Here is a 72,089-nt window from a genome sequence, read left to right as displayed (position 1 = left end):
CTTTCCTGTCGTGTGATTTATAGGTTTTAGTGCATGTAAATGCTCTCCAAAGGCCGAAATCTCCAAGTTTCCTCCAGATGGAGTTTCTCTCTCACACACTCTCCCACTGCCTGAAATGCTCCTTCTTTGTTTACTTCTGTAAAATAGTGACACCGCTCTGTAACACATTAGCTACTGTCAGTAGCTACTGTCAGTAGCTACTGCTAGTTCTACTGCTACTGACCATGCTACAGATGTTAGTGCAAAATCTACAGCTCGACCATGCTACAGATGTTAGTGCAAAATCTACAGCTCCTCTACCACAACCATCAGCAACAAGTGGACATGGAGAATTACATGAATTACATGAACTACATGTTGCTAAATCTACCGCGGGGCATAAACAGAAGGGCAACCATGGCAACCATGCTCGGGGGTCTTCTTCGCTGCTTTTGGTGTATTTTGTGGCAGAAGTACAGCGCCACTTATAGGCCCGGCATATGTACTACAGCGTCTCCAGTGCTTACGAGTGGTCTCGTGCGGAAGTATAGCGCCACTTACAGGCCCGGCATATGTACTACAGCGTTTCCAGTTGTTTCGTGTGAACGGACACGTTAAATGAGCCGAATGAGTGTGAACGGAAGACTTTTTTGAAAACGAATTTGGTGCGTAAACGCAAACGTTCCCGTGTAAATGGGGTCTCAGAAATATGACAAAGACAAAGTACTGCTCATACTCTAAAGAGCCCATGACCCTGAAATCCTAAGGACAGATGAATCATGAAGACTGCTTAAACCTGTCCACAACAAAAGATACACAACATGTCAAAGTAAAACTAAAAAGAGCTTGATTGAATTAACTAAGACATTGCGTCAGCGGAAGATGGGGATATGGAAAAGGTGCATTCAAGCAAAACCAGGTCTGCGCTATATATAAACATTATATTGATACCCTGATATACTACCGAATGTTGTTTTGATTTTGGATATTTTAATGTTGTAATATGGCTTACTATTTGTTGATTGTTTTTTTCTTTTCTTCTGGTTTAAAATGCTGCATAACAGTTACAGTAGTTTATGTAATTTTCAATATACAATATATTCACAGTACAAATGGATATTAAATTAAATTAAATATCTAATTTGGTTCATATTTGAGGAAAGCACCAATATGCAACCCTAGAATAATGTTGCAAATCGATATGTATTTAGTAAAAAGATATTGCAATATTTGATATACTCTGTATCTCCCAGCCCTACGAATAACTATAGCCACATAACCAGACAAAAAAGGAAGAGGCAGACGCATCCAGACTTAAATTAATATCACTTCTTTAACCTTGATTTCACCAGGAAGAGATAAATATGTTTTTGATGGAGACCTGGCAAAATCTAGCTCATGTTAGCATTTTTTTGTTACAAGGACTTTCAACATTGCTTTAAAAAGTTTAAAGGGTTAAGTCTCATAGTGTTGCCAGGCAACCAGGGGAGATAATATCCCTTAGTGCCTCCATTGTCCACTTTCTGAAAGACTTACCAATGATGGCTGAAAGAAAGTAGTTCGGCCGTTGCCTTCAGATTACCCTTTTACCTTTGTCTACTGCTACAGTTCCCTTATTAGGGTCTGAGACCTAGGTCGGCGAAGACCCTATTGAAATCGGTCGCGCAGCGACCGATAAACCTTTGACCCCCGCAACACATGTGAAAACTCACCAAATGTTGCACGCGCGTCAGAAGTGGTGCAACTTGCGATATGTAATTGGTTCCGGAACTTTGCGTACAAAATTGCGTAGGCCACGCCCACTTCCGTTTTTAACGTAAACTCCCCCCACTTTAACTTTCACGTAAACGAACGAAACTCGCTACGCATATCTAAGGTGCGGAGACGAACAAAAAAGCCTCTTGGAGGGGTAAAAAATAAAGTACAGGAAGTCGGCCATTTTGAATTTGGCGTCGAAAAAACGCGATTTATCGCGTTTCTCGTCCTCCGCGCAAAATCTATCTTCTCCCAGGGACTTTATCCGTACGACTCGAAATTCGTCGGGTAGCATCTCCAGACATGGGCAATTCAAAGTTATCACGGAAGTTTTCTTCTTTCGCACGGCGCAGCCGTGATTTGGCGCCAAAGTTCGCGTTCGCTCGATGCTAGGCCCATCAAACGCCATGGAACACGATGATGTCATAACTCCAACTGACATGCTCACAACGCCACCAAACTTCACATGATGGTTAACACTGCGGCCCTGAACAGCTCTACGTCAAATTTTATGTTACTTAATATGGCGTTACCATGGCAACGAATCCCTCGCCATAAAACACGGTGTCGCTGTAACGGGCCGTCTCCACAGCAGCGTTAAAAAATCTTGAAACGCTTCTGCCCATTCACTTTGAATGGGGTGACGTCACTTTCCCTCACTTTTCGCCGGAATGCATTGTGGGCAGGCGAGCGGAGATTCTCAGGATTTTCAAGATTCAAAGTTGAACAATGTTCAACTTTTGAAGCTGAGGTGGAAGCGGCAGCCAATCAAATCCCGTGTACGCAAATCTGGCAGTTCAAGCTCTAGCCAATCAAACGGCGTGTATGCTGGGAGAGACATACCGCAGATCATTTCCTCATATTCCAAAAAATTGAGGAGAAATTAGCGGTAGCGAATCAATCACCCGGTGCTTTATGACCAGACCTACCGGGATATAAACCGGAGGAGCCAGGCATGGAGGGAGGTGGCAGAGACAGTGGTATGTTTTCGCCTGTTTTGGGGAGTTTATATCCAGTTTACTTCGGGCTTTTTGGCTTCGTATGTCGCGGGCGGGAGATTCATGTGATTGGTTGATCGCAAAAAAATCCCCAAGCCTCAGATACGCCCACCTCCAAGATTTTTTTAACGCTGCTGTGGAGACGGTCCGTAACTCCAATGGACACGGTCCCATCGTCCACCAATCTTCACTTTTATATCACCGGTCCATGCCTCAACAGCTCTACGTGAAATCTGAGATCTCACCGTATGCCGTTTCCATGGCAACGCATCCCTCGCCGTAAAACACAATGTTGTCTTAAGTCAATGGAAAATGGTCCAAACTGCACCACACTTCAGATGACAGTTAATGGTCCGGCCCTCAACAGCTCTACGCCGATTATGGGATGTCATCATATGCCGTTGCCATGGCGACAGATCCCTCGCCATAAAACACAATGTTGTCTTAAGTCAATGGAAAATGATCCAAACTGCACCAGACTTCAGATGATGGCTAATGATCCAGCCCTCAACACCTCAATATGACAATAGTGAGTTTTCCTCTAAAGCTGTTGCCTTGGCAACGCATCCCTCGCCGTTAAGCATGATATTGCTATAACTCCTGTGTAAATGGTAAAAAAGTGTTCAAACTTTACACGTGTGCTAACGGTACAGCCCTAAAGACATATATGTCAGTTTTGAGATTTCGTCAAATGCCGTTGCCATGGTAACAAAATGGTCGCCGTGAAACACGGTTTTCTCATAACTCCAGTTAACATGGTCCAAACGGCCCAGAACTTCACAGGTTTGATAACGATGCAGCCCTCATCACATCTAGGCATATTATGGGGTGTCATCAAATGCCGTTGCCATGGCGACAGATCACTCGCCATCAAACACAATGTTTATGATACTGCTGTAAATCCCATGTACTTTGTCCGATCGGCCTGAAACTTTCCACGTTTGCCAACGTTCGAGTCCTCGAGACACCTAGGGTGTTTCTCAATCGCGAGTACGCTTGCTTGGTAGCACATGTCTGCCGAGCATCTTGCTTCAGAAGCGAGTCAAGAATACTTCCTGGCATTTGGAAAACGAAGTGTGGAACAGGCTAGCAAGTGTGCAGGTGTGCGTCATATGAGAGGCCCCGCCTTACATCTTCCGCCACAGATTTGGGGAAATTGGTCCGTGCGCAAAGCATTGTGGGGATTTTAAGACCGCGAAGTCTACTCATGTGCAGACTCGATATTTCTTCAAACGGAGTACGCCGGGCTCGGTAGATTTCCAAGTATACTAGAGATTGGAACAGTACTTCGGCGGCACTCGATGACGTAGTATGCTTGAAATAGTGGCTCTGAAGCAGCTTTACTCGCGATTGAGAAACACCCCTAGACACACACCTCGACGTGCGGACAACAGCCTGCGGAGCGTCGAAGACCCGCTCAACGCTGCTTGCAGCTTTAATTGTACTTGAAATCATGCACTCAGAAGTATGAACTTGGCTTTAAAACAATATATGTTAATGGCTCACTTCTGAAGTGGGTTGAGCTGAATTTCCCCGTATGAATAATTTGAACCTCTTGTTTTCCTCCTTCTCCTTATCTTTGACATATCTGTACATCTTCTTAACCTGGGAAATGTATTTGTGAAGTTTCAAGATTTTTTTTATCTCTTAAGAAAAATTGTGTTTGGGTTAGGCGACGATTCCAACCATGGAATTTTTAGCATATAGGATTTTTAAACATAGTGATACAGTAGAAGTATATGATGGCTATTCACATGATCATGTATGTCCTATATGTTGTTGAAGCAATTTTTGGGTGGATAGCATTTTTCTTCACCGATTTCGTGCCACATTTTAACCACTTTAGTCCATTCAAGTATTAATTAAAATGGTTAAAGATGCCTCCAAATCATCACATTCAGAAACCAAGTCCTTTTTTTAGCAATTAAATTGTGAGCACTTGGAAATATCTCATTACCCCCTACCTTGGAAATTCCTTGATCCTCTGAATGCCCTCCGTCTATAGTATGTGGTTTTACATATTTTGAAACTCAGGTACCAAGAGGTTCATTTTATACATTCAGTTTATTAAAAAAGTGCTTCCTTTACAATAAAAAGGCATATTATGGGGAATCACATCATCACCCTCGGATACAAATGGGCTAATTGAAGGCTCTCAGCTTTCCAGTTATAACCAATTTATGAATTTGAAAGACTCCTTTGGGACACATTATGCAGAAATCTTAAAACTCATCATTTTTTGAAAAATCGACATTAATGCTTCTTTTTTTTTTTTACACAATCTGCATGGGATAAGCAAAAAGTGGACATGTCTGTAAAGAGGAGTCTTGATTTGCTTGTTTTCCCTTTCCAATAATGTAGTGTAATTTAGGAGCATTGTTTAGCATTCTTTACAACAAGCTAGCATGGTTTTTACCAATGACTAGAATAGGTTATTTAGTTTGAAACATCTTGAATCGAGTTTCAAAACCAAGCCACCAATTACTGTGTCTTGTTGAAGTTTAAGGGGCTGATTTTCTTTTTCTTTTCATCCCTTCCACTACTATTTCAGGCATTCACTTCGTACATTGTTGCAGGAAACTGAAATGACTTGCAGTGATCAATCAATAGGTGGGAGAGTTGGGATATTACATGTAGCAAGTCAAGAACACCATGTCAGTGATCACACCACGATAGTGAGCTACTAGAGGAGATGCTCTTGTCACTGCCTCTGCAACATAAAGCTCTCCCTGTTGAATGTTGGTGAATAATAGAGACTGAAACACAACTGCTGATTAAGAGACATTGAAAAACCGTAGCTGAGTTTAAGACACTAGAACTGCATTTTTGTTGCATTATTGAAAAAGAAACACAACCAACCATGGCTTAGAAATACACTTTACATCACCAATAACACATTTAACGGAACATATGTTTAAAAGTCTGGATTCTGCATTAAAAATGAAAATGTCTTACTCTTCTCTTCTTCAAAGCGGAGCAGGGGTGATTGAACAGTCGTTTTTCACAGCACAAGCTTTTGTTGTCCTAGATATGACAAAAAGTTTGTACCCCTGACTCGCGACCGATTCAACAACAGAATCAGGAGCAGACCCTTACTCTAATCACATCACTACTTCAGAGCAGTGGAACAGGCAGAGGAGCTTGATGCTGGAAGCGAAACGTATTTTGTGAGAGGAAGCTCAGTTTTTTGCCCTTTTTCTCGCAGCCAATAAGCATTTATGAAGTGTTAGGATCTGTATCATGAATGCACAAATGCATGCAACACAATTTGCAACATGATTTCATCATACACATCTGCAAGGGGGCAACATTGAAGGTAATCTAAACCAGAATAAAACTGAGCAGTGAGCCAAATCCACTATCTCAATACTGTATATATTCAGGATAGAAACCGGCTAGAGATCGCTAGAATTTGAAAATACACAACCGGAGAAAATCTGCCACTTCCTTACAGAGCCCCTCCTCCAACACACACAAACGCGCACATGACCACATGATAAGTTTGTGCACAGATGGAAGGCTGACAGGCAGGTAGGCCATCCAGTTATTTTAGCCGGGCCGGCTAAAATGATTGGTCGTGCTATTCATTGCTATCGGGATGTTAAGAGCATTCCATGGAATGCAACAAAAAGTGTATCTCGAGCCGGTTTCTCAAACTTACCTACCCTACCTTTAAGTATTTTTAACACAAAGATAAAATGTTACGAATTGTATTACTGCATGTTCAGACACAAAACAATATATTTCCTTCAATTTTTTGCATAATATTGTCCCAATGATTATGATACAGTATATGGATACAAGCAGACAGTTAAGACAAAGGACTGAACAGTAATTATTTTCAATAACTATTTATGATTTGCTTGAATGAAAACCTTCCAAACTGGGTTTATATCACAAAAAATATATATATTTTAAATCAAATGTTGAATAGAAAGAGAAAGAAAGAAAACTCTCTTGGGTAAATGGCTAAAGATTAAACATAAATTGCATTAAATAAAATGCAATTTTGAAAAAAAAAGGGTTAATGATTAGATTAGCTTTGATTACATTGACGGATTATAACAGTTTTTCCAGACCTCAGATATTCATGAAGCTTGTTCCATTGGTGGAGATCTTAGAAACACACAGCTACCCCTCTTGTTGTTTAGATTCTTGATACACCCTGTGTACTTGTCCCAAATGTCTTGGGGGGGGGTCCAGGTGTTTCCTAACGTAAAAGTAACTCAGTGATGTATCGAGGCCTGAGACCATTTAGATCTTTATAGACTTGTAACAGGATTTGTAAAAGCTATCCGTTGATACTGAGGAGGCCAGTGCAGAGATTCAAGGACGGGTGTGATGTGCTCCACTTTCTCAGTTTCAGTGAAACACATGGCAGCACAATTCAAGACAAGCTGCAGCTGCCCGATTGATTTTTTTTACATTTGAGTAGTCTATCCAACTGAGGAATTGCATGAATACGTTTTTTGACGGAAGACATTCATTCCTGCTATGTTTAAAGATTGAATTTGGCTGATTTTGTAATTGTCTTAACTGGGCCCTGTTATGCTTTATGGGGTTATCCCTTTCATGTAGTGTATTATACAGGTTTAAGTGAATGTAAATGGTCTGCGAATACAAAAATCCCAAAGTTCCTGTAACGCCTTGATTGTAGTCCTTTGTTTACTTCCACGACATTTTGACATCACTATGTAACACTCAAGCTTCTATAGGATAGTGCTCCAACACATTATACGCGATAGGCTAAGGGGCGAGAAATCTCTAAGCAGTTGACCAATCACAACAGGAGTCAGGAGTGGGTAGCTAACCAATCCGAGCAGACTGGGCTTAAATGTGACTGTTGAAACTTCGTTTTCTTTATGGGAACTCTGAGTAATCAACCCTGATGCTGTTATCCGCAGAAAAACATGCATTCAACTAAACGCTGACGTCATGTTTGTGTTGCAATGTAAACGCTCTCTATGGTTTTAGGAATTCTGCCTCTGGCTCTATAGAAGCAGAGCAATAAATAGCCTGACGTTGTTGTTGATGTTCTTCTTTTATCTATGCACCTGTTCCTTATCCCTCACCTCATGGTTATTATTGAAACCATGAAAACGAACAAAGAGAAATGGTTAATCCCAATCGCCTGCCAAGTATCTTCCTGCCCTGTATCTTCCTGCCCTTTCCAATGACGGTTTGTCAGATAGTTGTCTGCAATAAACAATCTGGCGCGTCAGGTTATGACTTCTTGTTATGTACTTTCAATTTCAAGCTGCGAGCCATTTTTATTCGCAAAACAAATGCTGAGTTTGGCACATTTAGTGATGTCAGCATATATAGCTTTTTCTGTATTTGTCTTCCCTTTTCAGATCCCTGTTGTCTCATTCTACACCCCATCTTGTCTTTTTATTCAACTTTCTTTTGGGGGAATTTCTTGTTTTTTATTTTGTCTTTCAGATGTGTATTTATACCTTTTGACTTTTACCCTCTCTGTTGCTGAGGTCGAAAATGCTATTGACCTCCGCTTTGTCCCAATTTTGAACCAAAATAATTATGTTTCCGAAGAAAGTCTTTTTTAGATCCAAACCTAACTCACATTTTAAAACACCATTTGAGTATTTCACTATTTTCCAAACGAGCCATTTTCCCTTTGGCAGCAGGAGGCCTTTTTCACATAAAGATGTCTTATAGACCCCAAGAGACAGACATGCTTTTCACAGCTCACCCGAGTGGCATCACCTGTCCTGTCCCCTTTGTTATCACTGTTCCCCCTCTGTCATGGGGGGCCTTCCTCCTCCTCCTCCTCCTCCTCCTCCTCTTGCATTTACCTGACACCTCTCTGCTGACACCACATTTCGTTGCTGTTTGCCATTCGTCCTCTTCACAAGCAGCATCAAGGCCCCGTCTGAGGTCAACGAGAAGAAGGAGGAGGTTAGTGGAAGGGGTTTGGGGGGGGGGGGGGGTACCCATAGCGCTGCTGATTTACAGCCCTGCCTCCTTGTGACATGCGGCTCCAGGGGACGGGGCCAACATCAGACCTCCATGGGCCAGCTCCCTGTGCTTGTTACATTAATTTCACGGCTCTTGTCACTGCTTGTCTGAAATGTCATTCCTGACTGAGCTGCACTGGACTAAATGTTATCTCAGGAACTAAATGTTATCACCGGACTCTATTTAAAAACATGGACACATTTCCAGAAAGCACTGCAGGAACTGGATATTAACAGCACCTCATTTTAGACGAGAGCTAAAGGACTTTATCCTGTTTCTCCAAAAGATCTTGTCTTGGTTTGAGAAATCCACACACAAATAAAGAAGTGGGGTTGCTATGTGACCGGCTCAAAGAAGCAGAACAAGTCTGACAGTCAAAGAACACTGACATAATTATTTTGATGCTGTTAGTCTGACCACAGAAAGCCGGATACTTCAGCTGATTTGCCCACAACAGAGACAAACGACTAGGTAATGGTAGGTTTTGTACCCCTGTTGCTCAGTTTGCATTTACGTTCTTCCATTTCTTCTTATTATAAAGATTACTGTGACACATGCACACCAAACTAATAATTTGAACTCAGTTTGCGACCGAAGACATGCAGGGTTTCTGCTGTCGTGATCACAGTGGGGAGCTCGTTCTACCATTTAGGAGGATAGCAAACCGGCATGTTTTTGAGGGGTACCTGGGTCCCACTCGCAGAGATGAAGAGGCAAGCCGATTGGCTGATTGGCCGAGCGAAGTGCACGTGATGGATTGTATGGTTTAACCAGGGCCGGAAGGGGCTGATCCCTTTATAGCTGGGTCGGCCAGTACCAGTGTCTTGAAGCAGATTTTGGAAGCCACTGGCCAGTATCCGCTTCAAGACACTGGTACATGGTTCACATTACCTGTAAAAAAAAAAATCGAATTAATTACCCAATCCAATTATCAAATTATAAAAGAATGTAACCTGATTACTTTCCTAAATATCATGAAGATGGCTTTTACTGAACTGTACTATATTAGACAACCTTAGAAAAATAAGAAACCAAGTTATTTTGTATCATTCCGTCCTTATCAACAGAACATGCTCTAACTATAGTATATGGAGCATAAGAGCACCCACAGTATTTTAAACAAATCAGGTGTCCACCTACTGAACTGTCAAAAGAAAAAACACAGCGAAACACACGCCTCAGGATTCCAGATAAATTATAGAAGAAGCCTGCCGATGACTAATGCTGTTCAACAAATGCTTTTGTAGTTGGCCTTATTATGCTTTGTTGATTTACCCTTCCCTGCAGTGTGTTATATAGGATTTAGTGCATGTAAATGATGGTCTACAAAGGTTAAAATCCCAGAGTTCCCTCCAGAGTGAGATTCTCTCCCACACACTCCCCCCCGCCTCCATTGGTTTCCTTTGTTTACTTTCGCGACATAGTGACATCACTCGTAATACTTGTGCTTCTATTGGCTAGCGCTATGCTAAGAGTGGGACATTCCTAAATAGTTGAACATTCACAACAGAGCCGGCCTTCTAACCAATCAGAGCAGACTTGGCTCTTGCTTAAAGTGGACCTATTATGCTATATTGGAAAAAATATATTGTAGGGCCATACTATACAAAACATGTCTGTGAAGTTTTTTGCTTAAAATACCAAACAGTTCATCCATTGTAGCCATGCCTCATAATGCTCATACCCCTCTTTTGCAGCCCTGTTAGAGAAACGCGGATTTTGGGCCCTTAGCTTGAAAAACAAAAAAGAGGAGGCGGAGCTAATGCCTGATCAGAATTCTACCGGAGATAAAGTTAAATTCTGCTGTGATAAAACACCATCCTGTTCTAAACCACATCAAAGATTATTTCTGAAACAGTATGGAGCTCAAATGCTTTTTCTCTTGCAGGTTTATCACAAGGTGAGTTCTTATATTATTTCCTGCTTTTTAAACACATGTGCTCTACAGTACAGGTTAGCTCTGAGTGTTAGCGAGGCTTGCTAATGTAAACGAAGACGAGATTACATCCAAAACACGTCAGGCATTGTTTCTGATAGTAATTTTCTGTGGGTCCGCTGCCGATTTGACGTCATATCGGCAGCAAATCTGTATCCGCTCGTTGTACCCCCGTTTTTAAAAGATTTGGGTACGGAGGAAAAGAGAGAGGGTTTTATTTTCTGACGCTGCGTGAGTTCCCCGACGCACCGGGGACACATATTTATGTATAAAAGACATCACAAAGTGCATTTTGCATGATAGGTCCCCTTTAAAAGAGGTGCAGCAGCACAGGCAGTATTAGACAAATAAAGCACCTTTTGAACATTAAAGCATGAAAACATATCACATTTGAACAAATAAACCTAAAAATAAGTAATAGGGCCCCTTTAAAAAAGGATTACATCTTTTTTTGACTTCCCCTTTGTACGAGAATAAAGTACAAAAATGTTGTATCTTGATTATGTATTCCGGTTACATATATTGCCTTACTCCCCATTCCGTCTGTGATCACTTAACAAGTTCATCCAAAAACATTCCCTCTAATATTCTGCTATACCAGCCTGTACAGTTTTTATCAATGCAAAACCCAAAGCCTGACTGAAGACAGTTAATGGTCTGTATTTGCTCACTTTGAACCTCCTACTTTCAATGTCACGCCGTCATAAACTTTCACTAAGTCACTAAATGGTGTGCCAAGACTATCCCAGAAGTCACGCCAGGCTGGAGCTATTTCTCCTAATGGCAACAGTTGTATAATTGATTGTTTTTCCTAGTGTCTGAAACATCTGAAAAGAAAGTACCAATTTGGAGACCAAATACCATCCTAGGAATAAGAAAGGAAGAGGGAGGGGGACTAAATCAAATATTTGAAGGTGTTATGGACTGTGGGGATAACTTTGCAAGACTTCAACCTGAGTATTTCATGTTAAAGAGAATTCGCATTGCAGTGGGACTTTTATTGGGATAAAAAAAGGATTATAATGGCTGGAAACAACCATTTTCTCTCTAATTCAGACATTGACATGCTCCCTAATGGTATAAATGCTTCACTGTACAATTTTAAAATGTCTCGGGGAAAGTATTGCTGTTGCAAACCCAGGCAATAAATCCTTGCTATCCACAATAATTATGCAACAAGAGGTGGGATCAGGCAGGCTATACCCACTCATGCTATAATGATGACCACATAGCCCTCAGCATATACACCTGCATAATGGACATGGTAAAGCATGAGACTTCATTGGTTTGTTTGTGTCGGTGGATATGGAGAAAATCCCATCCACGAAAAAAAACTACAAAATCTCACATTTGACCAGATCTGCCTGCAGCTGTTAAACACTGCATTGAATCCTCTCTCCCATTTCTTTTTCTCCCACGTGCACACGCGCAAACACACGTCCCCCACGCAGCCGGGCGCGCACACGCGGACCCCGCTCTCCGATGCGCTGCACACAGGAGCCCCTGACAGTGCCCGCGCCTGCTGCCTGCGATCACTGCTCGCCTCGCGTCTCCGCTGGATGTTTGCGCAGCAGAGGACACCTGCCTCCGCCGATCACCGCACCGAATCCCACCTCGTCGTTAACTTTTGCACCGTGTGACGTTTTTTCACCTGTTCCAAGACTATCGGTTGAAAAAAAAACCTATATACCCTGGCGTTTGACTTCCAACTTGGATGGATATTTGCGACATGTTTAGAAAGTTCCCCCTGCGTCAAGGAGCATGGGCGCAAACTTTAGAAGCTTTTTTATAATACAAGGCAGTTTTTTAGAATGAAGGCAGGCGAGTCACCCGAAGCGTGAGTTGCGCGTGGAGCTCCGGGGGCTCTCCAGGTGCTGGGAAAGGAAAAGGAGACACGGAGGAAGTCGTGATCTGTGCGGCGGATTGCGCCACGGAGGACCGGGGGGGAACGGACAGATGAGCCATCATGGGTAAGTACGAGAAGGCATCATCAGTCTGAATCATCACTATTATTAGTTGAGCGTATACTTGTGGTCCTTATTATAACAATGAGGGTTGATGTGGCGCATATGATAGTGTGGATGTTTAGATAATTCCATCTTTCTTGCGGTTTATTCGCTCCAGATCACTACTTTTTTTCCAACTGCCAATATTTCTTGAGATTATTTTCGTTGCATCATCACCACTGAGAGGTTTTCCTGCTCTATTAAATGTAAAAACACAAACACTGCAGGAGGGAGTGCTGGTGCCTCAAGAGGAGGATGGAGACAATAATGCTCACACCTTTTATGATGTGGAAGTGAAGCCAAAATGTGCGACGTGAGATTACGTGCACAATGAGCTGCAGCTAAATAATAGACAATTATGTGTCATTTATTTTCATTTAATTTAATTGTTTATTTGAACAGGGACAAAGCACATTGATGAACACTTTAAACAAATAATGCTTCAAGTGTAAATATGCCGGATTTTAGCTTTAAGCTAATTTCCATCCGTAGTCCCTGACATTTAAGTGTCATATATGACATCCCCCATATTGAAGTTGCATATCCCCCCCCCCCTCTCCCTCTTCTCCTTATTTTCCAATCAGAGCTCTGGCATGTTTTGACTCCATCCACCTCCCCTCTTCTCCTGACAGCTCTGGGCACCTACAATCTCATCCCACACTGCCTATCAGCCTCCTCCATTTTACTCACTGTGGGTGCTCCAAGCCTCACAAACCCACACTTCTCTTCGGTTTTCCCAGCTCTTTATTTTGCATATTTTTTAGGGGGGTGCTCAAAGAGAACGGTGGGTGTTCCGAATGTCACTGAAAATGCGTGAAACGAGGTTAAAATTCAAGCCCTTTTTTCTTTTAAGTGCAACTTTTGTTGAAAATCTCAGTGAAGGACTATTATTCAGCAGAGGCACACTCATGCACACTTGTTTGATTGGCGGTTAGGTGCAGAGAGAGGCGTTTTGAAACTGCAGCCCCACTGTGATGGATTTTTGTTTGTCTCGCTTTAGTTATGCCTCTTCTTTTGTTTCGTTTTTTATTTTTAAATGAACCGGAAAGCTGGCACAGGCTGCAGAGATGCGCGCGGCCCCGCACATCTGTGCAGAATGGTGGCACTTATCCAAGTAATGAGCAGCTTAGCTCGACTAATGAGCACATGCTTTTACAGTTTTAATTATGTCATCACAGTTACTCTCAGCCAAAATAAGTGGCTGCATTGCTTAGGATATCAACACTTGTGACTGAAGCGCTCTCTCGCAGTGTGCTTCCATCTTTATCCAATGTCTTGTTTTTCACAAATTACGTAGGAGGGCAACATTAACACTGTCTCTAGATATGACCTTTTCTTCCTTAGTAGGACAATTAAACATGACATCAACATGATTTGGCTTAATGTATATAGTCTTATAGGTAATCGTGGTAATTTTCCATGCAAATGATCCTAAAATGCTGTTTGTAGCTTCTCAAATATGGGGATTTTCTGGCTGATGTCATATTACACTAAATATGTTCAGCTTTTTAAGTGAAAAACACGATTTTAAAACATCAACTTGGAGTTTGAGAAACTAGTAAGGCCATCATTCTCCATTTTCTGATATTCTTTATCAATCAATCAATCAATGAATCAAAGTTTATTTAAATAGACCAATATCACACATTTTACAATTGTCTCATGTCTCACAAATGTTTCATTCTAATAAATCAATGAATCTAGAATGTCAGGCAGATTAATCAATAATGAAAATAATCCTTGTTTGCAACCCTGACAGGGCCCTGATTATGATCTGCACAGACACTTGTTGCTGTATTTGAGAATACCAGCGTAGTAAGAACTACTCAGAATAGCAACTAGAGTTGCAGCAAACAATTATCTAAAGCATGATTATACTTTGACTAAATTTGATTAACTCCCATCACAATTTCCCTGAAATGCTTTAATTGCCTGGCCACAACACCATAATTTGCAATTTACAGTGATATAAAACCAAAAAGAGCAACATTTTTCTCACATTTGAAATGCAGAACTACAGCATATTTTGAATTTTTGTTTAATTTTATCTTCTATAATTGACTAATGTATAGGCCTGCAATTTACAAATATTTGCAGAATAATCCCTTGATAATTTATTTTTTATCGGAAAAATGGCGTCCAGTGTTTCTCAGAAGCCCAAGATTAGGTCCTTAAATGTTCTATTAGTCCATAACTCAAAAAAATTCAGTCAAGTGAGAAGTAATAAAGTAGATCATATTCACATTTGAGAAGCTAAAGCAGACACTTTATTGTTCTTAATAAAATGAATCAATTGTTGGCGAATCAATAGTTGACAATTTATCGATTAATGAAGCATCAAGTAATGTCGTATTGTTAGGTTTAGGCTTATACTAGCCAAAACAAGCTACGAGGTACATACTGGTTACTGACAAGCCCAACACTGATTCTAATCACATGTGTGTGGCCTTAGCTGTGAAATGTATATTCAGCCCATCAACCCACAACAACAAAGCTCTGCAAACGACGTAAAGAGGGCTACATTAACTTTAGTTGGGGTGGGCAAAGCAGGAGTCATTGTGAACAACAAGAGGCCTGACGGACTGTACTCAACTCATGTTGTAGTACTGCTTAGCAAGAGCAACTGGGCAATTATGTTGAAATAACCTTCAATTTATACGATAATCCATCAGTTTCCTACAGCACACAGACAGTAATTGGCCTTTGGAGCCATGTCTGGAAACATAAGCTGAATTCCTGCTTAAAAACAAAACAAACCCGTGTACACATTTTTTGCAATTCCACCTTTTTTTCTTTACAAGTGAACATAATTAGAAGATCCAGACGTTTGCCACTGGCTGAGAACCACTAATTTCTCCTGCAGATTTAACGCCATTATGCAGAATTTGAGAATATGATTGGATCAAATGTCTTCGCTCTATAAATGAATTATCAAGTCCTTATTAGATGAAATAAACATTGAAATTCTCTCTATGCAACAGATTAAAGGCAGTGGCAGAAAATGTTACCAGTACTTCTTCCGGAGCCATGTTATGCATGATAAAGACACATTTCACACACATTTTAAACGACATAGAAGAAGTAACCTTGAACATTGTAAATGGCTCCAGCAGCTCCTATAAAAAAAAAGCTCAAGCCATCAATAAGGATTACTCCGTCAGCGCGATGCATGTTTCCTCATTCTGAGCTGACTGAAAGCTCCCATCAGGCTCTTTCTGCAGCAGTTTAGTAATATTCACTTCACCACTACCCACACACGCTTTTAAACCGCCAAAACACAGCATATGAAATTCTTTCACTGCAACTCGGTCATTCCTTTCATTTCATTCGTCCTGGTCGACCTTTCGGAGTGCTGGACTTTCTAGCATCTCAAAGTTTGGACTTCTCTGCTGTTTTGTGTTCTCAAGTGTGAAAGACAAACAGTGTGTCCTGCACATTGAAGTAGTGCAATGTGATACGGGCAGAGACACAGAACTGAGAACAAAGTCTGGCAGTGAGCAATGTGGGAGCTGAGCTTGCACAACAAAAAAACAGACTACAAGCACATGGTAATGCGTTGTGTATATTTGTACGTCCCCAAAGCCCACTACAGCCTACGTTGTTTTTTTATAAATGTTTATGGTCTCCCTGAGAGCTCTGAAAATTAACAATGCTTGCAAATAGACACAACGCAAGCAAATTAAGAAACACCTTCACCAGTTTCACAACACAAACACATCAAGTAATGACAAAGGCAGAAAAACCCTGCAAGGAGCTAACAACGGAACCAAAGCAGTTATAAATTGGGCAGCACTTGTTGCCTTTTCTGTATTATCAAATTATATAAGTCTGCTATCCTTCAGTGGTGTTGAAAAATTACCTGATATCTAAAAAAAGCTTGATTGCTTTTACATATAAATGGATTTGCAAACATTGCAGCCCTTGCCAAAAGAGTTAATCTATTCCTTGAATAAGCCTATATCCCCCAGGGAAAGAGTTATCTGTATTTATATTTATATTTATATATAACGTAGTTTCAGATTTTTTAGATATACAATGTGTTCAGCGTCTTTGGCTACTTTTCTGTGTGAGCATATCCATTTTTTTGGCATTTTCTTTTAATTTAAACCTACCTCTGAATGCTGGCTGACTTTTTTATTATTATAAAGTCGGTGTAATGTGATTACTGTGCTAGCCAACTTCGGTATCTTCATAAGCCACAAACTATAGCAACAGCTAGCTTGTTCCCACTGTTTGCACCACTTTTTGTAGTGTCCCCCGGAAAAAGTTTGTGTTTTGTGAGCTTCTTGCATCCATTTTTTGTTTTTTGGGATACATTGATTACGTTTAATCTTAACAATATGATAATAATTGTACTCCAATTGTACTCCATAGTCATTACTCTCTTGGCCACAAGAGGTCCGTAGAAAAAAATATTCTAAAATAATCAGGTAAGATTTAGCAAAAGTATTCAAATAAATGTATATTTTATTACCTTTCATCTTAATTTGTCGCTTCCAGTAACTTTAAGCATTCCTGTAGTTTAAAGTTCAAATGACTAATTAATGACAAATGAAGAACGGTAAATTATATATAGTCTATATAAAATGTAACTTTCGTTTTAAATATTTCTTTTTTCACTTTGGAATAAGTATGCTTCTGACCTTGACTGACTCCCAGTATACCCAACACACACTCATCATCCATGGTGTGAACTCCTCAGGCTTTACATCAGGCTCTCCTCACACTGGCCAGCTTTAACGACTTGTGTGTACTGATCTTTTGACACCAGCACTTATATCGATAAATGCAGCTTTCTGCCTCTCTGCACAGATTTCTAATAACTTGTGTGTGTAAGTAGGTCCATTGGAAAATCACTCTCATTTAAGTACCGAACATATAGGCTTGTGTATAGTTTAAACTGTCACATTTCAAACTGTTTAAGATTGATGCTGCTGTTAGAGAGGCAAACTGTCCACCTTGCGCTGCTGTACGGGAAAAACTGTATGATGTTGGAAAATCCATATATTCTATATCGAAAACTATGTTTAACATGAATAGGTTTAATATTCAAAGTAACATTTGCCAACTTAAAGTCATACCTCACCGCGTTATGACCTTTTGAATTCCCTCATATCAAAAAGTGTCCATTATGCTGTAATCTTTTTAGGGGAACACATCCTTAAAGAAGTATTTCACAGCTAGAAAAATGTTCTCATCACATGAGACTAGACACAGCTGGACTGTCTAATATAATATTTTTGATATTGCTACAGGACTTTAAAGAAACAGGGAAAAGGGGCTGTGGTATTCCCTTTAGCTCAACATTTAAAAAAACTACAACAACCAGAATGCACCACACTAATTATTTGTATAAATGTAACTATGATCTATCTTTGACGGATCTTCATCAGGAAGGAACGTACTGACATATCAAAACACTGCTGATAATCACTTTTTCCCTCTGTTTAGTACCATAAATATCTTTCCTTCATTTTGAATATTCACACGGTGCATAGGTTGTTTACTATGAAACAGGATTCATCCATGTTTTCATTTAAATATCCCTCGCATGGTCAACATGGTCATACAGAGGCTTAATTATGGATTTCCAAAGGCTCAAAGCCTTCTTGAAAAACAGACTTTCTTCATTAGCCATTCTGCCTTTCTTTCACAGCAGACAGCATTCATGGCCCCAAAAAAATGTTGTGTGAACATTTTGACATTCAAAATAACCAATTAGCCTTTATAAAGGCTAATTGGTTATTTTTTACCCTCACCCACAAAATGTCAAAAGGTAAAAAAATAATGATTTCTATGAAACGACTGTCTGGCTTCTATCATTTGTTGTTTTTAAATGAGTAAATCCACATAAAAGCTAGTTAAACACAAAAGAGTCACAATCAAAACATCAAAAACATCAGCATTTGAATTCATAGAACTTGGAAGGTATTATCCACCCTATACTAAGTAGATTTGTTTAAAATCCATTTATAATTCATATTTAAAGGACTTTAAATCAAGTAACTTTTTTGTTTATAAGATAATAAAATATAGATCCTTAAAGTAGGAATCTCACCTTGTATAAATACCAAAGTAATACAATCTAAAAGTATACAAACAAGCATCCTTGCAATAATTCCTGCTGCTTGTAATGTAAAAACAATACTGCGTCTACAAGATTTAAATAGTTGTGACACATATTAACATCATAAGAGGGAAACAAATCTGATGATTGCCAAAAAAACTTTGACACACTCAATTTATAGGATTGGTGAATAACCCTAACCTCAAAGTTAACGGTGTAAATTGGAATGTTAGACACGTGAATCAATAGACATGGTGGCCAGCTATGCTGCACTGCACTTACAGAGAGAAGTTGTACATTACAGGCAGTTTGTTTTGTGGATAAATTAAAACTATACACACCGTATGTTGCTAGTCCCATTGATCTGGAATGTTACTGCTTGGACTTAGCAAATCAATACTCCTTGTCATGGCATTAAGTCTTTAAGTGGTAATAATTTAGGCTTCTCTCTTTTTTCACATAAAAGTGCCAGCAGGATAAGCTATAGCAAGCAAAGCAATATGTCTGTCTTCATTCCCCGTCTTTTATTGTTGCACTAGAGTAAGTCATGGACTCATTGGACCTTAGTAACTACATCCCTTACAAATCCAAGCAGAATAACTGAGCTAAGATAATTGACTGTTCATTTAATTAGAATTGTAAATGCTTGCTGCTCCATTTAAGCCGTAGTTTGCCACTACTGGTGTGATATTTGCCAGCTATACTCTATTTCTCCATTTGTCTTGTTCTTGTTGAACTGTAAAGTATGTGTGTCGGACTGGCATGTTTTTGCAGCTTCAGTAGTAAAATAAACTTTTATCATAAATCTGCTGTGAGTTGAAATTACGACTGACTCCTATTTTCAAATTAATGTGCGTGGAATAATGGGTTTTAAGTGTGTAAAAGGTACTTCATTTTAATATTTCAATGCAAGTGTGTCCCAATAAATCACCGTTGCATGATGGGCCATGTGACTGGTAATATGTCACACACTTGGTTGCCCTGAAATCATTTTTAATTTTATTTGCCTTAAATCTGGGCGAACACACTCAATAATGTAATCTATCACACATGCTGTCGTGCCCTAGAATTCTGCTTGCCTAAGCTCAACCACACTTTAAGACCCTTGGCTCCAGTGTCAGAGAGTAAAACAGTCTAGGAAGGGGGAAGGAAATGACGGAGGCGGTGTTGGAATTATTATCAAATCCATATTTGAGGTTTTTAATGATTTAAAAATACCTATTGTATATAAACTACAGCCTCCTGGTTACAAAGAAGGCACTATACTTACATATTAATTGTATTTTTCTATAAAAAAAGATCTGGCAAAATATACTGGTAGAATGGTTTATTCATTTCTACCAGTGTATAACCTTGTACAGCTGCCACAAAGAACTCTTCATTTTAATGTGTATAACCTCTTCTAAAGTAGACCACTTAATAAGAAATATTTAGTTTTCTTCCTCACTTTTCATTTCTTTGAAGTGCCCCAGTGTGCGGCCCTAGCCTCTCTGGCCAACCCACTTGGGCACTCTGGGTAATAGCCTTTGCATCAGTGCTCGGTGTCTTCAAATGAAATATCAACTTGTCGCACTGCCAAGGAATACGACAGCTGACTCCGTTAGTCCTGCCAGAATCCACTCTGTCCCCAGCAAGGGGGAGGGGTGGGGAGTGGTCTCACTTTTATGGGATTCCAGAAACGTCGGAAGTTAAATGGATAGGGGAGGTAATTGGGGATAAGATATATTTGATGGAATTATATAATGATTTACCTTTTGCTGTTGTGCATTTCCAAGCTCATTTTCATTGACATTTAGTCTGAACATCTGAGTCCAACTTCCATAAACTACTCCCCGTTGGTCTGTAGTTGAGCCCAGAGGGAAGCTGGTGGAGAACAGAGTTTGTTCTGTAATGGATATTCATTGGCCGCAATTGCATCTTTATCAGACACAAATTGTGTTGAAGCTTAATTTGCTGCATGCAATAAAAAGAAAAAGCAATGTGCTTTAGCTTTTTTTGAGGCCATGAAACCATATTGTGCTTCACTATTCCACTTGCTAAAGTGCAAAACACTGCGTTTTTCGACATTCCATGGCTAGAACTTAAATCATCTTAATATGAAACGTGTACTTTTGCAATGAGTTAATAAAGGTTTCAGGTTTTTGACATAGGAGAAACATGGATTCATTTTCGTAGATTATGATACTTTGTGATGAGTCTGACATTCTTTTAAAGGAGGAAAAGTGTTTTAATGTAGGCTTTAACATTGCCGTTGTGACTCCAGATTTAAGCAAAATCAGGTCACCCAAAAAAAAGTTCTTGATGGTTAGGGTTACGTTTTAAAGGTGCAGAAAATAGGGTGCAATCCATTAAAGTGCTTAGAAATAAATTAATCTATTAATCTATAAGACTTGCAGCTTACCACACAAACCCCATCCACTGCTATAAAAAGTAGGGGGAAAAAATGACTTTGGACTTGAAAGTTAGGAACAGATTTATCTTCGTGATAAAGCGCCCTAATGTGTACTTCTGTATTACTGCAGTGCAAGTTGTTCAAAACCCCAAGATATGAAATCTCCCAAACCCTCTGGCTGTGATTGGTCATGCTCTACTAAGAAGAGAGAGCCAGGTAAACAGATGTGTGAAGCTTAGCACAAAAGATCAAATCTCTTCCAAGAGGGAACAGATAGCATTGCCTGCCAAGAGCCATGGTTGTAGCATTTTATTAGTATTAAAGGGACTACAATTTAGTTTCTTCCCATATATGTAGGGATGTAGATCCTTGCAATTAGAAATAATGGCCGTTTCTGTTGGCTACTGCCGCTGTTAGCCAGACTAAGAGACAAGTGTTTGAAATGATTCATTTGAAAAGCTGTAGGAGGCCCGGTATATATTTTGTCTGGTGGGAGTCCTTGTTTCTTCTTCTTACAGCATCTGATGCATTGAAGAACATAAAAAAAACCTGAGTGATGCCTGTGCAGAATACAACATGTGATAGTGTTAGATAATCAACCTGTGCTCAAGAGAAAGCCTTATATTAATGTTGCTCTGTATTGCCTCCTATGGGAGCATGGTGTACACATGTCCGGTGGGTTTTTATTACTCCTCCGTCTACACAGAAATCCATGCTGAACCAATGTGTGCTAATTAAAGATGGTGTCTTGCGGAGGCGTCAATGAGACAGTGGCTGAATGTTGTGGCTTTCTATAACATCCCGGAGTTTTTCTACCATGTAAAATATGTGTGAGTCACACTCTCTGTTTGATCCCAAATGTTTTTTTTTCCCCTAAGGGCAGACCCTTTTTAAAGCTCCAATGGAATCATCATTTAGAGAAGACTAATGACTCCGTAGAGTGCAGTGGATGCTTGGTCAGTTTGGTACCTAATGGAGGTGATGAGAGTGGCAGTGTACTGTATCTGTTGCTTGGAGGACTTTAGGGGTTTATTTATAGCGCACATTATCACAACACGTGATATCTGCACTGAATTATCATACTCAGTGTCACTAGGACTAACTTATCTCCTCTATCGTCCTACTTCTTTTTCACTTCTCTCTGCTTCACTTCAATGTGTTATTATTTATGAACTCATTAAAGAAACAGTTTAAAGTAATAGTATTCACTTTTTAAGTGCTTTTTAGTAGTAACATGGGAAATGAAATTTGGGAAAATCCATTGAGATTGTGCGATTTTCTGCTCTAGCTAACGTACATACCATAATTGATGTTGAGCAGAAGCTAGGAATTAGGAACAACTTTGCCAAGTACAACTTCCACTCATGCAATTGCAATAAATGTCAGCCTCAAACCAATTTACTGTTCCACATTCCAACTCATTGCAGCATGGAATCAATTCCAACTTCCAAAAAATAATTATTGTTTTTGAAAAGGGATATAGTTTCTTCATATTTGGTCACTCACTATATGGCTCAATACAAACCTGCCTGTATTGAGTATTATACTAACACTGAAGTAGCTTTTGAATAGTTGTATCTGGATGACCCACAACAAACTGTGTTGTGGGTCATCCCTTAAGGTATTGTATAATATGGCATTATAATGTGTTCCGCATACTATGAGTTAGACAACGGAGGATTTTTAAAATTAGTTTACAGCTAACAGCAGAAGCTCAACACATAGAAATGATAAGTAAACTAGGTGCACTGATTGTACATTCCTTGCCAATTCCAATTTTTTTAAATGTTTGCTGCTGATTCCAATTTCAGTTTTTCTTATAACTATTTTGCTTTCAAACACACATTTCCATAACTTTTCTTCAATGGAAAATTGTAATCCAAGTGTCTGATCATAGTTAAACTTGACTTTTGAAAAACGACATCAAGTTACAAGACCTTCCCGTACTTTAACTAAATGTGCTCGATGATTGGCTGTTCTAGCAAGTGGCTCTTTTCTTAATTCGGCAGACACATTGGGGGCATATATGCCAATTGTTCATAGTGGAACGCAAGTGACCAACACAACATTTAGCTAGAACAAAGTTATTGAGATGGAATACATAAACATCGTCCACTGCCATTAACAACCATCTTATTTGCCGATGGAGGTCCACAAGGCGAGTACATAGATGCATCCCAAATAAGATGTAATTATCTGACTTTGAAATAAGCCTGGAGCCTTTCTAAGTAGCCAACTTTCTAAAATACTTGTCAATTTGAATACAAAGTGACTCAAATGCATATTTCTGAATTTGCATCTTCAATTCTTGCAATATTTCCATCACAATCATGGTCTTCCTCCGTCTGTTAACCTTAAATTGCCTGTTTGTCCATACTGGACAAGCAATATGTCTCTCCAGAACTTAAGTATACAGAGTGGCACCTTCTGCCAGTAATGTAATGCACTTTTGTTTTTGTATTCATGCCATTCACTTGCTGTCATTTCAAAAACCTTGTCCAAAGTCAAACAGTAACTTCTCATGCAGATACCAAACAAATCACAATATGTGGAGTTCATGTGTGTGCTCTTGTACTTCAAATTCTTCTGAGAACAAATTGCAAGGGGTTAGACCTTGAGAGATAACCTTTTTCCACACCCTACCTCTACAAAAGTCTGGGAGTTTAGATTTGTGTAAATGGCTGAGGTTAGTATCAGGTTAAGGAGATCGGATGACAGTGTATATGGATATTGTTTGATGTTGTCATACATGACCCGTTTGTTCTGCCATCCGCTCACACTCCCCGGCTGCGTCTGTTCAAAAACCCAGCCCCCCTTTTTGGTTTCACTACAGCTAAGCAGGAGACAGCACTATAAACGTGAAGAACTGTCACTGACATTGACAGATTGAAAAAGTCGCTTCTGTGCTCACGTTATTCCATCAGCTGTTTCTCTTTCAAAATGAATCAGCAAAACAGTTTCTCAGTTCCTAGCATCCCCTCCGCAATCAATCAGCTAACCTTTTCCTCACTTAAACGGTTCAGTTTTTTCTATAGGACTATACAATGTGTATTTTCCCGTTAATTTGTTTCAATCATAGTCAAGTCTTGTGTTTGTGAGGTGTTAATAAGATAGCGTGTGGGTGTAGCTGTGAGGCGTTGCAAAATATGGAGAAAGGCAGATGCACTTAGAGCAGGTGTTCAGCTGTATTAGCATAACGTTGTCAAATTGTGGTAAATATACCACCACAGAGCAGGGAACAGACATGTGCCTGAGGGGGAGGTAAAAGTACATTTGAAAGCATATGAATATCCTTTGTCGAAGCGTTACTCGGTGTGAGACCAGATAAGAGCCCTAATTTGTCCTTTGACATATAGTATAGTCTGAATGTATTAGGGCAGTGACACATTTTCTTACGTGTTTGATCTGTACTGCAGGATGTTGAATTAGAAATCAAAAGAGAATGTTAAATGAAAAGGTCCAACTTTCAGCTTTAATTGGAAGACGTGTACATGAGGCTACTGACAAGGACATTCAAGCACCTACCATTATTTAAAGAAAAACCCTTAATTGCCTTGCTTGTTTGTTGAAAATGATTGTCCAGTCGCATTGTAATTTGAATTGTAGTATTGCATTAAAAGCATGCGACGAGTCCTAGACTGATCATACAGCATGGATATAAGCAATCTCAAGCAGACCCTGTAATTTGTCAGCCGTTGCATTTGCATGGATTGAAAGGATTAAGGTCATGCCATTGATCCATAGGACAATATATTTATATTATTGGTTTGGCTCAATTTGGTTTCATCAATAGTGACAAATAAAAATTAAGACTGAGTAAATATCAGACAGAATCTGGAGTGAATGAGCGTTGGACCTTTTAAACCTTTTTATATTTCTTCATTATAAGTGGAATTATCAGATAAGTACATCTGTGTCAAGTAGGGCTGTACCCGAATATTCGGTCGTTGGAGTACTATTCGGTTTTCAATTTCGTTATTAGTTTTTTATTCAATTTATTGAAATCTCCAATATCAACGTTAGAGCTTGTGCCTCTTCGGGGGGTGCTAACACTTAACCATAAACTTTATCGTTTACTTTCTCCGTCTTTATATGTAGATATGACTTTTTCTCCGTTAATCTCCGCTCCTTTTCTCCGTCACGTTGTTTCCATAGCAACAACAACTTCCTGTCAACAGCGCTAACTCTCCTTCAAAATAAAAGTTACACTTAAGACATATACAACTGCAACAAAAGTAACAAACACAATGCAATATCCTTTTCAATTTCAAAGAACACAAATTGGGTTATATACATTAACAAATAACTATAAAACAACAATACTGTAGAATAACTAAATGAATGCCTTGAATAAACCGAAATACACGTGTCGAATATTCACTGCTAGGAGTGGAGTGGAGTGCACCAGCTGATTACTACTCCCCCCCCGCACGCGCGCGCCGAATATCCGCTGCTGATTACTACCGAATATCTGGAGCCCGAAAAATGTTATTCGGGACAACCCTGGTGTCAAGGTCCTCCTTGTCTTTGACAAAACTAACTAGGAAAATAGTATGTTCATATACTCGTGTTATTGTTTTGCCATTCACATGCATCTGTTGACATACAACAAATAACTTTAAATTAGTTCTAACATCCATTTTGAACCCTTTCTGCTTCACAGGGGATACTGAATTTTGTATTTGTCCATGGCTTTTTTGCATATAACATCTGAACATGGGACTTCATTAAAATCCTCTCTTCTCTCTCTGTCTTATTCTCTTTCAGGTCCATTGATGTGTGATGGACGCCTGACACACCTTCTCCTCCCTCTCCTCCTACTCTTGCGGGCTCCCCCACTGTTCAGCTTTGGTGAGCGCACCTGTCCAAATAGCTGCCGATGCGAGGGGAAAACGGTACATTGTGATTCAGCTGGCTTCTTAGATGTTCCTGAAAACATCTCAGTTGGCTGCCAAGGCCTCTCCCTGCGCTACAACGATCTACACACCCTGCTGCCGTATCAATTTGCTCATCTGGGTCAGCTTCTCTGGATATACTTGGACCATAATAAAATTTCAGCTGTTGACAGTCGTGCGTTCCAGGGGGTTCGCAGGCTTAAAGAGCTGATACTGAGCTCCAATAGGATCACATCGCTGCACAACTCAACATTCCATGGAATTCCCAATCTTCGCAGTTTGGACTTGTCTTACAACAAATTGGAAGTCCTTCAGCCAGGTCAGTTCCATGGCTTACGAAAACTACAAAACCTACACCTGCGCTCAAACGGTCTCTCCAATATCCCAATTCGAGCATTCCTGGAGTGTCGAAGTTTGGAGTTTCTGGATTTGGGCTACAATCGTATCAAGGCTCTTACCCGCACTACATTTTTGGGGCTTCAGAAGCTAATGGAGTTGCATCTGGAGCACAACCAGTTCTCACGGATCAACTTTTTTCTGTTTCCACGCTTGGCCAATCTGAGATCACTCTACCTGCAGTGGAACCGCATTAAGGTGGTCAACCAGGGCCTTCCATGGACTTGGTATACACTGCAGAAACTTGATCTGTCCGGAAATGAAATCCAGACCCTGGACCCAGCTGTGTTTCACTGCTTGCCCAACCTTCAAGTCCTCAACCTGGAATCCAACAAACTGTCCAATGTGTCTCAGGAGGCGGTGTCAGCATGGATATCCCTGACCTCCATGAGCCTTGCCGGGAACATGTGGGATTGTGGAGCTGGGATATGCCCGCTTGTGGCTTGGTTGAGAAGTTTTCGGGGTAGCAAAGACACCACTATGATATGCAGCAGCCCTAAGTATCTCCAGGGAGAAAAAATTATGGAAGCCACAAGGAACCATGGAATTTGTGAGGAAACTGATTACGTTCTGACAGAAACACCCTCACCAATGTCAGAACTCATTTCTGAAGCAACAGGAGAACCAACCTTTGCCCCCACTAGCGCCTCTCCACCAATGCCAATAGCAAGCACCTTTGGTCCTGTCCCACCATACAGACCTCGACCTATTCCTCATCCTACCTTTCCAGGGCATATGAGCAAAGACCCAAGAGACTCAGTTGCTACCACCCGACCCACCCTCATACCACCTCCAGAGCTGGAACACATGACTCTTCACAAAGTGGTGGTGGGCAGCGTGGCACTCTTCTTCACTATGTCCCTAATCTTGACAATTATCTATGTGTTTTGGCGGCGATATCCAGCTGCAACCAGGTTGCTGCCGCAGCGATCCATGGTGGGGCGGAAGCGTCGTAAAAAGAGTCCAGAGCCTGAGCAGAACCTGAGCTCCCAGCTCCAAGAGTATTACATGAGCTACAACCCTGCTGCCACTCCAGAGGCATTGGAGGTGCTAGGCAATGGCACTGGTTCCTGCACATGCACAATTTCTGGCTCCAGGGAGTGTGAGGTATGATTCATCGCATCAGCCAAAAATAACAAATCTAAATCAAAATGCAAAGGCTCAACAGAGAGGTAAATCCTTTATCAAGTATGCCCTGTAACAAATACACCGTTGAATCACAGTTAAGCATCCTTGACTCTTGATTCACAAACTCCAAATGTTAGATTAGTCCAATTACTCAGGTTTTACTTTTAAAACCATAAAGTGGAAAATAGAGAAAACCTAATTTGATCCAGGGTCTGAGGTTGATTGAGTGTACAATTAACACACGTATAATCTGTGCGTTATTTGTGATATACATGTTATTGTACATGTCAACTTGTAGAGAACATGAATAATTGGACATTATCTAACAATTTTGCATAATACCACATCACATAAGCATGGCATGACTCATTTTTAAGCAATTATGTTCTGGCATTGTGTGTGTTTCGAGTGTTGTTGGTGGGTTCATTGGTACCTTAATGCGTGTCTAAAAAACATTTTCTTGGATTTTTTTTTTTTTTATCATGAATGGAATCTACTAAAAATACACTATTTTATCATTATATTCAAAATTCCCAGCACTTCACAATGGATTGCGTTTAATTGAATTTTTTGTTTGACAGTTCTGCTGTAACGTACTGTAGCAAAGCTATTATGGAGTTGCATAAGAGCCCTTTATTGCAACTGTAAAGTGGAACACATTGAATTGTTTGTTACAAGGTCCAACATCCGTTATAGGTGACTCAGGTTTATGTTGTCTTGTTTATGGAGTTGCACTGTAACTGCCTTTCAGATTTTCTCTGGAATATGCAACACTTCCTCAGCTGTGTTGATAGATTTATGGTAATCTGCACAGAGGAGATGCACTTCGGTAATCCCAAAGCTTATGATATGGCTTGAAAGTGGATCCCTCCGCTGTGATAAGGAGTATATTTATAAACCAGGGTAATTACAATTATTCGCTTGGAAACTGAAAAAAGATTTGCATGTTGTCTTTGTTAGATCTCAGGTAGCATGTGTCGGGTATGACAGATTCACAGAGGGTCATATAGAGTTTAAAAGATTAGTAAAGCATCCTGTTTGATATATTTTTTTGTTTAAAGGTATGTAAAGAAATAAGTGATAAATACCAAGAGTGTGTGATACCATTGAAAATTGCAATTTGGTGATAAGTTGCTAATAGTTTTGACTACATTCTCACTATGAAATTATTTACAAACGTTAGATGTTGAATATATATATACTATTCTTTGGAAACAATGCATCAGCTTTTTTAAATTATGATTTTTTATTTACAATATACCCTGTGCTGCAAAATATAGTTATATAACTTACTTGTACAAGGGAAAATATCATTTTCACTTTACCTGAATGCAGCTTTTCCTTTACAGTGGTGAAAAAAACTGCTTATCTTGGATATTTGGTTACAAATAACGCAGGATATATTATTTTCCGTGAGATCCATCAGCATAACTGCAACAGGGAACTCAAATCAATATGTCAACCATGTCAACTCAATCTGTATAAGACGTGCATCTCTTAATATTGACAATGGAGCAGTTCCAGCTTTTATCTTTTTACATGGATTGTAAAAGTTTACTCAAAAAGCCTTCCTGCTGTTACTGCATTTTCTTTATTGCATCTCTCTCTATGCTGTGTGTTCAAGAGGAAATCTTGACAGTTACAACAAAGTGAGTCTATTTACATGACAAGTCATTACATTTGGAGCTATAGTGGATTGTTGCAGTTGTGCTGAATTATGATTATTTTAAGTAGTGTATAAGCAATTTTTAAAAGGCTTTTGTGAAGAACAATATTGTAAGAGCGAAATGGTTTTGGGGCGTTCACGATGCACAACTGAAAGATGTTTTATCCTGCCTCACTGAGAGATTTGTGCTCCGTTGATGTATGCATATGATTTAGAAAGGTGGCAGCTAATCAAGCAATCAGTGACTGGAGCTGTCTTCGAGGTGCTCTCTTTGAGTGAATGAGCTTTCAGAGAAATGTTGATTAATGGGCGGAACCAATGTTTAATCTAAACCAAATTATAATGCTATTTGTAGAGAAAGCTCCTTTCACATATTCGGCAATCCACCTACGTACTTCAACTACAACCTCAACTTCAACTACAACTCATAGCTCCATGGCTAGGGTTAGGGTAAAGGGTTAGGAGAAATGTCATATATGCCAATTCATTTTTTGTACCATGAGATGAGCCACAGCCTAAAGTCCACTTTCATCCAGTAAGTTTAAAAAGCACATACAATTATGTGGGTTTGTAAACAAAGAAGCTGTTTCTTTAGCATGCTCAGCTCCAGCCTCAATGATGAGCGTCTCTCAGGAGACGGAAAATACAGTTGCTGAGTTTTCTTAGAAAATAAATGTACAGTAGGGCTTGTGCCGTGTACATGAACAAAATAAATCCCTGTGTAAATTGCTAAGTACTATTGCGACATCCGACTAATATTGATATAGCGGGGTCACATATGTTCCAAACCTGGCACTGACTGATAATCATTTTAAAGCTGCCAACAAGCTCTATGCTAAATATACTATGGTATTTCATCAACAAATTCCCATTATTACAAACCCATTTATTTTGAGACTCAAAGACAGGCACAGAGAAGGTTTATGAGACCCAATCTTAGTTGGTGGCATGCACTGCCATGTGCCTGATTTGTTAGTCATACATCTGGCACCAATATGCTGCCTGACTGCACTTTGCCACACAACAAAAGCAGGGTTCTGATTCTCTCCTCAAGCAATGCACGTATTTCTGTAGCAATCAGTGTATTGTCTCTCTATATATAACTATAATCCAAATCCAATCTTCTCTAGAACAATCTCTCCCTTTCAAAGACACTGACAGGTGTTTGCAGTAGTTGTTGCAGTGAGTTGAGGGTGCTTCACTGTTGCTTATTTCAGGCGTTTAATAATTGAAGAAGCTGGCGTAAGCTTGGTTTAGTTTGATGAAAATGGGATCTTGCTGACCAGCTCAGTTGGCTGTGTCTTTTATTTTCGGTCTGTGCGGCACCTGCAGTCTCTGTGGACGGCGATGTGGAGGAACAACAGGCAACACAACACATTTACCCTGCTGTAGGACTGAGTGAGCTATTTTCAAGAATGGTGTAGGCAGGAAATAGTTTGAACAGTGTACCGTCTATCACTTTGGGCCTGGATATTCAAAAAGTATAAGCCCTTGCAAACCAAGACAGGTGCCATTATTTATTCAGGCTGATTGGATTTTGGTTCACTCTGGAGTTATGCTATGAGATTGCTGTGATTACCAGAATCCCTTTAGCCAATCCCACATTCCCATCATAATGTACAGAATGTAAACGTCAGCAATTAAAAAAGGAAATACAATTTAGGTGGTCTAGCAGTTATTGGGAATATCTGACAGCCACAAACTCTTTTTTAAATAAGAGAACTACAGAAGTGTACCATAAAAATGATAATACTAAGAAAATAATCTGGATAAAAGATAAGCCTATGAAGGGCTGAATAATTAGGTATTCCTATATCCAGGGGCAATAGCCATATTTTTGTATTGTAATTAAAATAATTGATAGAGCCCTAGTATGTGCGAATGAATGACAAGAGAATTTCAATGATTCTGAATCAAGTCAAAGATATTGCAGCATCAACCAGTCAACTCAGAGAAACTCACTGCTTGACCAAACTTTCTCCAACCGCGATGAGAGAAACTAAATGAGTAAACTCACATCCCTCCCTTGTACTAACCTCAAAGCACAGAATGTATTCTCCATTGCCAGATATATAAAAAAAAATGGACGAACACTCTTTTTTCCATTTCTCTTGAGCATTTGGATAAAATGTTGTTTTACAAAAAAATATATATCTATGGATGGTACCCAGTACATTATTAACGTTACACTTTCCTTTGAGCCGTTTACTCCCACACAATTCTCTCTGCTTTCTTTTCTTAAGTTGAGCTTCGTCACCAGTTAGCTGAACTGCCAGTTATGTTTCATATTGCATTTCTATTGACCTAACAAACATTTAATACATTGTCCATGATTGTATTTAAGGTTTTTTATCTCACGTTCTCATAAATGTTCTGCTGTGACCATGTTGGCAAAAATTGGTCAAACCAATATGCAGATTGTTTTTATTACTGAATATTCTGCATTTGTAAATTGTACACAGAAAACATTCTTATTGACAAGGTCTAATCTTTCAAAACACAAGTGGTTGATTGGCAAAAATACATAAAGCGGTAGACTGTACATTGTGTGGGCAAAACGAAACGCATCGGACAACACATGTTGCCCCCCCCTGAAGCATACCCTGCCTTATGGTTTATCATACTCTAAATCAGGGATGGGCAACGTGGACGGTGGTGGGGGCCACATAAGTTATGTACTGGCCACCAGGGGCCGCAGATTCACTTGGAACACACACACAAATTCCATGTATTGTATGTAATTATTAACACATATACTAAGTCTGACATCTTCATTGACATTTTACAATCTTTCAGGGAACATCCTCTAATAAGCTCACTAAACAAATATCAGTTCACAGAAATGTTATTTCATTTTTACAAGTGGCATGTTTGTATTGAACAGGTTATTAACAGCGGGCCGCCATTTGCCCATCCCTGCTCTAAATCAAACTATATTTTAGAAAATCAACATCATGCTTTATTGAACTAGGCTTGAAGCTTAATATCAAGACCATAAAGTCATGTTTACAATATTAACTCAATTGCGAGGTAAGATTTGCTCACAGACTTCTAAACAATTTCACAAAAAAGATTTGACAAAATGTTTAAGACAGTTTTCAAACATTAAAGTTGCAGCAGAATATATAGGTAAGTGTTTGGGCTATGGGGATTACTTTGGTTAGAAACATGTATACTTCATTAAGATTACGGAAACTCCATCATATTGGTAATGCTTAGAGTACTGGTGAAGTGTTGATTGAGAGGTATTGATCAAATGCTAAGGACACCCATCCCTAGCCTTAATGGATGTTGTAATTCATCCAGAACATGTACAACTTTAAAAGTGCAAGTAAATGAAAGGAAAAGGCATAAACATTTGCAAAAAGAGTCTCGAAATCAGCACTTCCTTACAAGAGACAATCACTAGCCCAGATTAGACAGCCACCATCTCCCTGTGGTCTTTTCCTTAAAGCACTCCCTGCCTCTTGGAGATTTTGTGCCTGTGCCCCTCCCCCCTCAGACAACTTTGAAGAGAGAAGGATGTCACACATCCAGCCACAGCGCTCACTTTGCATGTCCCCTGGCTAATTCCCCCCCTCCCCTAGTTCCGTTCCACTTGATAAGCGTTGCTCCAAAATACATTTAAAAAAAGAACACTTTCATTTTACGCTCCCTCTCCTCTCCTCTTTACCTCATCAGTTTTTAAGGAATCATTAAGAGCTTAAGTGCAAGCAGGCGTAGCACAGAGGGAGATCTCAATGAAAATACACACTGGGTCTCATATTCCAGTTAAGTCTTTTGACTCCCGCCTTTTTTTTTTTCTCTAGCAAATCCCCCTTCCAGGCAGAGGACCAGCAGCTGGAAATGTGTATATCATGAAATTCTCTCTGGCCTTAAATTATTAAATCTCTGTGATCAAGCAAGATAAAGTTTTTAAAGAATTGAATTATTAAGGGAGTTTTATATTTCATAGAAAGCTTTCTGTTTCTTTCCAATGCAGCCTTTTAACTCAAAGTGTTGTACTTTTGAGTGGGAAGGAGACCACGCTGCTGTTTTCAGCCAATAAACAAACTACTATAATTGGATGCGGGGGGCTAATGAGGGCAAGATATATGTTTTTCTCTGCTTGGCGCTGGTGTAACAAAACTAAAGAACAGAAAAACACCCTGTTTATCATCATTTGGAAATGCGCTGCGGTGAGAACAGCTGCTCTGGCAAACCTCTCGGTGAGAAGTATTTCCACTTATTCAGTGCAACAGCCTCTCAAATATCTCTGAGGGGCAATTTCATGCCCTCTTCCCTCAATTGGCGGGTCACCCTCAACAGAACTCCTCCCGCAGAGGCTGTAGGGGAGGATGATGCATGTACTGAAATGTTGTAAACGTGGCTTTTCACCCACGGCACTTCTTCCTAGTGTTCAAGCAGTAATACTGCCATACGACACAAACCCTAATGAGCGGTGTATTATTAGCAACATCTGGAGCTTGGATTAGCCCTGCAGCAAAGACAAATAGAGATCTTCCATTTTAAAGGGTGTCACAACAAAAAACACCATTGTACAGCAGCTTTTTGAAAGCGTGTGCATGTGTTTGTCTTTTCGATGGAGATGGGGAGAAGAGCTCAGTGACGCCTTTTATATAAAAGATCCACCCCCTCGATTGCCCTAAATTGAATTGTATAATCTCCTACCTGCCCCCCCCTCCCCCTTCTCATTTTGCCACAGGCTTTGGCAGCCCCTGCGTGCCTCATCCTCAGATAACAGTAGCATCAACCCACCCACCTTCACTTGTTCTGTCAAAACCCACAAACATCTCATTCTGACACGGCTTTTATAACTTCAAAATCCAGCACGAATACATAACCGTCCTAAAATGTGTTTGGGTTCTGAATGGGAGTTAGTGTAACTTGCAGTATTGTGACATTACTACACGACACAGTGTAAGTGCAATTAAAATATACAATCCTCCAGCCCACACACACTCACACAGTCTCTTGACGAAGTGCAACTATGCAACTTTACACATACGGAGATGTGAACATGTAACAAAGCGCTCAAGTAATTAAGGCAAGACACTAGAGGCAAAAACATTGTTTATTTGTTTGTTCTTCTTTCAGATTAGCTGGTAGAAGACAGTTAAAATACACATTTAACACTTTTTGTGCCTGCAGATTTCTCTCTTACCGAAAGATAGCATTACTTAGAGTTGATTTACATACAAATAATGCCAACAAACACAGAAGAACATAAGTTGCAACTATTTTTGATAACCAATTTATGCAGCATGTAATATCATTTTCATGCAACGTTTACTTATTGTAGCATTACCTGAACCTTTAAATGACAGGATTTGTTTCATTTGTTTATGTGATAGTTGAGTATAAATCTGTTTGGGGTTACCATCTATCTCTGTCTAAGAGTGTGACAAAACGATCAATACTCAGACACCACCTTTGGGACTTTGTGATCGACTTGTTTTGTCTAATTTTCTGACATTTCTATAGTGATTACCCAGAGAAAAATATATTCTGGTTGCAGACAAACTGACGATTCTGGTCAGAAGCAATCTCTTTGTCTCACCTATTCTGTTTATGGGGGACAATTCAAAGTCTTGGGGGGTCTTGACTTCGTAAAATCAAGTTCTTGTGTTTGAATCTTAAACTGTCTTTACTTGTGTTTCTGCTGACCGTGTGTACTCATGGTGGAAGGAAACCTGATGCAATATTTGCATTGATGAACTCAGACTGAAGAGTTATGCAATCCAGGTGGAAAACACAATTTGGAATAAACAACTAGATGCGATTTTAGTAACTTCACTGAATCACTGTTTTGTGTTTGGGCCCTTTGTTGGCTGTGTGACAAGGGATAACAGGATTTTAATAACAATTAATATCCAATCGGGATATGATTGATTGCGATATGACTTGTTATCTTAGAGAAGTCGATCATTTCTGAAATATTACTCACATTATTATTAAGAATATAATAAAATGATCATGGAGTGATCTTGAAAGAGGATCTATACCGAACAAGGACTTCTTAATAAGTGTGTAGAATACCGTTTGTTGGCCGGGACTTCTCTGCAACAGCACAATACTTAATAACAAATGATAGTTTCACATATTTTGCATTTACTTAATATAGGGCTTCAATATGGACTTTATTTAATATGCAACCCTTTTTGGAACCACTGTACTGAATAAATAATACCTTTAAGAATCTTGAGAATAATTGTCTGACCCTTAGTGTTAGGCTAATTTTCTGTAGAAATATAGTGTATCAACCCATTTTTTTTAATAAATGAAACCTTCACACATTGCACCTTTAGTTACGTTTACTGATCATGTGGGAAAATAAACACTTCAGAAAATATGCTGGAATCTAGTGGAAAGAAGGAGGCACCATGCCTTTCCAAGTGCTATTTATATCATTATGAGGTTGGTGGATAATGTGCAATCAGGCAAGCAGTGGCACGAAATCACCTCCATAAAGAGAGAGCAAGGATGCAGCCCCTTAAGGAGAGACAGCAGTGACCAGTTCTTAGAGTACTCTAAGAATAAAGGATGGAAACAAAGGGAAACTGAGGAGGCGCACATAAAAGCCCTCACATGTTTCATTGTTCTCATCAAGAGAGACAGGCATTCGGAAATAGTTTATAGTCTGAGTTTATGTGCTTTCATGAATTTGACAATATGAGTCCTTTGTAAGTAGTTTATGCTGTTCATTGTTCCGTGCTCAGAGGCATTTTGGGATAAAAACATTTCAATTACATATGTAATTTCCACACCAAAGTTGCCTGTATAATCTGAATCACATAACATTCAACACAGTCTACTTTTCATTGTCTTGACCTCCTAGCTGTTTTCCTGAAAATGAACTGTGTCTGCGGTCCCATGTTATTTTTTTATTTTTTGCTCCTGTCACATGAATTTTAATTTCACAAGGCTCTGTCTCTTTCTCCGCAAATGTTTGAATTATTAAAGTGTGGTTTTCAGAAGGGAGCAGATACATTTGTGTAGATCACATCTTTTTGAATGGTGCCCTCAAGGCATAATGTTCGTAGAACCAGGCAGCAGCAACAGCCGCCCACGGAGGCTTTGCCTATTAAAGAGCACTTTTGAAAAGTTTACATTTGATTAATTTGATGGACCTAAGAACAGTTTTCTTAAACTGAGATTAGGAAAGCGAATCAAATGCGAGGTGGGGCTTCGGAAGACGCAATGGTCCTAAATCGATGTATTTAATACTCAATAATCGGGCCTTTCATAGGGATTATTTTGGCCCCGCCTCCAACGTTGTGTCCAGTTTTCTTTATACATCCATGGTCATACAATTCATACAGCTGGAAGAAGCCATTAGAAGACACGGACAATGTGTTTCTAAAGGAGGGGAGACACATATTTCAGGAATGCTGTGGCATTTAAACAATGTTCACTTAGTACAAAAAAAATATCCCACACACCATTAAACCCTCAATAGCAACATGAGCAATTGATGGATAAATCCATTATGTTAAGTTGTTTACAGCAAATTCAGACCCTACCATGAATATTGCAGCTAAAATAGAAGGTCATTGGACAGTCAAGGCTTTTCCCAATCCTCTTTTGTCCAATTTTGAAGATACTGTTCTAGTAGTAGCCTCAGTTTCCTGTTTTTAGCTGGCAACAATGGGTTTTCTTTCATTTTCAGGATTCAAAGAGTTGCACTTTTTGCAATGCTCTTATGCATACCTCAGTTGTATTGAATGGTTATTACAGTTATTGTTGATATCAGCTCAGATGTTGGCCCTTCGCCTCTGCCATCAACAAGGCCGTTTGAGCTGCCATTCACTGCATATTTTCTCTCATTTGGATCGTTCTTTCTAAAGCCTAGAGGTGGTTGTGCGTCGAAACCCCATTAGATCGGAAGTTCCTGAAATACTCAAACCAGCCTCTCCAGCATGCTGCGTTCAAAGTCACTTAAATCACCATCCCTGGAATGGTGTGGTTATGTTTTATGTATACTTTAGTGGTGAGTCTATTAAGTGGTTCGATTGAGACACATTTCAGGGGACTTTTACAGAAATGCTTGATATTCACTGTCTCTTTGATATTGAATCCTTGGATTGCAGCTGATGTTTCCAAGTATTAAGAATTATCTAGCTTATTCTCTTTTGCCATTTGAGTTTCTAATTAAATACATTTTTTCTTCTTGCATGTAATTCCCTCCAAATTGATTCCCCTTTCCTTTAATCTAAGCTAATGATGTTACTCCACAAAAGGCACACATATTCTAACTCAACACTACAAAGGAGCTCCAGGCAGCGTTTCCGCCAGGGGGGCGTCTTGCCGTCATTTGACGCCCTTATTCAGCTCGGAACACCCTGAACTCGGGCCGAAACTTCCGGTGCTCAGAGAGCCGAGCCAAATTATCCGAATCACTAACGTAAAGAGATAGTATCTATGAGGGACGGCTCAATTCTAAAAAAAGGACTACAATCAAGGCCAGTGTTTCCCCTACCATTGTCTTGGATCGCCAACGGAGCCCCGCCAACTGAGCCCCGCGCCCCCGCTGAAATTCAAGGTGTTTAAAAAATGTTGTTTTGTTGTTATTAAAAAGATTTTTTTTATATATATATATATATATATATATATATAGCACCAAATTGCAACTAATCTATATCTACTGTCGCTTTTCACATTGAACATGTGCTTTTTTATTAAATAAACTAAACACTTTCATTTTAAGTTGTGAGTTTAGTGTTTTTGACCCTAAGAAACAATGATGCATTAATCAATAACAATAATCCACAGCTCCTCTCTCTGCTCTAGAGGATTTAAAAAATATATATTATATATATATTTTGCTGCCATGTGTTTCACTGAAACCGAGAAAGTGGAGCACATCACACCCGTCCTTGAATCTCTGCACTGGCCTCCTCAGTATCAACGGATAGCTTTTAAAAATCCTGTTACAAGTCTATAAAGATCTAAATGGTCTCAGGCCTCGATACATCACTGAGTTACTTTTACGTTAGGAAACACCTGGACCCCCCCAAGACATTTGGGACAAGTACACAGGGTGTATCAAGAATCTAAACAACAGGAGGTAGCTGTGTGTTTCTAAGATCTCCACCAATGCAACAAGCTTCATGAATATCTGAGGTCTGGAAAAACGTATAATCCGTCAATGTAATCAAATCTAATCATTAACCCTTTTTTTTCTAAATTGCATTTTGCATTTTGCATTTACCCAAGAGAGTTTTCTTTCTTTCTCTTTCTATTCAAAATTTGATTTAAAATATATAATTTATTTGTGATATAAACCCAGTTTGGATAAGGTTTTCATTCAGGCAAATCAAAAATAGTTATTGAAAATAATTACTGTTCAGTCCTTCTTTGTAGTCTTAACTGTTACTTTTGACATCTGCTTGTATCCATATACTGTAGCTATCATAATAATTGGGACAATATTATGCAAAAAATGGAAGGAAATATATTGTTTTGTGTCTGAACATGCAGTAATAAAATCCTGAACATTTTATTTTCGTGTTAAAAATACTTAAGTGAATATATACAGTATTGAGATAGTGGATTTGGCTCACTGCTCAGTTTTATTCTGGTTTAGATTACCTTCAATGTCGCCCCCTTGCAGATGTGTATGATGAAATCATGTTGCAAATTGTGTTGCATGCATTCATGTTACAGATCCTAACAGATCCTAACCGTTCATAAATGCTTATTGGCTGCGAGAAAAAGGGCAAAAAACGGAGCTTCCTCTCACAAAATACGTTTCGCTTCCAGCATCAAGCTCCTCTGTGTGTTCCAGTGCTCTGAAGTAGTGATGTGATTAGAGTAAGGGTCTGCTCCTGATTCTGTTGTTGAATCGGTCGCGAGTCAGGGGTACAAACTTTTTGTCATATCTAGGACAACAAAAGCTTGTGCTGTGAAAAACGACTGTTCAATGTCCCAACTAGGGAACCATCACATCACCCCTGCTGATGCCATAGCCAGTCTTGAGTCTCCGCTTTGAAGAAGAGAAGAGTGAGACATTTTCATTTTTAATGCAGAATCCAGACTTTTAAACATATGTTCCGTTAAATGTGTTATTGGTGATGTAAAGTGTATTTCTAAGCCATGGTTGGTTGTGTTTCTTTTTCAATAATGCAACAAAAATGCAGTTCTAGTGTCTTAAACTCAGCTAAGGTTTTTCAATGTCTCTTAATCAGCAGTTGTGTGTCAGTCTCTATTATTCACCAACATTCAACAGGGAGAGCTTTATGTTGCAGAGGCAGTGACAAGAGCATCTCCTCTAGTAGCTCACTATGGTGGCGCCAACACTGACATGGTGTTCTTGACTTGCTACATGTAATATCCCAACTCTCCCACCTATTGATTGATCACTGCAAGTCATTTCAGTTTCATGCAACAATGTACGAAGTGAATGCCTGAAATAGTAGTGGAAGGGATGAAACGAAAAAGAAACTCAGCCCCTTAAACTTCAACAAGACACAGTAATTGGCTCTGGGAAGCTGCAACAGGCTTGGTTTTGAAACTCGATTCCAGATGTTTCAAACTAAATAACCTATTCTAGTCATTGGTAAAAACCATGCTAGTTTGTTGTAAAGAATGCGAAACAATGCTCCTAAATTACACTATATTATCGGAAAGGGAAAACCAGCAAATCAAAAATACGGGGGTTCTCAAGACTCCTCTTTACAGACATGCCCACGTTTTGCTTATCCCATGCAGATTGTGTCAAAAAAAAAAAAAGAAGCATTCATGTTGATTTTTCTAAAAATGATGAGTTTTAAGATTTCTGCATAATGGTGTCCCAAAGGAGTCTTTCAAATTCATAAATTGGTTATAACTGGAAAGCTGAGAGCCTTCAATTAGCCCATTTGTATCCAAGGGTGATGATGTGATTCCCCATAATATGCCTTTTTATTGTAAAGGAAGCACTTTTTTAATAAACTGAATGTATAAAATGAACCTCTTGGTACCTGAGTTTCAAAATATGTAAAACCACATACTATAGACGGAGGGCATTCAGAGGATCAAGGAATTTCCAAGGTAAGTGCTCAAAATTGAATTGCTAAAAAAAGGACGTGTTCAATAACCAAGTGTCAAACCTGGAGGAACAATGGTGTTCCTCCAGGTTTGGTTTCTGAATGTGATGATTTGGAGGCATCTATAACCAATTTAATTAACACTTGAATGGACAAAAGTGGTTAAAATGTGGCACGAAATCGGTGAAGAAAATGCTATCCACCCAAAAATTGCTTCAACAACATATAGGACGTACATGATCATGTGAATAGCCATCATATACTTCTATCATTATGTTTAAAAATCCTATATGCTAAAAAATTCCATAGTTGGAATCCTCGCCTAACCCAAACACAACTTTTCTTAGAGATAAAGAAAATCTTGAAACTTCACAAATACATTTTCCCAGGTCAAGAAGATGTACAGCACAAACTGTTGATCTGCTATCTGCACCTATCCACTTTACCATCTAAAGAAAGGGAAAGATATGTCAAAGATAAGGAGAAGGAGGAAAACAAGAGGTTCAAATTATTCATACGGGGAAATTCAGCTCAACCCACTTCAGAAGTGAGCCATTAACATTGATTGTTTTAAAGCCAAGTTCATACTTCTGAGTGCATGATTTCAAGTACAATAAGGGAACTGTAGCAGTAGACAAAGGTAAAAGGGTAATCTGAAGGCAACGGCCGAACTACTTTCTTTCAGCCATCATTGGTAAGTCTTTCAGAAAGTGGACAATGGAGGCGCTAAGGGATATTGTCTCCCCTGGTTGCCTGGCAACACTTTGAGACTAAACCCTCTAAACTTTTTAAATGTTGAAAGTCCTTGTAACTAAAAAAGCCTCTTGCTACTAACTTGAGCTAGATTTTGCCAGGTCTCCATCAAAAACATATTTATCTCTTCCTGGTGAAATCAAGGTTAAAGAAGTGATATTAATTTAAGTCTGGATGCGTCTGCCTATTCCTTTTGTGTCTGGTTATGTGGCTATAGTTATTCGTAGGGCTAGGGGATATAGAGTATATCAAATATTGCAATATCTTTTTAATAAATACGAGGGCTGTCAAGTTAACGCGTTAATAACGCGTTAACGCAAAAAAAAATTAACGCCACTAATTATTTTAACGCGATTAACGCATGTGTATTTTTTGTCCTCGGCCGCCGTAGTTTCAGAGCGCATCGAGTTTAAAATACCATCGACAAGCTGATGCTGACAGCCCCGCTCCTACCGCCCGCTTGTGGCAGACCACACTTCCACGCTCACTGGCAGGCCCGGACTGGCCATCGGGAGGACCGGGAGGGAGTGTGTATGTGTGGCGCGACTCGCGCGAGCGAGGCACACCTTACGTTGTACGTTGTTGTTAGCATCTGGTGCTAGCTAGCTGCGCTAACGGATATAAGGAGCTGTTTCAATGACATTTCGCCGACAACTGCGCCGAGCACTTGACTTTATGCAGGTAGCCAGACAGTGGGACATTGTACGAAAAGTCAGCACACTCAGCACGGATAGTACGCGCAACATGATTGCAGCGTCCAGGCAGCTCCCATTCGAGCATATATGCCTTGAGCTGCACATAGCTCCAACGATCCATCACAGTGTCTCCACACACACACACACACACACACACACACACACACACACACACACACACACACACACACACACACACACACACACACACAGTATTATTGTATGAGAGGTTCCAGGTTGAATTGAGGCGAATATTTGTAATGTTCAGAGGTTGTTGTGTTTAATATTCATGAGAATATTTGTCATTGTTCAAATGATAATAAACAAACATATAAAGCATATTTGTCCACTCATATGTTGATAAGAGTATTAAAAACTTGAAAGATATCCCTCTAAGGTACATTTAGAACAGATAAAAAATGTGCGATTAATTTGCGATTAATCGCGATTAACTATGGACAATCATGCGATTAATCGCGATTAAATATTTTAATCGACTGACAGCCCTACTAAATACATATCGATTTGCAACATTATTCTAGGGTTGAATATTGGTGCTTTCCTCAAATATTAACCAAATTAGATATTTGGTAAATATCCATTTGTACTGTGAATATATTGTATATTGGAAATTACATCAATTAACTGTTATGCAGCATTTTAAACCAGAAGGGAAAAAAAAATCAACAAATATAGTATGCCTTATTATAACATTAAAATATCCAAAAACAACATTCGGTAGTATATCAGGGTATCAATATAATGTTTATATATAGCGCAGACCTGGTTTTGCTTGAATGCACCTTTTCCATATCCCCATCTTCCGCTCATGCAATGTCTTAGTTAATTCAATCAAGCTCTTTTTAGTTTTACTTTGAAATGTTGTGTCTCTTTTGTTGTGGACAGGTTTAAGCAGTCTTCATGATTCATCTGTCCTTAGGATTTCAGGGTCATGGGCTCTTTCGAGTATGTCTTTGTCATATTTCTTAGATGATGAAATGTAGCTCTGAGCGTCGCGCTGCTAGATTTAGATTTACAGACTTTTTTCAATTACAACTCTTCAGACGCAGAATCATGCTGGCTTTCCATCCTATAGGTTGATGATTACATGCAGGCACGTGCACACATAGACATCAAAGTGGGCTTGAGCCCCTGCCCTTTTTCTTCCTCCAGAGAAAGTGCCCTTTTTTTTTTTTTAAATAAATGTATCTACTGCTGTTTGCGCACAGTTTCCCTCTCCAAAAATATATTGATTGAATAAAAAATATCAGGTCGGGAGATTAGACTGTGAAGTTCCGATGCTCTCTCTACCCTCCCTCCACGTCTCGCGCACAGCGTTGCGGACATCGGCAGTCACTTCAGACCGACAGGTAGCAGCACCTCCCACTTTACTGTTCCATGTTATGCCGGCTTTTCTTGGCTTGTTTGAAGGTGAGTGGAGATGAACAAATGACTAAGCTGCCAGCTAATTAGCCAAAAGACAAAAACAAATATAGTTAACTAAGGTAGGCTACTAGCTAATGGATAAGTTAGCTCAAGGTTTAGCTAAGGCAATTTATCATGGGCATACAGGCTAATGTACTGCACTTAAGGGGAGACTGACACTAACGGTGAATACAGTAAAATGTATATCTGATAACGTCATCACAATCGCCACATTGATATGCAAATTAGGCGTTAACTAGGCCTAATTAAAATGCGCTAATTTGCGCTCTCGGGGTGGACGCCCTCTCAGCCCTGGTCTGGCGGAAACACTGGCTTCAGGATAACATAGTAAACACAATAAAAGGAAAGTATAATTTATATTACAATCACAATTTTAGCTGCAGTTCATCTGGAAGTCGGTGCATTTCCTTTTATATTTTTTAATGAAATACAAAACATTAAAGCAATTTGGCCAATACATTATTTCCCATACTCGCATATAACAAATTCTAGACAGTCTTTTTCAATTGTATTAAATTAGATTGGTTGGGAACCTGATCGTATTGTTATACAGGTTCATAAAAGTTCAAGGTTTCACATTCAGGGTTATGATATCATTTGCATAGCCTTTTCGTGTTAAATGTCGCATTACGTCTGCCACTTGTGAACAGCTGGGTATGACATTGTCACTAGCAGTTGCAGTAAGAGTGCTAATTGCACAATTGGACCCTCTGGCAAGTGTCAACAGCCACTCCAGTGGGAAAGAATGGGATATGAAAAAGATGTCTCCTGCAGCTGTTTGGCAGTTCTTCAGGATCATATTCTGTTATATCAGGAATTCACTGCCGATTTAGAACGGAATTTGCATACAAAAATAATTAAATAATATGAGGACCTAATACAATTCTATAGTTAAGAGTTTTTTATACTCGCAGATCCTTGGCAGGGTTCAATCCAAAAGAACGCCAATTAATTATTTAAAACAAACTATAAAACATACACTGGTCATTTTGACTGGAAATTAGAAACTAGAGGCCCAGCTGCCTGAAAATAAAATTGTAATTGGAGTATTAAATTGTCCAGCACGAGACTACACCAACCCTTAACGACATCCAATTGTGTATAGTACGGTTCTTAGGTTGCAATTTTTTATCCCCTCTTTTTTTTTTATCCCCTCTTTTCAATGCCAGGAACTAATGTAGGACCACAAAACCTAACATTAAACAAAACATAAATGTGACATATAATTCTGCATTGGTCCAATAGAGATTTTTTGGAAAGCAGCCTTTTTGGCTAAAAGGTCAGACTCGTATTAGATTTGTCGTTAGGAAGTGTATGAGTAACGCTCTCCCCCTCAAAACAACTGAATGAGGCACTATTCACTCGGCCCTCCTGTCATTTCATATCATCTGCACCATTGTCTTAAAATGCAAATGCCCTGTGCACAACACAACGGAACAATATTCATTCCAGACTGGAAGGACCACATTAATAAGATGAGTAAATACAGGTTTAATATAAAGAAATGTGATATTTTGTCCTTTGCAGTAGTCAGTTTAACTGCCTTGCATCTGGGATAAAATACAGAGGAGATGTTATTTTGGGCTAATGTACCTCAAGCTGCCTGGTAACTACCAGAATTGCCCAAAGAAGAAGAGTATCTGCACCTTGGCAGTTAAGCAGTCAAGCCACCGTTAGCTAGAGAACAAATATACCATGGACTAACTTGGGGATGATTCGTATTTATAAACAACAGTTTTAAAATGTTCACTGTAATAGATCAATACTCTCTTACCCACACATATCATTCAGTTCTTGTACTAACTCTAAAATAAGTTACATTTCTTCACATTATTTGCAATAAAACTAATTTCTAAGACTGAACACAAACTGAAAAGACTTGCTGCTTCACATTATTGCACCAAACTATAAGAAGTCGAGAACTAATAGGTTTTCCATGCTTATGGAGTGTTGATAATTGAGCTGTCAGACGCAATACACATGTTCTCTAATATAGACTGACTTTTTCTTTCCTCAATAAGTAATTATTAGGGTCATTTCATACAGCAAGTAATTACAATCTGTCAACTTCTTAACTTCCTGTATAAGAAAAAGTCAATATCAAAACATTTGCCCCTTTGCAGCTAGGAGTAATCACAGTGTATCAATGTCTTATTACCTGTTACTCAAATATGAACCATTATTAGCAAATACAAAAGGAATGGCTGGTTATGGATTTAGCAATTTGTATTAAAACAAGCCTAGGCACGATGTTGTACAAGCTTTATGTTAGTCAAAGAAAAGAACTGAGGGAACATCCTGAGCTGAGATTAGTGCTTTCCTCAATTTCCAACAGGGCCCCAGATCAGATGTGGGGAAAAAAAAGAGAGATTTTGATTGGAAGACTGACACCTAGTATTACAGTGCACAGTAGGGGTGGGCGATATGATGATATACTGTATGCAAAGAGAGTTTTTCTTCAACTGCATATTTTAGACTGGAATCTTATTTTGTTTTGCCCAAGATATACTTTATTTCAACTTGATAATAATAGCAGCAATTTTGTCAAGTTTATAAAAAGTGTATTCATAGATTTTTCCAGAAAAGGTACTATATTAACCTTTCATTTTAAGTATTCAAACGTTTTTTCACATACACAAAAAATGTGCGTAATAACATTTATTTGGCTTTCTCTTTAGAAATGCAATGAATAATATCTGGTCACATGCTCAAAACAAATATGGATTGAATTTTAAGTCTAACAGTGAAAAAAAGATACTACTTACTAACAGCAGAGCAAGAATATGCGATATTCGACCAACCTGTTCGCATCTCTTAGAGCTAGCCAAAACAAGATTCAATTCAAATGTTATATAGCCCAATATCACAAAACACATTGTGAAAGATTGCTTTCCAAGAGTCTCTACAAGTTTCATTATGCAAGGTCCATGCACGTTTTGATAGTTTAACAGTTGTTTTGTTTGTTTTGGACATCCAGAGTGGCAGAAGCGTGAAACCAACTCATATTTTCGTTTCTACCTCCTCACCACCAGTAGACTTATTCGCGTAGAGCAGTTAACAAATCTGGAGACAGACTTTCAGTTTGCAGCTAAAGAAACTCAACCATTCGCCTGGTAGATCAGTTCTTTGTAACGGCAGTTATATAAAGTTTGTTTGTAAATGCTTTAGATTTACCAAGGCCAATGTGCCAAACAAGTTCACCATTTTGATTTTATCCTGAGTATCACGCATTGGACTTGTGGCAATTGGCAAAAGGCCTCAGGGTAGAAGCTGGAACAGTCTAGTTGTTGAGGACCCTTGATAATCCAACATTGGTCCACAACATTTCGCAGGGCATATGGACCTGAGCTTATTACATCGACTATGCGTGTCAGAATCTCTACTTCCTGCTGATCCTCAGGGTGTGGGTTAGGGTTAGGGTTCATCCAAAAATCCAAAACGACTTCCTTGGTGTTGCTTTCATTTAGTAAGAGCACCCCAACATCGTTGTGGTGATCCATTAAGTCACTACAGTGTCATCAGCAAAGGTGGTGATGGAGTTGGAATTTCATGTGTTAATATAACATGTAGAAAATTACAAAGGGGTTTCAAGATTTGAATTTTAAATGAATCTGCCAACCCCACAAAAAGTGGATTACATTTTCAAGTGCTGTTTCTGACCTCAATCACGTAACTTCTTTGCAGACTGTAGGTGTCTTGCAGGGTTTGAAGGACAGCTATACGGGAAAAGCAAAGGAAAATGTGAAACTGCTGACCTCATCTAATATTAAGGGGATAGGGAGAGTTCACAAGATTGAACGTTAGAGAGAAAGGAAGAGATGTGTGTGTTTTAGTGAAAAAGAGGTGGAGAAGGAGTGAAAAGTTAAGTGATGCATTTCTCAGATCCTCTTAACATCAACTTGTCCGTGATGCAACATCACTTTGTATGCTGTCAGTGCGTCCGTGATTCCAGAGCAGACAATCACTGAGGCTTTGTGTGATGAAACCTATTGCTAAGTTGTTAGAAACTTTTAAAACCTGTAATCATAGTCATACACTTGTCAAGCTGATATCAGCCCTTTCATCTTTAGCTAGGCTACATGTTGCCAAGCAACCCACGTAGCAGTATTTCTAAAGCACAGGAGCACTTATGTTTGCGTTATTTATAACAAAAGATCAAAGATGAGATATATAACAATAACAAAACAATTATAACGATTTTCAAATTGAAGACATGCAGCTGTGTATCCCTTCATGTATCCTAACAAGGGTGTTCTTGCTTTGTTTATAGGATTTATTTGTATTTATTGGGTGCCACATGATATATACAGAGGAAGACTTAGGAGTGGGAAAGAAAATGCAACTCCTAATGTGGTCATCCATCACCTGCATAAATCACTATAATCATCAATCATAACACTCCCAGACAAACATCCATGTGCATTACATAAACATGGCAGCACAACGCGACGTTTCATCAGGAATGTGCTCAGTTTTTTCTTCTCCCAGCGTCAACTCACGGGCTCAGATTTCCTCGGGGAGATCGTTGAGTTCTACCTTTTAGACTGTGGTTTGCAATTCTTGCTTACCGCATACACACACAGAACGTCTCTCTCACTTCAAACTTCAAATGATATTCTTTGAGAGCTGCTTATTCTCACTGGCCCACTTACATATGGGTCACTTCCCCGCTTCTAATGAAATATATGTTGTGTTGTTCCGTACATGCATATTGCATCGGGGGAACACACTTGTGCTTTTTTCTCTTCTCTCAGAAAATATTAAAAATACCTTTTGTTACAAAGAAATATACTAATTTACAAAACAGCTTTTGCTAGATCTCCATCATAAAGCCATCAGCCACTAGTCTCTTCAAGAGGCGTTGCAGTGGCTAAAGAAACATAAAACCAAAACAGGAAACTGACACTCAGTCTTCTTTCTTGAAGAAAATGCAATTAGTTTAATTTCACCACTGCTGCAGTAGTTTTCCTTACAGCTTGAATAAGCTAATGAGGTGTTTCAAATAAATTGCTATCTTGTTTACATGCCAATCAAACTCTTCTGTGTAAATCTAGTTATTGCATGCAGTTTGAAATTATGCATTTGTGATATTATATCCATACGGTTTGTTTACCATCTGTTTTGCTTTATTGCTGCCCTGCAACAGTCTGAATGCTTGCGTTGCAAAGACTGCATTTTTAGTTGGAGTCATAAAGTATTTCTTGGAGGCAAAATATTGCACTTTCTGTCAAGTGTTATATATTCATAAATTCATGCTCTCAGCACCAATATAAATATGGGTACACTTTATTTACGTATCGATAAAGAGATGGGATGCATTTTTTTTTTTAAATGTGGTGCACTGTACTGCATCTCTACTCTAATTATCAACCTTTTAATTGGAAGAAGACATGCCAGATCATCCATGAAGTGCTGTCTGCTTTAAAAAAAAGCTATTTAATTTTCCCATGATAAATTTAGCATGACTGCTGTGTCCCTGCTGAGAACACAATTAGAACTGTGTCAGACCATCAGCAGGAGTTCCTGTCTGTCACAGAGAGGATCCCAATTATTCCAAACTAACTTCTAAAGACAAGTACAGACGTCTTTGTTCACAGCGATCTATCTACCGCTATTCGTTTACCGTCTACTGACACATCAGACAGGAACTAATTTATATAGGAATATCACACTGTCTTGGTTAATCAGAGGATTCAGTATTTGTTTGGGTCAAAGAGAGATATAGTCAGAGCAATATGAAAAAGTGTGTTGCTAAGATCAAGAGCTTATGCAGGCGTCAGCTCCTTCAAGAAGAGTGTCCTTAATGATCATTGTTTCTCTTTAAGCTGAAATAAGCTCTTTTGTGGTGCTTTAATTGAACCTCTTTTGTCTGTATTGTATATGGGGATTACAGCTGATCCATGGTTGCGGTCGAATTGATCATTTTGCTTAGAAGGGTTCCTCACTGAAGTACTGACCCAGAAGTACCTATGTAGCAGCCATGATTAGGGCTGCTCGATTATGGCGAAAATCATAATCACGATTATTTTGGTCAATATTGATATCATGATTATTAAATATGATTATTCGTTGACTTTGAAAACATCCATTTATTGAACTTTAAAACAAATACCAATTATAATTTGAACAGTATCTTTTTAACAGTTGATTACCCTGAACTTTAAGTATAATTCAACTGCAAAGTATTCAGCTGAAGCCACATCTTTTTCAACTTCCCCACGACATTTGTCATATAGGGCAGGCAGTGCAGATCTGGTGAAATGATGCCGAGATGGCATCGCGCAACGCTTGTCCATAGTGTTAACTGGTTGTCCACAGTGTTAACCAGTTGTCCACAGTGTTAACCAGTTGTCCACAGTGTTAGTGTTAACCAGTTGTCCACAGTTTTAACCAGTTGTCCATAGTGTTAACCAGTTGTCCACAGTGTTAACCAGTTGTCCACAGTGTTAACCAGTTGTCCATAGTGTTAACCAGTTGTCCACAGTGTTAACCAGTTGTCCATAGTGTTAACCAGTTGTCCACAGTGTTAACCAGTTGTCCATAGTGTTAACCAGTTGTCCACAGTGTTAACCAGTTGTCCATAGTGTTAACCAGTTGTCCACAGTGTTAACCAGTTGTCCATAGTGTTAACCAGTTGTCCACAGTGTTAACCAGTTGTCCATAGTGTTAACCAGTTGTCCACAGTGTTAACCAGTTGTCCATAGTGTTAACCAGTTGTCCACAGTGTTAACCAGTTGTCCATAGTGTTAACCAGTTGTCCTCAGTGTTAACCAGTTGTCCATAGTGTTAACCAGTTGTCCTCAGTGTTAACCAGTTGTCCACAGTGTTAACCAGTTGTCCATAGTGTTAACCAGTTGCTTAAACCCCTGGTTGCTTATCGTGCTAACTGGGCACATGTCTTTAGCAATGTAGAATGTGATGCCATCCGTTATATCTTTGTGTCTTTGTGAGCTGGTTGAGTAGGCCGTTGCACTGTAAAGCGCGTCCTTAATTGATGACTGTGATGTGGTGGATGAAGTCGAGGGGGCACGCTCGTGAACTGTCAACGGGGGGGCGGGGTGCGCCTCGCTGCGGGGAAACTGTGGACCTCTGTCGCCTGTCAGTGCAACTGAACTGATGACGTTAAAAAAAAGCGGGCCGGCCCGGCCGTCTGTGATTCTCCAGAACTCACAGATGGCCAGTCCGCCCCTGCTGCACTGTACTTTTCTTTGTTCCACGTCGGACTCCTTAAACCCAAAGTATTTCCAAACAGCGGAATTCGTTTTACCTTTCTTGTTCACAAGTTGCTCTTGTTCTGCCATCTTCGCTCGTGCTGAACTCACAACTAATGTCACTGACAACCTGGCCGAGAGGGCTTTTAGGGAGGGGCGAAAACACGCAGCAAAATAAGCGTTTTATTATCGAGATTAAAATACGATTAATTGCAGAGCCCTAGCCATGATAAGAGCTGTTCAAAATCTCTGGATGCTAGGAAAGGAGCTTCAATACTTCCCTTATAATCTTCTGGTACCACTTTGCAGTGAGACTACCCTTATAAAGGATTCATAAAGGGTTTATAATTAGGTTTTAAACACTTTATTAATCATTAAGAACCATTTATAAACCAGTTCTAACATAGTTTTCATACATCAACACAGGCTCACTATTTGGCAAGATGACTAAGCCTTATATTGGCTTCTTAGCGAGAATCAACTCAGTGAACAACAGATACCAAGGATGCTGGCTGATGAAGGAGACGAAGTAAGCTAGGTAGCCAATATAAGGCTTAGCAGTACAGATAAATGTGGGCTCACTATTTGGCAAGCAACCGGTCACAGTTGCCCTGTTTATCTCATGTCTTATAAAAGCTTATTAGTGATTTATAAAGTGTTCACAACCTAATTAATAAATGAATTACAAACTATTCGTAAACCCTTTATAAGGGTAGTCTTATTGTAAAGTGGTACCAATCTTCTTTAGTTTAGGATACACTGGATCATCCTTTACCAAGGTACATTTTGTTGCTACATTTTTATTTCAATTCCAACTTTGTAAATGAAGAAAATCCCTGTTTAGTTTATAAAGCATAACCATAAGAGCAAACGGGGCACAGTATCTATATGTGCTTATAATTTGGACAATTTGGCCGCATCCCAAGTCAACTCATTGGACAGATTGTGTGAATCCAAAATAGACATAACAATTCACACTATACATATGCACATACTGTACATGATCATAAATGAGCAGCTGTGATGACACGTGAAAACATACTTGACATGTTTTCAGGACACAAAGCCGCAGTGAAAACTGTATTTTTGATCGTCTCATTATCTTTTCACTAAGAATTGACACTTTTTCCTAACGCCTGCCTCTTCTCACTTGGGCTTCAGGGAAATGAGGGGAACATGAAAAGTCACACAATCACACAGGCGTGGGGGTGGGGGGGTAGAACAGGGTAATTGGAGCTCCGAGAGGAATAACAGCCTTGTGATCCCTTTGAGTGTGGCTTCTATACGTCTGTTACCTCCAGCTGTCCTGACTGAGCTAATTACATCATGCCTGATAATTAGTATTCTAATTAAAAGAACATGAAGGCGTCAGTGGGGGTGGATTAAAGTAGGGATGGCCTCAGACATGTAACCTGTGTTCTTGCAAAGACCGCAACTTACTTCTCAGAAGTGGTCCGTTTTAATTTGGATTTCCGACTTAGGCAGGGGAACAACACTTTTAATTATGCACCTTTCGATATGGTTGTTGGTGTTGTTTTGTTGTCCATGCAATTATTTCAAAACATTGTGGACAGAACAACACAACTGAGTAATAATTACATTCAGATACTCATAGTTGGATAGATTCAGGTGGACTTTCTGCCATATTTGATCTCCCCATAAACACCCAAATATTGGTTTCTTGCCATGACAAACATGGTCGTCTCATGATGTTTAAAGCTTGGATTGCTGTATCTGTTATCTTATGTGACATTCTAATTTAGCACAGAATGCTTTTTGGTATTTTGTCACATTTCACAATCAACGTAAGTGGGTTTTTTGTTTTACTGTTGCCTCTAAAATTATATAAATCAGAAGCAATGTTTGCACATTTTATGTCCAGGCAGTTAATTATACTGCACATTTATTTTCTAACTCTGTATTTCTAACTCGCAGGGCTCAGCTTTCATGCCAGTTTGTGTACCTGTATGTTGGCTTTGCACAAACATTCTTGCCTAAAGGTGGACAGATGGACACAGCTGAGGTTTTTCGCTGTAGAACAGATTGCTGAGACATGCAGGGCAAGGTTCATATCATGTTACTAACAGAGAAAGGAAAATCTGTCACTAGGCTCATTTTTTGGTAGCAGAGGTTTAATACGTTTGCTGTAAAGGGAGGTATGATAAACTAATTTATAGGCTAAATTATAAAATCAGAGTAGCATTGCCCAAATTGTCCTGTTTGTTCAGTCTTTGACTTTGCTTTATTTAGCCATGACAAATTGTGATTTGATGAAACATTTTCATATGTCTGTTTAAATTAGCATGAGTTAATACTTTGATCCAATAGATTAATTGAATGTATGAGGGCCTTGCATGTACGTACATACATTAAGTCCATCATAAAGAATCAGGAATCATTCTAACTTCAACATTGTCTCTACACTGATAGCTTTCATATCAAGTTTTAGAAATAATGGGTCAGTCCCCCCCAAGGTTGGACGCTGTGCATGCCGTTTATCCATTGTGACAATGTGTTCGGGGCTCAACAGCATGATGCCTACATATGCCAAGTAATCTTCGCCTATCGAGCGAAAGTTGTCCAATCTGTAACCACCAGGATCCCCGCCAGCTTCTCTTGTCTTGTTTTCCAACAACTAGCAGCTCATGCGGGGGAAGAAAGTATGAAAACAAAATCCTCTCCAGGGTAGATGTCATTGGGTGGCCTGAGAGCCACAAAGGGCAGTGGTTTTTTGTCCTTTGGCGAAACAGACATTATTTCTCTTTCTAAAATTCTTAATAAGCCTTGAATTGCAGGATGTATCCTGTCAGTTATTGGCTTGTCTTTTAGGTGATTCCTCCTGGCCAAGCAACAGGTTTTCTGAGACCTCAAACAGTGTAAATAGCCGACAACTACACTTCTACCACGCGCTGCCATGATGCATTGTTGGAAAAGAAGGAACTCTGACCATAGTATTTGCCAAGTTTGTTCTGGGCCTTTGCCATCTTGTTATAATGCTTACTTTGTCTTAAAGAGAGAAAGCTACTGTGGCCATGCTTTCAGAGAGGACAAACTTTTCTTCATTTATGCTAACACAATCTTCTCCAGGGTAGATGTCATTGGGTGGCCTGATATCCACAAAGGGCTTTGGCTTTTTGTCCTTTAGTCAACGTGTTCTTTCTCTTTCCAAAATTGATGAAACATGATTGTATCTTGTCAGCTATTGGCCTATCTCTTGGGCATAAGAGATTCCTCTTGGCCTAGCAACATAGGATCTCTGAGATCTCGAAGAGTGTAAATAGCCAACAGCTACCTTTCTACCACACGCTGCCATGATGCATTGGTGGGAAGGAAGGACCCCTGACCATGTTGTTTGCCAAGTTTGTTCTGGGCCATTGCCAGCTTGTCGTATCACTTTGGATAACGGAGAGGAATCTACTTTTGCCTTGCTTCTAGAGATGACAAACTCCTACTTTTGTGCTGTCTTCGGTAAGTTGAAGATGTTACGTTGGTGAAAAAAGACAATTGCTCCTTCTAGTGAAACGCCAGCAGAAAAGCCCTTCTTCCAATAAAAAGTTCCACTTGTTCCAACAACTAGCAGCTCATGCGGGAAGCAAGTCAGAAAGTGTGGAAACACGATCCTCTCAAGGGTAGATTGTCATTAGGTGACCTGAGGTCCAAACACACATTCTTTCTCTTTCCAAAATTCTAAATCAAACTTAAAGTTGGTCAGCTATTGGCTTGTCTCTTGGGCATATGTGAGTCCTCTTGGCACAGCGACATTGATTATCTGAGATCTCAGAGGGTACAATTAGCCAACAGTTACACTTCTACCACGCGCTGCATTGGTTGAAAGGACCATAATAAACACACACGCTAAAGAGAGGAGGCTACCTTTGCCTTGCTCTTAGAGATGACAAACTCTTCTACTGTTGGGCTGTCTTCAGTAAAGTGAAAGGCGCAATTGCTGTTGACAATTGCTACTTCAGATACATTAAGACAGTTTATCTGATGTGAAAGGATACTTCGTTTATCTAGCTGTCCCAATTTTAGAGAACCGGCAGCAAAAAGTGTTTTTCTTCTGCCACTGCAAAGTTTGACTTCTGAAAGAGTAAAGAAGAGAAGAACATGTCCCTGTTAACAGAGATAAAGCCTCCTCATAGAAGCATCAGCACTTCTGTCTCGTCACAATAAAGAAAGCGAGCAGTCATTCAATGCTTGCAGCAGAAGAGATGTGAATTAGTGGAGTCTGGGGACAGAAAAATGTCAAAGTCACCCGGTCCTTCTATGCAAACTGATGTAAAAAGACCTGTCTTGTTGCTTCCTGTTAGCTTACCTGGTAGATCGCACATCCCATGTACAAAGACTTAGTCCTTACCACAGACGCCCATGTACAACTAATAGGTGATTTATATATTTGTATTTATCATTGTTAAAAAAAAAGTATTTTTTATTGAAAAGTCTTCAATAGCTTTTATGTCATGTGACATTTTGACTTCAATTCAATGCAGAATTGAAGTCACAAGACAAGTAAGATAAACCTAATTTTATGATATTTTTCTATTTTATTTAAATATTCTTTAGTGTGTAAGGCCGTGAATATTGTTATGAAAACTCAGTACTTTTTAAGTATGACTTGTTTTTTCTTATAGCTTCTATAGTGGAAATCCATGGAACAGCTACTGGCTGTTTGCAATGCATGTTTTGAAGAGGTGTGAGCAGCAGAGTGAATTATAGTTCCTCTAATTAACTAAGCACTTAGAGAAATCATGTTGGATGAGTATAATGAGTTTCTGCAAATAAAAGCTCAGCTGTGTCCATGAAACAAAGATTTAAACGGCGTCTGAAATTGCTACACATTGTGACAGCAAGAAAAACTAAACGGTAAAGTAAAATGTTTGGCCAGGTTGTAAACAGTATGTGCTCCTACCATCAAACAAAGCATAATGAGCCGCACAACAGTTGACCCTGTGACCTCAATCTAACAAGCAATGCACTTAACCAAACAAAAAAAAGGGAGTCAGGAACATCTCTTGGATTCACATGTAAGAGATGCGACTGCAATTACTTGTAAATTGCTGCTATGTCAGTGCATCTACAAAGCACTGAATGTATTTTCGTGTTTTTTATCACCAGAAGGACCCTTTGTTACAAACCTTTATGTCCACTTGTCAGAGGCCCTATTATGCTCATGTTCAGGCTCATATTTGTATTTTGTGCTGCGAGACGTTGTACATGTTTTCAAAAAGCTCTCTATTTTTCTCTTACTGCCGGTGCCGCTTCACCTCTTTTCACCCTCTGTCTGAAACCAGAGCCCAGTCTGCTCTGATTGGTTAGCTGTCTGGCTCTGTTGTGATTGGTCAACTGCTTGGAGATGTCCCGCCCCTTAGCCTACGTACAATGTGTTGAGGCGCTAGCCAATAGAAGCACGAGTGTTATGTAGTGATGTCACTATGTTCGGAAGTAAACGAAGGGCTACAATAGTGTTGTGGGAGATGTTTTTATACCCCTTAGACTCTTGTTCTTGTCTACTCGTCCGTCGGCTGAGGAAGCGTCCAACCATTTGCTTCTTATTTACATTTTTCTTTACTTTCTTTTCCCTTTAATGTATATTATAAACAATGAATATTATTATGTGTGCACCCTGCCATGTTTTTGCTTACATAATCATGTGTTTCCAGTATCTCTTATTTGCTTAGTTGTACCAGATAAACAAGGCTGTCAACACCAGCGCATGCTCCATTACCAGTTTCAGTGGGGCGAACATTTTAATATGAAATCCAGAGTAATGATAACATCTAGACGGGTAGATGATCGCCTTATTACATCATTTATTGCATCCTTTATTCCACGACCATCATCAAAGGGTGATGTGTTCCTGTCTCTCTTTGAGTGTGTGCTTTTCTGTCTGCGTCGTTGCTTACAGTTCAGATTACCACGCATGTGTTCACAGCACAGCCTGAGCTTTTTGCTGCAAGTTGTTTCTATTTATATGCTCTGGTGAAATATTGTCTAAGGTACGACAATTTGTACAGCTGTCTCCTCCTTCAATCACTTCCACCTGAGAGCTCCACAAAGAGTTGATGGAAGACAGATCAGCCTGTTTGATAACGTTTAAATAAAGGTTGTGCTCAGGGCATTCTCGTCTGAGCCCGTGTTACACAGATCTGCTTCACACCAACAACCTATGAGCGAGAGCAGCGAAAAATTGAGCCGGGATAATTTCGAGCAGATCCTAAAGGCTTTAGAAATTGCTTAGCCTGGAAAAAGTCACCGCACTTAAGGCGATGCGGATTTACCTGTAGACTCTTTTAAAAAGGTTAAGTTGCAAAGCGTAGGGTTTCAAAGCACAAATGCTCAGAGGTAAAAAAAAAAGGTGTGTGTGTGTGTGTGTGTGTGTGTGTGTGTGTGTGTGTGTGTGTGTGTGTGTGTGTGTGTGTGTGTGTGTGTGTGTGTGTGTGTGTGTGTGTGTGTGTGTGTGTGTGTGTGTGTGTGTGTGTGTGTGTGTGTGTGTGTGTGTGTGTGTGTGTGTGTGTGTGTGTGTGTGTGTGTGTGTGTGTGTGTGTGTGTGTGTGTGTGTGTGTGTGTGTGTGTGAATGAATTCAAAGCTTTTGGCTCGTAAGTGAGAGTAAAATGTCAAAATCCCTCGCGAATTTGCAACTACATCTCAACAAGTTTGAGTTGACCAGTGCTGACATTTAAAGGTCCCACATTTTTCACTTTCTAAGTTTCTATTCCTAGTGATAAGAATATTCTTTATGATGGGAATGAGCCTGTCTTTAAAAAAAAACTAAATCTACAGTTTGTTAGAACAACTGCAGGAATGTTTCCACACATAGCATCAGGAATAAATGTAAAATGTATTAACCAATGTTCAGGCACTCTATTTATGTATAATTGAAAATGCACATTAAATGCTTACGATGTAATGCTCTACATTAGTCACTACAAGAACTATCTATTTGAGAATACAGTGCATTTCTCAGGATATACAATTAGAGAAAAAGTACATTAATTGCCGTTCTAAAGATACAATGCAGTTCTATAGATTGGTGCAGAGAGGACATATTGTTATAGGCCAACCAAAGATGTTAGCATGGTTCCCCCGACAAAAAATGTCATAAATTCAGCAAGATCTATTTCACAAATGAAAACCATTTTTCAGATTCTTAAGGAGGCCCTGTTATGCTTTTTAGGGTTTTCCCTTAACTGTACTGTATCATATAGATTTGTGTGCATGTTAATGGTCTTCAAAAGGATTGGGATAGGCTCATGGGCAAAACATCTTTTAGCGGTTGACCAATCACAACAGAGCTGGCCAGCTAACCAATCAGAGCAGACTGGGCTCTGGTTTCAGACAGAGGGTGAAAAGAGGTGCTGCAGCATAGGCAGTATGAGACAAATAAAGACCTTTTTGAACATTAAAGCATGTAGACATGTCACAGTGTTGAAAGTAAATACAAATGAGAACCTGAAAAGGAAAATAAATGCCTCTTTAAAGCATAAATGCTATTGCAATAGGTAACATGCTAACTTTAGGCTATAAATGTAGCACACTACGGTAGCATGACTTCATGTCACCTCCACCGAGCTAAAGGCGGGCTCGTGTTTGGCATGATGACACTTCATTTACTAATGTAGCCAATTGTTAGCAATAAGCCTTTTTTTGTAGTATCTAATGGCATATTTTATTTTAACAAAACATGTTTTAAGCTAGACCTTTTTTCAGGCATTTAAACACAATAACATTCAAAGACTCCATTGGCTTTGTTAATCAGAAATGCAAAATAATGCTAACATTTTCTTTTCTGACCTGCTGCTCTCTATGATATTTTTAGAACAGGAATACAATTGATAACTTAATTCTTGAAAAATATGAAAAACGTACTGGCTGTCATTATAATAATTATAGTTTGCATCCAGCTTTTGTTCCAATGGCAACCAATGCTGAATAGAGGATAATTGGAATCTCTACTGTTGCAAACAACCTGACACGGGTGAATCTTTTTTTTATTTGAGCTGCTTCAATGGAACGGCTTTATTTAAACGTAATTATTTCAGTTTTAATTGAAATGTTGAACATGTTGGAGTGTTGAGCTTTCATTTAATCTCTGAAAGACACTGGGGAAGTCTCTCCACCTCAGCCTTTTCTAAGCTTTCTCAGTACAGAACAGGATTTCATCATCTGCTTAATTGCTCACCCTAATTTGCTTTGCTGGCACTGTCACAGCCTCATTGTACCGTTATCAAATCACTGGACACTGTAATTAACTTTACATTGTAACCACCACCTCTGTATCTGCCGCAGCCCAGCTGTTAAATGGTTTTAACTTTATTGTCATTCTGTTCTTCTTTCCTCGCAGAATGAGTATACGTGCCCACGCCCGCTACCTGGTGCCTGGCTGGGAGATGTGCCTACGATCCATTAACCGCTAAAAGGAACTGCTTTGAAGGAAAAAGGAAAGAGACATATGCAGAGAATATATCAGGATCCTACTCACATTATTCAAAGGATACATTTAAAACGGTCCTCCACGCTAACAAGGGCAACCACTGACAAAGACAAAGAGGAGATAAAACTGTCTTTTTCTTAAGATTTTATATTGTCTTATTTTTTTTTCGCTCATAGGCTTTGCTGCATCCCATCATGCTCCATCACTAAATGAATAAATGGTTGTGGAAACGCAGTCCTATGGTAAATAGCGGAGCCTTGGAGGAAGACTCATGAGCACTGATGGATGGTTATATCCAACACGAGAGCTTATTGTATAGACTCTAATAGCCTATTGTCTCCCTGAGGACAACATGGCATTGTTTTAAACAAAGGGAAGAGACTGTACAAATTCAAGAGGCTTAAAAAAAAAATTGTAAAACCCAGCAAGGAGTTTTTGACTAAAAATGCATTGAGAACCTGGAGTTGAGCACTCTGCTAATGCAGCTATGTATAATTTAAAGTGTGTTTCCATACTTTGACTTCCCCACGTTATCACCTTTCAACCTTTTTTTTTTCGTAAGAAAGCCCAATTAAAAGGCGAGGATGGTGTAAATGTGCCTCGCTGGAGCAGAAACATTATTGAAAAGGAGCTTCGGTGCACCTGTCAGGAAAGAGGACTCCGCTCCATCAGGTGGAAATCGAGCAGCAGCTGGAAGATTGCTTTCGAAGCCTGAGAGGAAAAGCAAACTATCCCCCAGCCACCTTTGGTGAAGTCTTTGTGGTTTGTTTGCTTTTTTTTTAAGAACATTTTTCTAAGTTGTTTCTAATTGCAATCAAACCTTGACTATATCGTTTGATTTGGAAGACCTGAGGGGTCAATCAGAAGCAAGGGGAAAGTTAAAAGCCCCTATCAAGGGTATACAATGTAATTTTCTGCAATTATAATGTCGTTAATGTTGTACTTTATGAATATGTGTTTCTGCCATTTTCAACACCAAATACCAAAGAGCCAAATGGAGCACTTTTGGCTCTCCCAATTGGGTCGTAACAGATCCAGGATTTGATCTACGAAAAATCTAAAAGAAGCCTCAACTCGTATCATGTCCAGTAGTGCTCCATTACCCGATTGGCTTTTTTTATTTTCTACGTGTGTAATTTGTACGTCTTTGTGAACAAAGGGTCTTGCAACCACGGTCACTAGGATGATCTTGTCTTGAAAGATTACTTCGGCACTGCTTGTATTTTACGACATGCGTTGAAAACATGCTTCACTTTCCTTTGAATAACCCCCTCAAAGAGAATGCAGATGTTGCTGCGCGGCTCCGCGTGTGCTTGTGTTCCATCCATTATGAGTTCTTGATTACATTTGAACCGCGTTGTGAATTGTTGCAACCCTCAGACATCTTTCTACACCGGAAAATGATCATTTTCTATTGTAAATGTCTGCCCCCCCACCCGTTGTTGATATTTAGTAAGCTGCTGTATTCTTGGTTCACTTTCAACAGTATGTTTTTTAATGAAAATAACGACTTTGTTGGTGAGCAATATGAATTGATTAAAAATGTTCATTAATCATTTCCTTGTGTTCCAGCTCTGTGTGTATGAAGCAATTTCTTATTGAGTGTGCGCTCCCTGGCCACAGTGATTTAATAACACTCCTCCGTGTCTCCACTGATGCCTATTGAAATCCTTCCTATTCCCCGCAGATCGCCGGTGACAAGGCGGTCACATCAACATTAGCCTCATTAATTTAGAGAGCAGAACATTGATCTCTGTTCGACCGTTCTGCTCACAGTGACGCTCACTGCGGGCCCTCACCAGCCCTCTAATTACGCCTCTTGTGCTATGTGTTGTATATCTCAAGAGGGGGCCCTGCTCGGTGAATTTGCTCCACGTTCGCTGCACTTGGAACATGTCAAGCTGTCAGCTCGGAGGTCCAGATGGCCAATCTTCCCGGCCCTCCCTCTGGTGTTTTCTCATCCTCCTCTCTACCTATCTCCCCGTTCCTACTCTCCCCCCTCGCTCGTCTTGTGTTCCGGGTGCACACAATTCACCAGCTTTTGGTTTATTGTCAGTTTTCTGCATTTTTTGCAATTTATTCCTTTTTCAAACTATCAGTTTACCCAGATTAAAGAAATGTATCCTCTTAACTCCGGGGTTAGAGCCTTGCAGATGGTGACTGTGTTACACTCCTTATTGGAATAATTGCAGGGCTGATATATACGTTTTAGACAACTTACAGAAGCTTGTTTGGGTCCCCTTAGCATCGGGGTCTGTGTCTCAGGGCATCTATATATATCTATATATATATAAACATCTATATTGATTTCTGACTTTTCTACATCCAGCTCACAGGTTTATTATTACTTTGAGAAAAAAGATTATTAATTTAACCCTTTTTGAAGTGAAGATATGGTCATTTGTTCAGGGAATGTCATTTTCTAGCCTGAGACCTGAGAAACAGGCTCAGGGTTGAACAGGTTAAACCCCCTCCCTAGCTGATACGGGCCGAATGATGATCCTCCATTACACTTTCGGTAAACAGGTGGTCAACGCTGAGATATCAAACACAACTATCTGATCATTTTGAGGAAATTGCGGGTTTCGGCTACTACTTTTATTACTAAAGTTAAGTAGCCTATGTTGCTTAACATTGTATCCATATCAGCTAGTGCTCCAAGACATTGTACGTGATAGGCTAAGGGGCCAGATTTATCTAAGCGGTTTACCAATCAGAGCAGACTGGGCTCTGGTTTCAAACCTTTTACTTCATTATTGACGGACAGGAAGCATTAAGAGTTAGGAAAGCCACATGCACCAAAGTGTATTTAGCATTATTTTAACAAACGATTATGCTAACTAATAGTTTAGAAAATTGTCATCCTAATTTCCAGTCCAAGGTGACACTTGTAAGACTTTGTTTTGACTGACAAACAGACCGAAACCCAAAGTCATCAACCTGTACGTCTTTGTCTTTTTGGGCTGTTTAATGCGGGGAAAAGTAATTTATTTGTAGACACCACCTAGGCTCGGCTCTGTGTAATTGTCCCATTTTCTGAAAACAAATCAGTAGTTGCAGTGGTTCGTGAACATTTTAATTTGAGTCAACTGACCCTTCAAGTTTTATTTCACTGTCAAGAGCATTGCACATCTCTTTGCTCCGGTTTCTCTGTTCCCCCTCTCTCCTCACTGTGTCTGTGTCTTCTCTGCCGATGTTCACTATGATCTCCGTAACTCAGTCTCCAGCACAGACAGGGCTGTATGCCTGTGAGCAGACACCATGCATTATTCATGTGGCATGGGCTCCCTCCTGACCCGACTCCTAACAGTTGGCAGTCTGTAATACTTCCGCAGAAGGCTTCCACAGGCCCCTGGAAAGAAAAACCATAATCAAAATGTACTAATGTAAGACACTGCTTTGTCTCTATACACCATATCAGATGAGATTGTACTCTGTGAAGCAAAGACAAGCCAGGCAAGACAATGGGTTACACTTTTGAGACCTTAAGAAAGTTCAACATATGATAAGAAAGAGGCTCTAATTTTATTCTGATGATTTCATGGGGAAAACTATAGTGGCTGACAGGGGCAAAAGCGCTGCAACAGCCATTTCAGAAACTATGCTAATTTTAAAAACCGCTGCCTAAACAAAACGCTACAAGAAGCTCAAAACACAACGGAAACTGGGACGCTAAAAGTGATTCACACAGCTGCGACCAGAGCGCTTGTTGACGTTTGGGGATAATAAAGTTGGCCAACTGTCCCTGGAAACTTATCTTAATTTAACAAATTATCAAATAATTCCTTCCGATATAATTGCAGATCTGCTGTAAACGAGCTAGCTAAAGTAGCTTACCTAGTCATTTCAAATATACTGACTAAACACTTATAATATGAAACTGACTAACTCTCCGACAGTGGCACTTGCCAACTTTATAATCCCCGAATGTTAACAAGCACTCCGGTCCCGGCTGTGTGTGTCACTTTCTGTATCGCATTTCCCCCTGTCGGCCTCTGTAGGTAACAATAAAGCAAAGGACACCTAATACAAAAGGGCCAGCTTCAAGAAGATCAAAAAGCTAGCAAGCATTTTCAGCACAGAGACCCTTTTGAACCATAAGTTATTTTGATTGGCAAAAATGTGAAAGGAAGCAGAAAAACAACCCCCTTTTGGTTACTGCGTTCATCTTCCTTCTGGTGTTCTTGGCTTCAAACACATGTTCCACTAATAACTTGACGGCTGACTCAAAGATGAATAATGTTTTTCATGTTGGGCATGTTCATTTGATTTGACACTTCAATGCACGGATTTCTTTAGGTGCGTTTCTATTTAGCAGCAAAATGTCCGACTGAAGGAATCATTCGCAATCACTCGTAACCTTATGAAATCTCCAACTTGACGCAAAGTTCAATGGGTGGTGTTCAGTTTAATTATGACTTGTAGGGGCAATTAGTCAGTGACCGCTTGAGAAGAAGGAGCTATCAACTCAAATGCCTTCATCGGACTGAATGTCAACCCTTCATGTAAGCTCCATCTTTTTCAAAACGCAGTCACTGCCTTTGCAACCCACACCAGGAGGGGCGTTGGACAGATCATGTGTTCCAGCCATCTGCTCCTGAGTGGGGGGGACCACAGGGTTCTCATGGATCATCTCTGCTGCCATCATCGGCCAACTGCTGGTCTGGTGCTTCCTCCTGTTTCCGCCGCCTTCTTTAACCTTGAATCATGGTGAGCAAACAGTGCCATGGAAACTAAGGATGGCTTTGCTCTTAACCTGTGTGTCATTGATTCCTAGTGTGCACTCTCTAAAGCTACAACTGAGAGTGAACCTCCAATGGTTTAAAAGCTGATTTAAAAATACCAGGTATCTTGGGGGACATTTTAGAAAGTCAGTCAAAAATAGCTTTATTTACCAGTGCCAAATAAGGGCCATTATACATACAAATTAAAAATACAGAGTCAAGGGAAGGGGTCAATTCATCTGAGAAAAAAATGGATTTCATAAAACAAACGGGAGAGTTATGGACGCGTTGGGCAAAATATAGCATATGGTGTATTTTTAGACATGTGCCAAAGATCATATTTGAGTCTTTTTCTATACATTTTAGTCTCTTAAATCTATGACGTGGATTTATAGATCCCTCCCTCCACGGCCCCATATTTATTTATTTTGTATTCTTCTACATACCATGGCCCTGATACATCTTCATATTAGATCACTTTTAACAACTGGATTTATTGACTAAAGTGTGCAGATATGATATATTTGATCATGTCACGCCCCACAAGAACACACCAAACTCAGTGCAGCAGTGTGACAGTAAACTTCATTCCTAAAACTGCATATGATACAGTTATATAAAGCTACTGCATGGTATGATACCATTACCATCTGCTGGAGAGAGTAGCCACAACAAAGTATCTCCAGCCACTGCGGGAAAATATACACTACCCTGAAGTGAAATGGATCCATTTATTTGGAATAATCCACCTGATGTCGGCAGCAGATGATAATCAATGTACGGATATTAGAATCAGAAATTCATTCCGTGGGGCAGGCTATAAGAAAGGCATGTAGTGTTGACAGATGCCATATACTGTATGAGTATAAACATAACATGAACTATGGATGAGGCTGAGTGGAGCGGCAGAGTAAACCATCAATAGGAAATGGCTTTCTAATGTTGGCTGAATATAAAGTGTGTGGAAAGGACTTGAATACTTCTCCTATATGAGGCATTGATTTTCCCTTGGAGACATTTGTGGGGAATAATTACGTGAATGGGCTGTGAGCAGAACAGAAGACATATGTATGCTCTGAAAGCCAACATACATTATTGTGTACCAGCAATTTTCCAACAACAACCAGCCCATAACAATCAAACACAAGTACATAAAACTCACAAACGTGGCATACAATCATCACAATGTTCCTGACGAACAATAACCTAGAAAAGAAACATGAGCTCTGTCACAAGGGATTAACTCAAAATCTGAATTTGTAACTATCGCACAGAACACTAGCGTAGGCATTTAACACACACTGATTAAACACAGCCCAGGCAAAGGATACACATGTTAGCAGAAGCACCACTTACTCTGTTCAAGTGAAACAGTGAGTGACCCCTAGCCTACAGTAGCTGATGATAACCCCCACTCTGGAAAATTCTAGGTGCTGACAGCAGAGCTCGAAAAAGACTTGGCTTTTGGGTCAACACTGCTGATGTAAGCCCCTGCCCTTTGAAGAGTCAAAACCAGAAGCCTGTTATTTCCTCCAGAAAAACGTTTGCCCTATCCTTACCCTGCTTATCTCTTTAGGGTTACAATATAGCCAACAACAAATCCTAACCCTAAAAAGTCAAGGTCAAGTAAAAGGTCGACCTGCACAATCAATACATTACAGGGTTACATCCAGTGGTGTGCATATTGATGGTGGCTGTCATTTCTTGCTCCTATTTTGAAGTATTTAAGCCCATTAAAATGAGTTAACACTAACAATGTGATGGGGCAGAAAGACCAACCTGCATTGTGAAAGTAGAAGTAAAACTAATGCCGTTTAAAAACATGGTTACTGTTGTGAATTGACACAAAACTTAGTTGGTTACAGTATGTTCATTTTTGTCACTTTATTTAATAACTCTAGTGGGAACTTTGGGATTTTAGCCTTTGCAGACCATTTACATCAGGGTCCAAACTATGGCCCGGGGACCATTTTGAATCGGCCCTCAGCTAATTCAAAAAGTATAATGGAATATGGCCGACAAATGAAACTTGTGCTTGTCTTATATTGTACTTCTTAAATATACATGTACAAATATATTACAAAGTAGTATTCATGTGTTAATAAGACCACTTTTAAAATACCTTCAGTCAGCTAAAGTTGGAAACATTTTCTAACATAGTTGCTAAGAAAAAAGACCAATGACTTATTTACATAGCAAACTTGAAATACACCCTTCCTATTTCTCCTTATTATAATCAATCTGAGGCTTCTGTTTTAAGCGATGAGCTGCCAACACTCACGAGCATAATTTACCTACATTTGATTGATTTTGCTAACTTAGAACTGAACTTATGAGGCAATATACCTCTAGTGAGCGGCCCAGCCCTTCGTATATTTTTCTGTATGTGGCCCTCATGAAAAAAGTTTGGACACCCCTGATTTACATGCACATAAACCTATCAAATACACTGCAGGAAAGGAAAAAAACAACCAAAAATAGGGCCCCTTTAAGGCTTTGCTAAGCAAAAGGCCCATATTATAAACTTCTATAGCATGAGTAGGGGATCGATGATTTAAATATTTAGCAAAGTAGCCTCATTGTACCTCTCATATGTTTTAAAATATGCACTTACTGTAATCTGTGTCTGGAATAACAAATGGCTGCTGAGTTCAGGGCAGGCTGTTATATTAACATTGATATATGCTCTCTGGCTGCTGTCTGTGCCGCTGATTACAGGCTGGTCTGAGGAAGGGACTTACATTGTGGGTTTGGCCGTAATGACATAGCAATTGTCTGGAGAGGATGTGTCCGTACCGTGCGTATGTGCTTGTGTTTGAGGCAAGGCACTAAGAAATAATTTGCATCGGGCCCGATTACAGTTATTTTACATTGCCGGTTCTATCCATTATTGCCATATTCAGGGCTGACAAGTTTTTCATGTAATTTGGAGTGACATTTCAGTGTTGGTAAGGTCAATGCATTTGAGAAGGCGTTCTGTGACATTACCCGACGCAAAGCCCAGGGTCCTCTGCCAAGCAACATTTTGTTATAAAAGTTCAGCGACCAAATTCACAATTTTCAAGCATTAATAGATTAAAATCCAAGCCCATACTCACGATCAATGATTAATAAGTGTGGCTGTTCAGCATACTTGCCAGCCTTCAGACACCATAGCCTAAAAATGATGCGGATTAATCACCCTTCACCTCAAAAGTCCTGCACTAAGGAGCACTTACACTTTTCCACTCATGACTCAGAACTGTACGTTCCTGCCAGTCTTTGACTGCGGCTCAGTGCGTCATGTTTAAAAAAAGGAGAGGCTGTCCAAAGTGAATACTTCTTTCATATTTGTATTTTGTGTCTCTATTGTGACATGTTTACATGCTTTAGTGTTCAAAAAGGTCTTTCAGCACCTCTTTTCACCCTCTGTCTGAAACCAGTCTGCTCTGATTGGTTAGTTGGCCGGCTCTGTTGTGATTTGTCAACCTCTTAGAAATGTCTGACCCCTTAGCCCTATCACGTACAAAGTGTGTGATCGCTATCCAATATAATGCAAGTCTTACGTAGTGATTTGATTATGTTACTGAAGTAAAGGACTACAATAAAGTATGTAACCCTCAGGCAGGGGGGGGGGGGGGGGGGGGGGGGGGAGGGAGTGTGTGGGAGAGAAAGAACATTTACTTGAATAGCTATTCATTCAAAACTTTATTTAACCAGGTGGTCCCATTGAGATCATCGATCTCTTTTTCAAGGGAGACCTGTCCAACATGGCAGCAAGTAGGTTGCAACATGAACATAAAACAACAGATAACACAAAAGGACATGATATTTAAAGGGCTACATTTAGATAGCTAGAGACATTGACAAGTACCAACAGTATCAAGTATCATTGCATCTATCCGAGCTTTAAAAACAGGCAGTGGAACCAATTTGCTCAGTTTCAAATATTTTTGAAGACTGTTCCATGCAAGAGGAGTTGCGCACATAAAAGCTTTCGTACCTACGTCAGTCCTTGCACTTGGCACATGTAACAAAGCCACATGATGAGATCTCAGGCAATAGCTACCTGCAACTCTCCGTGTGATCAGAGAGCAGATATAAGATGGTAGTTTACCTAACATGGCTTTGTAGATGAACATGTACCAATGACTGAGCCTCCGTAAAGTAAGTGAAGGCCAACCTGCCCTGGCATACAGGGTACAGTGATGAGTAAGTGCTTTGCAATTTGTAACAACCTAAGCTGTTGATGTAGATGGAGAATAAAAGAAGAAGTTCTAAAACAGAACCTCGGGGAACACCATTTGTAATGTTTAACCACTCAGAAGTGAGCCCATCAAACTGAACACAGTGGGACCTTTCAGGGAGGTAGTTCACCAACCACCCCACTGCATGGCTGGATATGCCAATACTGACTAGCCTCTGCTTCAAGATGCGATGATCGACAGTATCAAACGCTTTGGAAAGGTCAATAAACAGAGCTGCACAACTCTGCTTATTGTCTAAGATACTCGCCATATCATTCACCACTTTCATTGTCGCAGTGATGGTGCTATGTTGCTTTCTGAAACCTGACTGATGTTTACATAGGATGTCATTGTTACATAAAAACTCCTTTACCTGTTCACTCACTAGGCTTTCAAGAACCTTAGCCAAAACTGACAATTTAGAGATGGGCCTATCATTATTTAATAAAGTGGCCTCCCCACCTTTTAGTAAAGGCAGGACATAAGCTCACTTCCATATTTTTGGAATTGTCTTCGTGCTGAGGGAGAGGTTAAAAAGAGTAGTGAGAGGTGGTGCAATAAAATCTGCAGCTATCTTTAAGAAGAAAGGTTCTACGTTGTCTGGACCAGCCGGTTTCTTAGGATCTAACTTGGTTAAGGCGTCATGAACAACATCAACAGTAAAAGGAGAAAAACTGAAGGGGTTTTCAAAACCACATTGTTCAGAGTCACAGACTGTGGGGTTGGAGAGCTTTGACCTAATGTCCGTCATCTCTCTTGTTATAGCTGAAGTCCAGGAGTGTTTGCTGCAGTTACCATGGACATGTGTGCTTGAGAATAGTGTACACATGTTGTTGGTGTGCCTCTTGACAGAGAAGCTTGAACAGGCACTGTTTGTATCCTTATTTTCCTTTCCCAGTAATGGCCGTCTTGAGAAATCCTCGATGTTAGCTAAATTAACTGAAATTCTTTAGATGGACTGGGATGTTTGAGCCTTGAATTATTAAAAACACATCATTATTATTATGTGCTTAAAAACACACTGAAACTTAACTCATTAAAAAAAAAGAACGTTTCCACATAGTTGAAAACAAAAGAATAAATCAGGTAGCTAAGTTCAAATGCTGTCAAGTTCATCAGTAAATCAAGGCTGAAAACATCCATGGGCATCCGATGAAACTGAATGCTGTGCGATAATGAAAAGAGTTGATAATCCAAAACATCTGATTCAACATGCGCATCACCAACATTATGACTTTCATGGCCATGCTTAAGACCAATTGAGAATAAAAAGCACGTTGCAGCTTTGAATAAAAAAGGCTCTTCCGCTGTCGAGACTTTGTATCCTGAAAAGCCTGAACTCTCTCTGGACTCACTTACAGTTTTCTATGAAGTAAGGAGCTGAAGGTCTGTGCCATCCAGCCCATTTAAAGCCTTCAGAAAACAAGCAGCAGGATTCAAAGTACCAAAGAGGTCATGTCCTCTCCCCGAGCAGAGAGAGCTCAGCTGTAGGATAGACATGGACAGGGAACTAATAATGTCAACGATGGAGTTACTCTGAGGCGAACTGTAACAAAGTGTATTTACTCAAGTTCTTGATATTAAAGGGCCCATGTCATGGCCATTTCCACTGATCATAATTACATTGTTGAGGTATACTAAAATAGATTTATACTGTGCAATTTTCCAAACTCACATTGGTTTCGCATACAGCATCTCTGTCAAGCATGTGTATTCAGCAGTATTCACTTTCTCCACTAAACGACTCGTTGGAGCTCTTGCCCCCCCCTCCCTGTGAGCCTAGTGTGCTCCGATTGGTCAGCTCGGCCACTCGTTCTGATTAGTCAACCACCAGAGAGGCTGCGCCCATGTCAGTGCTTTTCCCGGCTGCTCTCAGCGTAACATCAGTCTTATCATGGCGTCGGTACAGCGGTATATTTTATATACATATATATTTTTAACTGTTGTTATAGAAGAGTGTGACGGCCTCAGGGCCTTTGTCTTACGGTGGGGTGGAGCTGAAGAGGGTAATCAGCGCGATCACGGACACCTCCGTAGCCGGTGCTATTAATCCCAGCGGCCCGGAGTCTCTCTCCAAAGCGGCTGCAGAAGGACGAACTGAGCGACCCTCTCCCCTCGACCACCTGTCTCTGCATTTACTACAATAAATGTGCCGTGGTTTTGTAAACTCGTGTATGTCTCCTTGCCTTTCCGTTGTGGCCTACGAGCTACTCTCATAACAAAGAGTAAGTTATTTTTACCCGTTATAAACTACTACTGTTTGATGAGAAATCAAATCATGGTTTGCTATATATGAATTCAGGGAAGAAAGGATAGGCCTACTAAGTATTTCCATTAAACTTTATTTTTAGAAATGTACAAAATGAACATAAATATACATATATACACGGTATATCATCCATTCCTCCTCCTCGCATCTTGCCTGCGCACAGTCGGTGCGGTGCCTTTTAGCACCCTCAGTAGTAGTAGAATCCCTTCCCCGTCATGGATTGTCCGCCAGGATCTGGCTGGACGAAATAAAATGCAAATCACAAAATATTAGAGAAACTTAGTTGTTTTAGATTCGTTAGTAGTAGTTGTGTAATGAACAGCTTGCCTGCTAATATGCTAACCTAGCTTTGTTTACCTTGGTAGCTAACACGATATGAACGTTAGCTTGGAGGAAAGGCAACTATAATGCAGTGTAATAAAACTACTATGAACAAAAGCTAGTGGTTCATATTAGGCTAGCAATAACGTGTTTATAATTGCAATCGTATACGGGTATTCTGCTACGTTCGGTCATACAATGTAACTTGCATGAATACATTGTTTTGCGCTAGCATACAGCTAGCCTCGTTAGCTACATGCAGTATATGTACGGTCACAATGTACGGTAAATCACAGTACAGTATACTGTATGAGTATTCCGTGTGTGTGTGACTGCAGACATTCTCCTGCCATGACAAACATGTAAGGCCATCTGCTGACATTGTAGTTGATATATTTAAACGCTAGCAACGTAGCATCACAAAAATGTTTTTCTGACCGAAACTAGCTCTAGCTCCGTGTGTTAGATCGCTACGCCAGCTATAATGTAATTACGTTTCGCGACTGACCGGCAAATCACCCGGAGTATACTGTCAATAGGTATTTTGTGTGTGAATGCAGACATTCTCCTGCTATGAGATACATGTATGCAAGGCCATCTGCTGATATTAGAGTTGATATATGGAAACTCTAGCAACTTAGTTAGCACTGTGTCAATGGCTTAGCAGTCCAACACAGTTTACACATTTAAACAGTCTTGTTTGATAAATACACAAATAACAATGCAAACTTACAGGTTGTATACCCAGATCTTCCCCTGCTCCAAACGGTCCAAACAAGCTGTGCATATCCGGCCTCAAACTGGGCAATGTTTTGGAAGCTTTCGTCTGTGAAATGCCGGTTCTTCGAACCTCTGGAGGAGGAACACGACGCTGCTGGTGTGGCCATAGCTCTTCGGGATTGGTCCATTTCGTTCCGGGTACCGCATGACATCAGGCGGTACCCGGAACTAAATGGAAGACTCAAATGGGCAGTGACGTATCTCCAACGAGGCGTTTTGGGGAGGTATTTTCTGTGTTAGAGTTTTACTCGCTACAGGGTGTACTTTGAGGGTTTTGACTCTGCACACCGTTTACATGCATAAAAACCTTCATAACACACAAGGGGACGGGTAATAACCGGAAAAGCATGACATGGGAGCTTTAATATATATTTCAGAGTACAATTTGTCATACCTTTCCTCTCCAGTGAAAACAACATGTTTTTATTTATTTTTGCACACAAAGTGTTCCTTAATGGGTGGACGCAACTGTCCTACTTCCTATTAAGCTCAATTAACTCAAATGTCAAATGCATCGTCACAGAGCAGAAAAAGGGGGCTGTTTTTCACTATTGTTTGAGGTAAGTGGTTTCATTGGACAGAATAAGAATCAGAAATCCTTCATTATTCCTGCAGCCGCAACATTTACAGCAGTAAAGCAGAAAGGACAAACATTTTAGAGGGAGCTAACATATTAAATATAAAGACAAGGTGGGGGCTTTGCGCATGTCATTTTGCATTAAAGGTTGTTCATTTTATATCTAGAGCATTATAAAAATAAAAAAAACGTATTTTTGCAAATACGTGTGTGTTGTTTTCTGAGTCTCTCCTTCCTTCACCCAGCCGGGTCGTCGGTGCGTGCACGTTAGTGCATGTGAGACCCACGGTGTTGAAGCTGTCCTGGTTTGCACTCTTTTTGTTGTTGCTTTGTTAGCATGCGGCTCAGCTGTGGCCATGTTCAGTGTTGTCTGGAGCCAATTCTTCTGTGGAATTGATATCCTTTTAAGGTGAAATTATTTTGTCCCTCATTCT

General features: G+C 39.7%; 1 protein-coding gene across 2 annotated transcripts; it reads left to right on the top strand.

Annotated features, from left to right (window-relative positions):
• The first annotated feature begins 12,417 nt into the window (after positions 1 to 12,417).
• lrrtm4l1 (leucine rich repeat transmembrane neuronal 4 like 1) lies at positions 12,418 to 60,314 on the top strand. 2 transcript variants are annotated; one of them, XM_034125862.1, is made up of 3 exons: positions 12,418 to 12,614; positions 25,877 to 27,507; positions 58,669 to 60,314. In XM_034125862.1, exons 1-3 carry the CDS (start codon positions 12,611 to 12,613, stop codon positions 58,732 to 58,734), a joined length of 1,701 nt encoding a protein of 566 aa, XP_033981753.1. In that variant the 5' UTR covers positions 12,418 to 12,610; the 3' UTR covers positions 58,735 to 60,314. The 2 variants fall into 2 exon arrangements, with proteins under 2 accessions (XP_033981753.1, XP_033981754.1); XM_034125863.1 differs by lacking the exon at positions 58,669 to 60,314 and having other exon boundaries at positions 25,877 to 27,513.
• The last annotated feature ends 11,775 nt before the right edge of the window (positions 60,315 to 72,089 follow it).

This window comes from Trematomus bernacchii, unplaced genomic scaffold (assembly GCF_902827165.1).
Source record: "Trematomus bernacchii unplaced genomic scaffold, fTreBer1.1, whole genome shotgun sequence".
In the NCBI taxonomy this organism is placed as follows: Eukaryota; Metazoa; Chordata; class Actinopteri; order Perciformes; family Nototheniidae; genus Trematomus; species Trematomus bernacchii.
The sequence above is the reverse complement of the archived record's forward strand: the minus strand, read 5'-3'. Positions and strand labels throughout refer to the sequence as shown.

What these genes read in the sequence shown, in the direction of transcription:
- lrrtm4l1 (XM_034125862.1), top strand. An exon ending in CTGGCTCCAGGGAGTGTGAG is followed by an intron (nt 27,508 to 58,668) that starts GTATGATTCATC and finishes CTTTCCTCGCAG; the next exon opens with AATGAGTATACGTGCCCACG.